General features: G+C 41.9%; 1 protein-coding gene across 1 annotated transcript; it reads left to right on the forward strand.

Moving 5' to 3' along the window:
• Nucleotides 1-8,284: 8,284 nt before the first annotated feature.
• Nucleotides 8,285-57,855, forward strand: LOC145401661 (glutamate receptor ionotropic, delta-2-like). The gene is made up of 5 exons (XM_080273851.1): nucleotides 8,285-8,797; nucleotides 13,240-13,429; nucleotides 20,201-20,206; nucleotides 21,114-21,250; nucleotides 57,634-57,855. The coding sequence occupies exons 1-5, from the start codon at nucleotides 8,285-8,287 to the stop codon at nucleotides 57,853-57,855; spliced, it is 1,068 nt and encodes a 355-aa protein (XP_080129977.1).
• Nucleotides 57,856-72,089: the final 14,234 nt, after the last annotated feature.

Here is a 72,089-nt window from a genome sequence, read left to right on the forward strand (position 1 = left end):
ATGCCAAACATACTGTTCCGAAAGACCATATCCAAAGAAAAAAAGAAGTCTGACACTGATTGTGTTTCTCTAATAAAGGTGTCTGCTGCACTAAAGGAATAACCAGGTGGTATGAGGAATTAAGCAATTAAAAATGCCTTATTACTAAAGGGGGGATGGCTTTCTTTTTGGTCTGTGCTTAATATAATCCTTCAGATGAGTTCAAATTATACTAAGGTACTGGTGATTTTTTTTTCTTTTTTTGCATTCCTTGCTTATTGTGGGCGTCCGTTAATAATATACTATTCTAGAGGCTTTCCAAAACGAGATTAGCTTTGCAAACTGACGCTAAGTCTCTACTCTGACATAACTATTATCCAGTCACACAGAATGCCGGTTATTTTCATGAACAGAAAGGTCTTCTCTATATTATAATCAGTAACGTATTAAATTTTCGAAAAATTTCTTATCCAATGCTTTTTCTGGAGAACATTGTCTTCTGTTACAACCCTACTGACATGGGATTGAAAGTGCGTACTTAGAACTGAAGTAAAAAAACAAAAAAAATGGGTTCAACATTATGATGTTGGACTTTTATTGTCTACGTACTCTTTCAGTTCAAAATGTTAAAATTAAGAACGTAATCAGATTTTAGATAAAAATCTGTGAAAATACTGTTACAATGAGTCATCGCTGTTCCAGAATGGTAACATGTACATATTTTAATTTTAATTCGAGTAACTAAAATATTTGTTGGGTTACGTCACTTCGACCTAGCAAGTCCAACTTATGCAGTTTTTAACAACTCTGCACCGAACCTGGTGGGAGGTTTGAGGATAAGGCAAGAACAAAGAAATTCGGTTGTTAGAACATTCAGTTTCAAAATCACGGAGCAAGGTCAAAGTTCGAACCATTCGTCTGTGTGTTAGCAAAATGACTAAAACAATTTGGTTCTTATTTGACCTAAAATTGGTGGAAGGGTTCATTATAAACAAGGGATTGATTTTTTTTTCTTTTTAAAGAACGGTGGGTTGAGGTCATGTACAAAGGTTAACTAATTATTATTAAAATTATGACTTAACAAAAATCGTTATTTACAAATTGTATGCACCATTGACTGTAGGTTAAGGTCACGTAACAACGTCAACTAATTATTAATATTATAACTTTACAGAAATGGTTGTTTACAAATTGTATACACTATTCATGAGTGACAGTAGCAATATTGGTATCAATAGTGGATATATAAACATTTTATTAGTAATCAAATCTTGCCAGATAACATGTCAGTTTGGTGTAATGAGCAGACAACATACAATCCTGTGACTCAGCGAGTAAAAAAGTGGTGTACAGAACTCTCCTTGCGGGGGCTCATTCTATCTATCTATATACCTAGGCTGCTTCCCCCAAGGAAAGGGAGGTAGCCGAGACAGGACGACTCACTCTCCATTTACTCATCCATTCAAACACATTCATTCGCATCTTAGCCCCAAAGGGGAGAACGGACAGATCCTCACCGCATCACACCGCACAAGGGTCACCTGCGCAATGCAAGCAGTGATATCCACAGCAGGGCCCGACAGCAGAACTGGTTTACCCCTGCCACATCATAACAGACCCATCCCCTTACCCGCACCTGACCTGACTAGCTGATCAGACCAAATGCGGGAGAATATCCCCTCAGGGCTGCGTCATCACTTATTCATTCACAATTTCTCACCATTTATTTCTGTCACGCACAAGAACTATCGTGAGACTTAAGGGAGAGGTTGTAAATAAGGGAGTATAGTATCTTGTGATTGATTGATTGTGGATTTTATTTTTTCTTGTTTATATTTTACAAAGTAATTACATATGAATGCTCAGAGCATGAGGGCTCATTACTTCAATTAATTTTAAAAAATGGCTTTCAAACATGTCAATTATATATATATATATATATATATATATATATATATATATATATATATATATATATATATATTTAGGGTGATTCTTGAAAATGAAAGTTTGCAATGTTTTGCTCCTAGTCTTTAATTTTTTTTTTGTATGTATGAGAAAACCATTTGGCCAAAATTTTAAATCATTTTGACATGATTTAGAGGTTGCACACGTAGTCCGTAATTTTTCCCATATTGTTTGCATAAATAATTCGAGTTGATGTTTTGCAGTTACTAGCAACCACGCATTACTGATACCTCAACATACTGTATCACCATACCACATATGAGTTAGGAATAACAGGAACTATCGTGAGACTTAAGGGAGAGGTTGTAAATAAGGGAGTATAGTATCTTGTGATTGATTGATTGTGGATTTTATTTTTTCTTGTTTATATTTTACAAAGTAATTACATATGAATGCTCAGAGCATGAGGGCTTTATGGGACACATTATGTAAATACTGGTTTTGTTTTGCTTAATGATTTTTTTTTTAAATAACAGAACAGAGGAAGGAAAAACAAATGAATAAAAAAACAAATCCATGCATCAGATTACTGGTGTCCTCTGTTCATAAAATATCTGTAACAGTTAGACTTGAACAGCAGTAGGTTGAAGTCTGGAGGGAAACAACTCTGGGGAAGCGAGTTCCAGAGAGATGCAGTTCGGGGAATGAAAGAATTCTGATAGGCAGAAGTTCTGCAGTATGGCTGAGTGACATTCCAGTCATGAGCGCTGCCAGCTGCCCGTGTAGCACGAGGGAAGGCATGGATAGGTGGCACCATGGACGCAACTTCGTCTGAGCATTTGCTATAGAAATATCTGTAAAATAATGCAAGGGAGGCAATATTCCTTCTTACTTGTAGGGGAGGTAGTTCATTAGTAATAGCAGGGTTATTAATAATTCTAACAGCTTTCCATAGTGAAGGAATGTATAAATTAGATCCAGTGATGAGTGGATTATGACAAGGTCCTTGCCGCCCCTTGTAATCCCTCACTCAGGTCGTGGACGGAGTAGAGAGAGAGTCAGGTGAGGTCACATCAGGTGTGGTTGGGAAAACCCTGCATATAAGCAGCTTCTCAGCATTTGTATGTACCACTCTTGGTCTGTAGATCCACTGAAGAGGGCGACAGCTGTCGCCGAAACTGTTTGGAATACATCTTTTTTCGTCTGCCAGTGTGGGTTTTTGTATCCTAATCTAACAGCTTTGTTCTGAATTTTGTCTATTTGTTTTAATGCAACCTCTCCACATCCACTCCACAAGGATGAGCAGTATTCAAGCTGAAAGCGCACATGACTCTCATAAATTATAACTAACTGCTCGTCAGTGAAGAAGTTACGGACTCTGTACAATAATCCAAGTTTCTTTGAGGCGGTTTTAGCAAGTGATCTAACATGAGAGGTCCAGCTGAGGGCATTGTTGAGTGAGACGTTGAAAATTTCAATACTTTTGGAAATGGGAATATTTGTAGCACTGAAGGTAATATACGATCCTGGCAATACCTATCTATTAGTAAACTGTATATATTTAGTTTTACTAGCATTAAATGAGACAAGGTTATTTTGTCCCCATTCACTGATCGTGGATAAGTCTTGATTTAAAGAGATGGCTATACCGAGTTGAGAGTTAGAGATATCGGACTTTGTAAATGGATGTCTGAGTGTGAATGAACTATGAAGTGTTGAGTCATCTGCATATGAATGGATGGGATTGTGGGTGACAGATAAGAGATCATTAATCTGAACGAGGAACAGGGTTGGTGCCAGAACTGATCCCTGCGGCACGCCGGCGTTCACTGAGTGGAAAGTGGAATATACATCACCTACTTTTACTCTTATTTTTCTATTGCTGAAATATCCAGGGGTACTGCATGAGTTTCACCATGTAGGTCAACTGACTGATGGATGGTATGAGTCAGGAGATTGAGTATGTCAATGGTGGATCTTTCTTGGCGAAAACCATATTGTCTATCACTAATTAAGTTGTTGGATTCAAGATGTTTAACAATGTGCTTATTAATTATAGTTTCAAACACCTTACCAAGAGAAGATGTGACAGCTATTGGTCTGTAATCAGAGGGATCAGAGGAACTTCCTTTCTTTGGAATTGGGTGGATATTGGCTTCTTTCTTCATGTACCTTGTCTGTATTTTAAGTGGAACAATGTCGGGAGAGTCAAGTTCTAGTGCTGGGACATTCTGGCTGGCTTCCTCCAAGGTAGAATATCTGGCAAATGTACTGGCAAAGATATCTGCTTTCCCACGTGGGTCATAATGTTGCCATCTGGAGATTTTAGTGGGGGAATGGATGATGACTTGTTAAAGTTATTATTGAAAGAATTGAGAGTTGACCAGAATATTCTATTGTCTTTAGGGTTGTTAAGTAGTTTTGATGCTTGGTTTTGAAGAAAGTTTCATTTAGCAAGATTTATTACAGCTTTTGCATGGTTCCTAGCAATTTTAAATTGAGAAAATGATTCAGATGTTTTTGATTTCAAGTAATAGTTATATGCTGATGACTTTTGGGCTGTTGCTCTCGCACAGTTGCTATCAAACCGTTTTGGAGAGTTCGATCTTTTAGGGAATTGTTGACTTGGTATGAATATATCCATACCAGCTAGTATTAAATCGCAAATGTGGGACTGGGTAGAATTGACGTCACTAGAGAAAAAAGACTGCCATGGAATGTCATCAAGATAATTTCTAAATTCATCCCAGTTTGCCCTATCAAAGTGCCATCGGGTCACCCTGACAGGTTCAGAATGGGGAGGTTTGGGAGGGTTAACTAATGAGGCTTTGATAAGACTGTGGTGAGGGGATCCAAGTGGGGACAGTATTTCTAACCTGTACTGATCTGGATTATTTGTCAGGAACAGATCCAAAAGATGGGCATTATGGTCAGGATTATCTGGTATTCTGGTTGGTTGCTTTACCAGTTGTGTGAGATTAAATGATTCCGCAAACAGCTCGCACTCTAGACCAGCACCGTCAGACCTTGCAGAGTGCAATAACCATTCAACATTATGTATGTTAAAATCACCCAAGATGGTAATTTCGGTGTTAAGAGCAAGATTAAGGTTACTCAAGCTTGTGGAAATGGAATCAAATACACTGGGTTCAGAAGAAGCATTGAGAGAGCAATAAACTACACAGATATATTTGGTAATATTTTGACAGTTTAGTTTATACAATGAGTAATCAAAACTGCGTGAAGTGAAGTTTAAAATGGTGTCAACTGCATATTGGGATTTGATATAACAACAGGTACAACTTTTATCTTAATTCGTATTTTTAATTGATTATACTTTGATTTGCTGTTTTCTTTATTTCATTGTCTATTATACATGTTTGTTTATTTCAGAATACTGAAAGTTATTGAAGTCCATCAGTGACTGACCATGACAACTAGATCTAAGGACTACCTATGCAAACCGGAAAATAGAATTGAAGGAGCAAAGCTGCCTTCTAAGGGACAAGTTCTTTCATTCTTTTTGCACCTTCACATAAAAGAGGGTAAGACAATAAGGGAAAGTGCCACTACAGTAGTCACACGTGTAAAAGACTTTCGGGAGAAAGCTAGAATTCCAATGATCCGCAAAGATAATGCAATTAGTAAACTAGAGAAGTTGTACAAGAATTATCAGAGTATAAAGAAAAGGAAAAATAGATACAAGGAAAAACAGGTACAAACTGAGAAGGACTTTGAGACAGAAATGCCAAACTTGTTTGACATAGCCACCACTGATGCCCACACAATAATGACAAAGCAAGATGACTGAGAATTCCTAATTGCTCAACAAGAACCAGGCCGTAAAGGAACAATGAAGCCAAGTAATAGGAAGCAGACTGGAAAAGAAAACGGACCTTTGAAGAGGAAGATTAAGGAAGAAGAACGGAAAAGGCAATGGGAGAAGGAAACTGCAGACGTAGCATCTTCAAGCATGGTGCAGTTGGTGTCATCTTCCAGCAGTAGCACAGATGAATCTGCAAATGAAGAGGAAGGCTCTGTTGATGCTGTTGCAGGAAGTAGTAAGTTCAAACGTCGCAGGGGCACACAAAACATAATACCTCCATCTCTTTCAGTGGCTTTTGACAGGAGAAAATATCAGATGGGGCTGCTTTATTGTTTTAACAGAAACACTGCGCTCAATAGGCCAACAGTCTGAAGAATTTAACATCAACCGTTCATAAACTCAATGCATGCGTCAGAAACACAGGAAATTCGTTGCAGAAACACTAAAGGCTCAGTTTCATGCTGATATCCCACTTATTGTGCACTGGGATGGAAAGCTCCTCAGAGATTTAACAACAAAGCAACATATTGACCATCTACTTATTCTAGTTACTGATAATGGGGTTTCCCAGCTCACGGAGGTTGCAAAGTCAGAAAAGTGGACAGGATCAGAACAAGCCGAGGCTGTAGTATCTTCTCTAAATGAATGAGATTTGAGAGAAAAGGTTATAGGATTGTCATCTGATACCACAGAAGCTAACACTGGACAAAAGCCATGTGCATGTATTCTCATCGAACAGGAGCTTCAGAAAGACCTTTTGTATTTGGCATGCCGCCACCATATAATGGAACTTCTTGCTGAAACAGCATTTACTGTACTTACGAATACTAGCAGAGGGCAAAATGTCTTGCTTTTCAAGACGTTTCAAAACTAGTGGGAGTCCATCAACAAAAATTCCTATGTGACAATAGCTGATTACGAAGAGACAGCTGATATCACTGACCCTGAACAAGTGCCGTGGCCAAAGAAGTCACTGGTAGAGCGACAAGACCTCCGTGATAAATATACGGAATTGGTAGAGCTAGCATTGATTTTCTTGAGAGTCCACTTTATAGCACCAGGTCGTGTACACCATGCAAGGTGAATGTCCTAGGTAATAAACTCATTCATGATTTGGTTATTACATTGTCAGTTTAATCCAACAGTCAGGGAAAATAATGGCCCTTATCTGATGTGTGTCTTTGCAGTTATGGTATACCTCAAAGCATGGACTGAAGCTCTTTAGCATGCATCAGCACCAAACAATGATCTCAACCTTTTGAAAGCCCTTGACGACTATGCCAGTGTCAACACTGCTTTATCAAAACCTGTTCTAACCAAGCCTTCATCACATCTGTGGTACCTGTCAGAGGAGCTCGTGGTGCTTGCATTTTTTTATTCCTCAGTGTCCACACCTACAAAGATGCTTATGGCAAGAGCAATGAGGGAATGCAAGGGGACAGAAGATGCTCCTGAGCGACAGGTAATCAATCCAGCAAATGTTAAGCAATTAATCTCTCTGGTTTTGTGACCAAACGGTCTCTATCTTTCTTTGAAAAGCTTCATCTCGCAATTGACTTCCTAAACCAGAATCCAGACACTTGGTCAGTTCTAATGGATTATGGAGAGGAACTTAAGGTTGTCAATAGCCTCACTGTTACAAATGCCCATTCAGAGTGTGGAGTTGCTCTCATTGAAGAGTATAATCGTCTACTGACACGTGACGAACAGCAAACCCAGTTTCTGCTTCAGGTAGTGATAGGACATCGTAAAAAGTTTCCTGACGCCAGATAATCAACGTTTATCGGGCAACAGTGAGTGTTTAGCAACCATGATGCACCCGTCTTTGAACGGCTAATACTCCCTTAGAAAGGGAGGGGGGCCAGTTTGTTTGCATTTTATATACCTAAGAACCACCCTAATATATATATATATATATATATATATATATATATATATATATATATATATAACTGATTCTAATATAATCATGACAATGAAACTGCATTAAGAAGAGTAAATAAGTATTATTTAATTTATTGTAAGAACCCACAATCAGGTAGATTTTAGTGTATGGCATACCTAAATTTTACGTTCCTTACACTATGACAAGTTTCTGCACTTTTCAGGTTTCATACTGTCATGGGATTACCGACTCATTCGGCAGCCACATTAATGATTGGTCTGCTCATAGTAAAATCATCAGCAGGTAAGCGACGTCTCTCAAGTACTGTGGCTGCAGAGGTGGATACAAATGGTAACATGGAAGCCATACAGGCATCAACTATAATAAATCGTCTGGCTGAACAGTACACCCCAAAGTGTCTCAGAGCTGTGATATTGCCTGAAGAAGGTAATAAATCAAACTCGCTGTCAAATAATGGAACAAGCACATATCCAGAATATGCACTAAATTCCAGACAGGTCAAAACTTATGCAAAAAAATCAGTGGAAACCCTAGTTGTAGACCAAGCAAAAACAGATGTGAAAATCATCCTCAGTCAGAAAAATTCTCATCAAAATCATAAAACACTGAAATACATAAAGAAATACATAACCAGAGTGAGTCCGTATTCCTGCATAACGTACATGATGCCAGAACCACCCGACTCCCAACTGTTGACTTTACTAACAGACGCTTCCTCCAACAAGCTAACACAATACTTCCTCGTCCAAGCCAACGACGCCGTAGTTGCTGAACGTTTCCTCCTGGGTCAACGCCTTGGGAAGGAGCAAAACATGGCAGTCATCATCCCACAGACGAATCAAAACAGTACCTACTGGCGTGTGTTAATCCGCCAGCTTTTCCATCCTTCAGGCTTCCCCAATGTTCTCAGTGTAAACAAATGGTCCAGTGACAAGGGCCTTGCAAATACCAATGACATATTCCCAGATCAGATGGCTAATTTCTACGGAACCAAACTTATAGGCTCTGCTTTGCAATACAGGCCACTTGTGGACTATGAGATTGTTGAAGGATCCAGGGTGGTGATACCTAAACCATCCATTGACATTAACACTCTGGATGCAATCGCTTATAAACTGAATTTCACCTACGACATCGTCATGCCCGCTGATGGTGAATGGGGTGTTCTCAAAGATGATGTGAGTATTGGGATCTCTCTCCCTCTGTGTGTGTGTGTGTGTGTGTGTGTGTGTGTGTGTGTGTGTGTGTGTGTGTGTGATTTCAGTTTGAACTAAAATTTCTGGCAAGTCCTGTTTTTCCTAATATTTGGTAGTTATAATGTGAACAATGACAGGCATGTTTCATGGCTTTACAGGGCACGCTGAGGGGAAATACGGCTTTCACGTACAGTTTCTGGTTATTTGTTAATATGTCCTACATATTTAACCTTCATGCATACAGTGATGAGCATTAAATCAAACGTGTACCCTCATATTCATGTAAATGTTTACTAATTATTACAGCAGTTGCATCATATTTTAGTAGCACCAAACTAACTTTAGCCCCACCAAACATGAATGGCAAAAAACGAGTATCAGCTGTTCCAAAAACTAGTTGCACCAAATTAATACATACCCTGTGGTAAATATTAACTGCTGCAAATATTAACTGCTGCAGATATTAACTGCTGCAAATATTAACTGCTGCAAATATAACTGCAAAAAATATTAACTACAACAAATATAAACTTCAACTAATATTAACTGCATCAAGAATTGCACCGAACAAAAATTTACTGCACCGGATATTTTCTTCACTAAACATTATTTCTGACATTGAATTCGGATAAGCCAACCCTTCTTTGTACCTTGGTCATGACGCAGAAACAAGCATATTCAGTGGATCCCAGTACTAATTTTCTTCTGTTACTCGTCAAAGAAATGGATTGGGAAGATGGATGACCCTGAGTTTGGATAATCAAATGTCTAGCTTCGCCGTGTATCGTGGAAATCCTTTCGTTCTGAACATGTCTTCTTTCTTAATCTCAATGCCAACTGTGATGTTGAATTCGAACGTGCCACCTCTTTACGCCTGGTCGTGGTATAGGAACGAGCAAATTCACTTGATCCAATTTGGGTTATAGGTTATATTCTGTCTTCGTCAAGCACTCGGAAATTATTACAAAATGCTGGAGGCTTGTTTTCTTGTCGATTAAAGTTTTAAGGATACAACCATAACTCCTGAACCAGTCTCTTCCTTCATTTTGGAGGCCAATGGATCAACGTTATAAGTTGCGATGAAATTCAAGCCATAAAGTACAAACAAACCTTGTCACTGGACCCCGTCATTCTCAGTCTATATGTTCTCTATCTCACTTCACTGATTTGCAAAACGTATCTCTCTAACTCACTTCCGTTAGCCTCGCCATTATTGAGAAGAGACCCAGTTCACTGGATTTTGTCGTTTCCCATCTCTCATTTTGGGAACTTGGTTTCTGCTCCAGTGTTTAAGTTTTAAGTACGTGGCCATAAATTCCGGTTCAGTCTTGTTTCTCATCAAGAAGGGCCATTAGATTGGCGTGATGGTTGATGCTGAAGGCCAATTACTCCTTGAGCTTGGAATGATAGCGACGAATTCACCACAATTATTTCAATTTAACATGCCTATATTTTCGTCATTTATCGGCTTATTTCATACAGCTCAGTTGCCGGAGACAACACTACGCTCTTCCATTGCATTACTTCATGAAGAGCACCCTATTTCAATTTCGATCTCTTGTTACAAAACAGCAGTCGAAATAAAAATATAGCAGTTTTAGGTCAACTTAAAGTAAAAAATATATAGGTCCCATCGTTCTCTACCTCACCTTCTTTTCCTAATTGAAACTCAGCTGTCCGAGTTGAATAGCAAACCCATCTCTGTATCCTCTCACTTTCTCTATACTCATTTCAAAGCCAAAGGTGACTTATGCATATGTAAGCAACGACATCACTCGCTCTCGTGTTCCTGAACTTTAATCTTCTGAATTCTGTACTCTCTGACTTCGGCTTTCCGGTCATTTTCTGACCAAATATAATTGTGCTGTTTACTTATGCCCTAATTCTACTGACTATGAAAAATTCCTCGATTATCATAATTCTAAGATGCAACACATACTACCTATCTGTCCTTTCTCTAAAATATCCATTCTAGGAGATTTCAGTGTTCACCACCACCTTTGCATCTCCTCTCATTTCGCTGATCCACCTGGTCAACAAGCCTACATCATTTCTATCCTTAATGACCTTGAGCAACTTGCACAGCACCCTACCCATACCTCTGACCGCCTTGGAGAGAGTTCCATTATACTCGACCTCTTCCTTGCAACTAATTATTCTGCTTTCAATGTTGATCTTTCCTCTCCATTGGGCTGCTCCTGTCACAATCACAGAACCCTGTGGACTCTCCAAAGGAGCGTCAGTTGTGGAACTTCTGAGCTGCTGATTGAGAGACCCTCAGGAAGTACTGCTTTGTTTTCCCTGGAATGATTATTGCTTCCATGGCCAAGATCCAGCTGAGTGTGCCTTGCGCATTATGGAAGTTATTATCTCGGGCACGGAAGCATACTTTCATTTCTCATATCCATTGAATAATGCAAAAAAAAAAAAAATGGCTTATTCACTCTTGTACTACTGGTGTCCACAACAAGAAGGCCTACAAATGGTACCGGAGCCAACCCATTCCTCCATCTCATCTCTTATATATTTCTGCCCAGAATCGTGTGAAGTCTTTTCTTCGCACAGCTAAAAATAATTTCATTCATATTAAATGCTCTGAACTCACCAGCTCCAATTGTCCCCGCTCCTTCTGGCACCAAAAACCTTTCTAACAACTTTACCTTACCATCCTTCCCTTCTTTTTAGCACTATGATAGCTCTCTAACTATTTCTTTTACTGGTAAAGCAGAACTCTTCGCTCAGACTTTCTGTTATTTCACTTTGGACGATTCCAATGCTTTTCCTCGATCACTTCCCCCCTCTGACTTCCTCATGGGTGACATTACAATTTCTTCAATTGATGTATATTCTGCCATCACTGGTCTTAATACTAATAAGGCATATGGGCCTGATGGGATCTCTCCTGTTATCCTCAAGAACTGTGCTTCTGTGCTTACACCCTGCCTAGGTAAACTTATCTGCCTTTGTGTAACAACTTGTACCTCTCGTTCTTCCTGGAAGTTTGCTCTCATTCAGCCAGTCCCAAAGAAGGGTGACCATTCCCAACCCTCTAACTATCGTCCAATTGCTTTAACATCCTGTGTTTCAAAAGTTTTCGAGTCTATTCTTAACAAAAAAAAATAAAAATAAAGCATCCTTCCTATCAAAACCTTCTTTCTGGTCGTCAGTATGGGTTCCGCCAGGGACGCTCCACTGGCAATTTTCTCACTTACCTCTCAGACTACTGGTCATCCCCCTTTCTTGACTTTGGCGAAAACTTTGCAATTACACTTGACATCTCAAAGGCTTTCGATCGAGTTTGGTATAATTCTTTTATTTCCAAACTTCTCTCTTACGATTTCTATCCTTCTGTCTGTGCCTTGATCTCCAGCTTCCTCTCTGGTCGTTCTATAGCTGTTGTTGTAGACGGCCACCGTTCCTCTCCTAGAGCTATCAATAGTTGTGAACCTCAGGGCTCTGTCCTATTTTATTCATCAGTGACTTGCTAAGCAGTACATATAACTGTCCACTCATACGCTGATGACTCAACCATTCACTTTTCCATTCGCTTCCCACAGCGTCCATCTCAGCAGTTACTTCAACAAACGGATGAGGCAATAACACACCTAATGTCTGATTTAGCTTATATCTCTGATTTTAATGCATCTAAAACGCAGTTCTTATGTCTATCAACCTGACAAAATCTTCCACAAAAGTACCCTCTAATTTCAAACAATATCCAGCTCAATCCTGCAGCATCTTTAGACATACCTGGGGTTTCATTCTCTTGGGATTTACCTTGGAAAGAACATATGCTCCCTTGTAAAATCAGCATCCAAGAGACTGGGTGTTCTAAGTCGACTCTATGCATTCTGTACCCCTACGCAGTTGTTGACTTTATACACAGGTTTTATTCGCCCCTGTGTAGAGTACAACTCTCACGTGTTGGCAGGCTCCCCATATACAGCTCTTCTCATTAAGGTGGAGTCAAAGGCTTGTCTTCTCATTACTACTCTCACTGGCTCTCGTCAACCTCTGTCTTTCCGCTTCATGATTGCATCTTAATCTCTTTTCTATCGCTACTTCATTGGTCACTGTTCCTCTGAACTTTCCACTTGCATTCCCTCCACCGGTACAACGGGCACGTAGGACCGGTCTAGCAACAAACTCTGCCAAACTCTCTAATGCAAGAATTAACTGTTACTCCCAGTCCTGGATGTATGCAACAGGTCAACTCTGGAACAGCCTCCCTCTGTCTGTATTTCCTCCTGCCTCTGATCCCAAGTCTTTCAACCTTAGTGTGCCCAAGCATCTTGAAATGAATGGTTCTTGAATTTGGCTCAGTTATCTATTTTTTTTTTTCTTGGAGGGAAAACTTTACAGGTTCCTGGCCTTTGGTTTCTTCTTCCTTGCATAAAAAAATAAAAAGTCTCCTCCATTCCCAGGGTCACTGGACTGGGATAATGGGTGACGTTGAGTTTGGGCGGGCAAACTTCTCCTTAGGCCTAATCATGATGCAGGAGCGAGCCAGTTCCATGGATCCGACCATCATGTACTTCATGGATGCCCTCACCTTCATCACAGCCAAGAGTCCCCCGAGTTCGCCCTGGAAGAAGCTCATTACTCCTTTCCAGTGTGAGTTAAAGTTGGATGTTCCAGTATAAACAGTATGGTGGATTGTGCCCTGAATGTATTTCTTCTGGAATTTACTACCTAACCAACTATTTCATCTTCTGTCCCCCTCCATCCTTAACCCGTCACGTCCCGAGGTTTTCTGCACCTCCGACATCCCCCAATCCCGAGGTATTTTTGAAAAAAATTTTTTTTGGCTAAAACCTTCGCTTTTGGTGAGAAACATCGAAAATTCATAGAGAAATCGCTCACCTGAGGTTTAAAATACTCAATCCAGGTAGGAGTTCCTCCTTACCTGACTGGGTTTTCTAACATGCTGGCACCAAAGAAAACGAGTTCTATGGCAGGGTAACTATTTTATCCACTCATAAACGGTATTTATTTACTTACTTGGTACGAATTTATATGTAGTATGAGAGTATATTGGTTTTTAAGCAGTAATAAAGGCATTATAAGCATTTTCACTCACTAACTAATCACCATACCTGACCTTTTTTTGCCACATTACCTGATGATTATTTCTGACTGTTTCTTCCCCTAATGCTATGTAAACATTGTCCTCCACATTGTCATCGATTGGGGAATCACTCTGGCCCTGAATATCTTTACTGGCCAGGTCACTGGTAACAGGTGAATTGCCGAGACAATGGCGTGAGGGGGGGGAGGGGGGAAGTTATGCGGTGTAAGGCATTGTCCCTGCTTGGCATCTTGTAGAGGAATAGAGGAAGGTGTCCCGTGTATATGTGCCAAAAATCATTAGCGAAATCACGCACGAAAATTGAAAATTGTGCAAATTAGGGACCTTGCAATTGCACAATGTACCGGTACGTCGCCGGGACTGGCAAATGCAAATCATTGCAACGTACCCATACGTCGACGGGACGGGGCGGGTTAAAACTCAACATGAAGTCTCACAATACTTTGGTGCTCTCCTTTTCAGTCACGTGAGTCAAGGTATCCAGTTGAACCTAATCATGAAACAAAATCAACATTTCCGAAGTGCATCAGACTGGGCCATTTCAACCTAATTCAAGCTAAGTTATTTCTGTGTAAGTCATAGTAGGATTTCTGCAGCACGTCAATGTAAGGTTTTTCAATATAAGTCAATACAGGAAATTCCAATGTAAGTCGGTGTCAGATTTCCAGCATAAGTCGATGCAGGATAATTTAAATTTAATGTAAATAATTCCAGCATAAGAAAGTGTACGATATTAAAGTTCATATATGTAATTCCAATGAAAATGGGCGTAGGAATTGCTAGCGTGAGTCAATGTAGGACTCAGCAAATAGTGAAATAGTTACCTTCCCATAGAACTCGTTTTCTTTGGTGCCAGCCTGTTAGAAAACCCAGTAAGGTAAGGAGGTACTGCTACCTGGATCGAGTATTTTAACCTCAGGTGAGCGATTTCTCTATGAATTTTCGATGTTTCTCACCAAAAGCGGAGGTTTGAGCCCCCCCCAAAAAAAAAAAAATTTCCTAAAATGGTCAGGATTGGGGGGAGTCAGTGGTGGAAGAGTGATCGGGATGGGTCGGGTTAAGATCATCTGCGTGCACCCATTTAGTATTACTAGTGGATAATTCCTGTATTTCAAATATGTTACCTTTATGAGTTATCATGTGGTGTGAGCCTGTTAATTTATCATCTAATTTAGAACTATGTGTATATGAAAGAGTAAATACTGTCTCCGACCTCGTTGTGGATAGGTGATGGAGGTGAATGCTGACATTGTACCATGCCCTCATTAGATAAGGCCAGGTTAACTTTGACTTACTGATATATATTCTGAAAGACTGTCATTTTAACTTTCACATACTCATCCCAATATACTGAGTGGACCGGGTTTCGACGACAGTATTGAATATGGCAATTCTTTATCAAACCCACATTAGACAAAAAATGGAGTTTCATCAATCGATGCATTAATGAAACTACTGATTGAGGCCACAACTTGGGGTATCCACTCATCCCAACAGGCGCTCTGAGAACTTAAATGCCCCAGGCACCCCAATACGTTTCTACTTTGTCTTTCGACAAGGCTATTGGAAGCTGGATGGCTGTGTACATTACATTTATTGATGTTATACTGCATACGAATCTCAACAAGAAGATTATTGTTGAATTCCGTGCCATTATCAGTAACAATAGTAGACTGTTTAGTGAATGGTGATGTGATCTATAAATGCAAGTGCGACACTTATAGAGGTCTTGTCATGGAGAACCAGGGGGACACAGTAACGTGAAAAAATTAGCGACTGCTATGAACAAATACTCGGCACCGGATTTCGTTATAAGAGGTAATTTAAGGAGTTTAATTCAAACGGTTTCTTAAGGACGTGATGGAATTGGATATTGCAAAAGTGGGGCAGGTAATCCGGTTGACCTTTTATGACGATTGCAGGAGACACAGGAATCACAATGGAAATGAATGTCCTTCCGCAAAGTAGGCCAAAAAATAAAATGAAAGACGTGCTTGTCACAAACATTAGTCTTCTCCCAAATGGGATGCATGGGGTGTGTTATGATCGATATGGAGTACTGTAGGTATTAGACCAGTGGGAACAACTGGTTGATGTGTACCTCTTTATTAGGTACCTGTATATCTTCCTTGTAAAGGGATGTCTTCCTGTTCAAGATATCATTGTCTAACTTGAGATCATCTCTTGGTACTGGCAGAGTAGGTAAGGATGAAGCATCTCCATATTCTAGAAAATAAATAACCTTGGACCACAGAGGCTCTGTGTACTGACAATAATATAAACTACATCTGAGATTAGAGTGGTGTGAGGAGCATCATTGGGTTGACCTGGTGAGACTGCGCGGTTAAGTGACGTGAAAGAGCATCTGCAACTACATTTGATTTTTTTTTTTTTTTTTTTTATGTGTCCGACTCTGGGCAAAGGCTTCAGGGCCTATAGCTCGGGGGCAGTAGCCCATCCCAAGGCCCAATAGTCCTCCTACACCTCCACATGTCACCACTTCGGTGCTAACACTCACCGTCCATATTGAATACATGCTAGGGGCTGTCTCATACAAGACTGGTGTATGGTATTAGAGGGGGTATTTTTACATGTCGGCGGGTCATCTGGTAGATCAGGAAAGTCTGTTTTTTATGAAATTCAAATCCTTAAACTGTTCCCTGCCCCAGCCGGGATTCGAACCTAGTCCCATCAGGACTGCAGGCCGCCTCTCTACCGACTCAGCCACCGCCTCCCTCTAAAGTACTGAAAGGCTAGGTCTTGCATAACAACTGACCATCATGCCAGGCGACCTGTAAGATTTCTTCTTTTGAATAAATCACAAAGTGGGAGATGATTTGTTTGAATATGCACTGGATATCCGTATATTATATCTCTGAAATGTTTGAGAGAGCAAACAAGTGCTAAAGCATCCCAAACAGTAACACTGTTGTTGCGTTCTGCGGTGTTAAGGACACAACTGGCATACGCAATTACACGTTTCCCCTTTGCATGATCAGCTTGCACCAATACTGCACTAGTTCTTACTGCAGGTGCATCTGTACAAAGAAGAAAAGGTTTCTTATAATCAAGGAATGCCAGAACTGGGACATTAGCAAGTGCAGTCTTCACTGTTTCAAAAGCCTGTGACCGATCTTTGGTCCAAATACAAGGTTCATTTTTCTTAAGTAATTAGTCAGAGAAGTGGCAGTTTGTGCGTACCTTTGAATATATCGCCGATTGCAGCCACTCAGACCAAGAACACTCCATACATCAACAGTATTGGTAGGTTCTGGGAAGTTAGAAACTGCTTTAACATTCTCATCTGTTGTGAATTCCTTCAGCATCATCCACATGCCCCAGAAATTTAAACCTCTCACGTAAAAAGCCACATTTACTGAGATTAACCTTTACACCTACCATTTGAAGGCAATCAAAAACCTGTTGTAGCTTGGCAAAATGATCTAGGATGGACTTATTCACTAAAATTATGTCAGCTTAACGGGCAGAATGGGAATGACCCATCATACCACTAAATACACAATGTGTCAGCCTCATGAATACAGATGGAATGTTTGTAAGATCGAGGGGGCTTCATAAATTGATTGTGTCCAGAAGGGGTACTGAAAGCAGTTATTGGGTGAGATAACTCTTCCATTTCTACTTGTCTGTATCCACTAAGTCATGCAAGGTGAAAACTACGTCATTCTGGCCAAATGATTCCAGTAAATCTCTTATGACTGGTAACGGGTATAAATCAGGTACTTTATGATAGTCAACCATAGGCCTAAATTCTCCATGTTTCATGGGTACTTGAAGAAGCAAACTGTTCCACGGACTGACAGTGTTCAGTGATGTCCTGATCTAACATAGCCTTTACTGTTTCGTCTGTTTGTTGTCGCAAGTCGCAAGGTATGTAGTAGTCTACATGCACATAAAATGGCTGAGTACTGGAAATTAATCCAATAGAATGCCGTATCTTGTCCGTATTCCCCATAGGTTCGCCAAGTAAGGCAACAGCATCTCTACATGTCTGCAAGAGATTTAACATTGCTCTTTACATAGGGGAAAATTGACTGGATATACATGTGAAGCAAGGTTACTTGAAGGAGTCGCAGTTTTAGTCTAGAGTTTTGAGCTGCATACACACCAGGTGACTTAACATCATTTAGTGGTTACAGAGAATGATATATCCTGGCACACCTTTACAGCCAATGGGTACAACAGGAAATACCCAATCTTTGTACTGTTAAAGTTAGTGGAGCATTTGTGACATTCAGTAAATACAAATAAATTTTTTTTTCCTCCAACGCGTTACACAATGCTGACTCATAATATCAAGCCATTCACATAAAACGTCTCAGGTAAGGTTGGTGCATCCTCTCCTTCTTTTGCACCTACAGCACTGACAGAAATTTTTGTGAATTCGTGTGGCAACAAAATTGTGCACCCTTTTGTTATTGCTTGTTTGACTTCTGCATTTTGTAGCATGTCATTCAGACTGTTTGAGATAGTTAGATGAGAAGTAAATGATTCAACCATTGTGCCACTGTTAGAGGGGATGTTATGAGATGCTAGTTAATGCTTCACCTTACTCTCATCTGGTGGTGGTGGAGTCACAGTAGATTAAGTGATTAAATTTACTTGTGAAAGGACAGGGTGTGGGTAATCCATGTCAGATACAGAAAGTTCCTTTACTTTAATACCACCACAAACAGGTATTAGTTAAAAGAATGTTGGGCTATGGTGTCTGTGCCAATTAAAACATCTGCGGTATATCAGAGTTTGTTTGTGACATGAAACTCAGCTGTGAAGGGGTCTAATAATTCATCACTCTGTACTTCTAGAGTTTCCTTGCCCTTCATGTGATATTTTGAGCCACAAATCAACGCCTAAAGATGAATGCTAGGTGGTTAAAGAATGCAGACCCGTTTAATCGTTCCTCTAATGATAATGAAGTTCATCAAGGACCCTGAATCCATGAAAAATGATGTAGGTACTCCCTCATCTTTACCTAGAATAACTATACCTAAGCAAGTCAGAGGGCCAATTTGGCAAATGGGGAGCTCAGAATCTTCCGTTGTTGTGGACAATTTGTCTGAGAGATGCGCTCCTCTTCCACCGACCAACATTATGCATGGCATCGACACTCATTAGTGGAATGGCCGGTAGTCTCCTTATGTTACTTGCAGAAGGTACAGTGGGTTGCAAAGGTGTACGCTGTCGCCATTCTCCATAGCCTTGTCTTAGTTTGTGACAGCAACTCGATTACACGGTGTCCAGAGACACTACAATGCCAGCATGTGATCAAGGACTGCTGGCCCCAGCGCACAGTTGACTCGCTAGATTGGTGGCCCCAATGCATAGTTGACTGGTCAAGCCCACCTGCTGGCGATATGCATCGCAAGTAAGAGTGAGCATTATTAGAGGCATCCTTGGTAGTCGGCCATAAACGTGAACACTCCTTTCATGCATGAGAGGCTTGCATAGCCCTTTTAGTTCCATCTGTAGTATGTTTGTTGTATGAGTAGGCTACCCACCTGACGATTGACGTTTGTGCCTAGCCTAGTCCTTCGGCTATCTCCTTCAGAAGTTCAAGCAATTGATCTCCTTGAATGAATCCAATTTGTAAGGCAGTTTCTGATTATTGATCAAGCCAACTTATGATCTAAGAGAACCCATTAACCCCTAAAAGTCGGGTGTCCAAATATGGTGTCTGAGGGTAGTAGAGCCAAAACGACAGGTGTCCGCATATGCTGTCACGATCCCTAACCTCCAACTGACCGCCCACCAACCTCCCATTCCCCCTCCTCCCACCCCCACCCCTACTGCCCCGAACCCCTCCCACAGCCACACCACCACCCCTTACCCTCCCCCATCCCCACAGCCACACCACCACCTCTTACCCTCCCCCATCCCCTCAGCCTCAAACCCCAAACTCCCTTACACCCCAAACCACCCAACACTCACCCCGACCCTCATCTTATCCCCCACCCCCAAAACCATGTCCAACCACCCCACCATCCCTCCATCATCTTGGAATCAGACGCGTTCATCAGCGCTCCGCATAGCCAAGTGTTTTAACGACAGTGAATATCGGTGTGAAAGTGAATAGGCCCGTGTATAAGAATTCTAGACATATTTCCCCCGTGTAAAGTATTAAAACAGATTGCATGTAAAAGTTTTTGAACGGGTTAAAGGTGTAATTCGTTCGCCTGTCCCTTTGTTTACATATATTCCCACCCTCTGTATCGTTTTCCTGCCCTTTCCCGTCTTTATTTCTTGTCTCAGTCATATTATATCCTATTTTCCTGCAGATCAAGGTCAGTTAAAACGATATCCTAGCAAGTAGATTATCTTTTCTGACAAGTAAATGGTGTTAGTGTATTCAGAGCGCATTCACCAACCAGCTCGCTTTGTTTTGGACTGTGTTTTCCCACTATCAACTGTGTACGCCTTGGCATTGTAAAGTCTAACAAATATTGAGTTGCTTGAGGTTTAGTGCAAGTGAATAGCATTGTCTTTTGTACAGAGTGACAACTGTGTGTTGATGTTATACCAGTGAAATAGTTTTTACACTATAAACAGTTGTTCACTGAGTGAAATTAGGTTTTATATTGATTTTTCCCTCCATTCTATTGCTATTTTTTTCCCCAGTAAATCAGTTTATGGTGTATTTCCACAATTCATGGTAAGTTAGATTATACAATAGCAAGTAGATTTTCTGTTTACACTGGTAAAGGAATTCATGGTAGGATGGGTTTGTACCATAGCAAGTGGATTATCTTTTCTATTTGCACTGGTAAAGGCATTCATGGTAAAGTGGGTTGTACCATAGCAAGTAGATTTTTTTTTTATTCTTTTATTTACACTGGTAAAGGAATTCAGAGTAAGTTGGGTTGTTCCATAGCATGCAGATTTTCAATCCTTTTTACACTGGTAAAAGAATTCATGGTAGATTGGATTGTGCCATACAGAGTAGGTAGATTTTCTATTCTTTTTTTACTGGTAAAGGAAGATAATATATAAAAAAGTAATCGAATCTCACTAGAAAATCAATATTTTTCTAATAGAGTAAATTATCCATTTGTAACAACATCCATTAACCAGTTGTATATTATTTTTATTGTTGAGGTATTTTGGAAATATTGCTGCATAATACCATCTAGACTGAAGGTCTGCCAGGAGTGTACTGGTTGTTTTGCGCCTCAGTATTTTTTGGATTACCAGTACTTTCGACACCTGTTTGCAAACTATGCATCATGAGAAGAGACCTAGAAAATGGTTTAGCTGAAATGCAGAAAAATTACAGGGAACTCAAGGCAGAGTTTCAGATACTGGAAGAGTTTGTAGTGGCAGACACAGGAGTCAGGCACAACACTCAAGAAGGATGACGCATACAAACCAAGCCCGTACCAGCCCTCACTGATCAGGCAGTTACAAATGATAGTGTGCCGGTATCTTCCTCACCCAATGATTCCATACTTCCCTCGCCAAGCGAAGGCCCCTTTACAACGGTAAGAAATGGTGCAAAACCCGTTAAAGGTGCGAGGAAGCACCTCCCCATAACTAAGTACAATCACTACCAGATCCTTCCCGAATCGGTTGGTGAGTCAGAAGGCTTACTGGGGACTCTATTGTACTCAGGCAGCTGGGGGAATTTTGTGGATGCACCCCCAGCACCAGAAAGAGGTACTGTTTTCCAGGAGGTGGACTATGTGATATCGCAGAAGCCTGTGATGAGGTCACAAAAGGCGCAAATGATAAAACTGTATATGTGGTCCATGTTGGTAAGAATGATCTGAAGCGCAACATCAAACGATTTGAAACTAAGTCCAATAATGTAATAATATCTGGTATACTCCCAAGAATCAAGGCAGAGAATAGTTTTTATGATAAGGTCTTCAGCACAAATAACTGTCGCAAATCTCTCTGCTGAAGGAGTCGGCTATGTCAATCTGTGGGACCAGTTTTATGAGCAACATACCCTGTTCTAGAAAGGTGATCTCTATTTGAACTCAGTAGAAGCAGCACGGCTAGGTAGACTTTCACATGATAAAGTTGCCCTCTTCAAATAAAAAAGGCGGAACGTCCAGGAGCGGTAACCTAAATGTAAATACCTGCAAAGTTAGTTCATCAACTGTTTGGGATGGAATTAGAGTCTGCTATGTTAACGCACTCAGTCTGCGCAACAAGTTTGAGGATTTAGAATCTCTTATTTATGTACCTCCTCCACAATATGTCTACCCCCGATGTATATATGTTCCCCCCCAATGCATACATGCCCCCACTAAATTTGATAGGTCAGCATGCTCTCCCACGCCTGAAGACGGCGTTATTGCATCAGTTCTTAGCAGACAGCCGACACGGGTAGACTGTTTTACTGTGAGTTTGTAATAAACTCCTTATCTAGCTGTTTGTACACGGAGTTTCTATCACCAAAGTATTGCAAGTTACATTTGGTAGCAGCGGTGTTTCGAACCATCACATTCTGACCGCCTCCTTGGATTTTTGGTGATACAACAAGATACACGACGTCTCGCATCTGCCAGCCTCGCCCTTTTCTCCGTGCCTCTATACCTTGGCTGTGCTTTTCGAGTGTACCATTTTTCTCGCCAGTGCTCACCTCTCAAACAACCGCACCCATACGCCTTGTTCCCGACCGCAAGTGTCACCGTCGCCGACCTACGCACCTGTTGCACCTGTTCCCAGCACCTGTTCCGGACTCATCATAGCTCCTGCCCCCACGGTGCCACTTATCACTGTCTGCCCGCTGTCTGCCCACCACCATTCTCTGCATTTGCAATTCACCAGCTCTACACCTGCCTTGCGCCGACATCTGCCTCACCACCCACCACCGGCCTCCGCCGTCGCCCGCATCTGGTCTGCATTACGGAGCCTCCTAAGACCGCCACTCACTGACGGTGATTCATCGCGGCATCTCCTCTCCTCTCCGCCCAGCTGTCTCTACCCCACAGCCCAGCCCCGCCCAGCCCCGCCCCGTCGCCCCGCCCCGCCCCGCCCCGCTCCAGCCCAGCTACGCCCAGCCACCCTGCACGTCATACTTCTCGACACTCCCGTTTCTACTGTGTAACTATAGTATATATAGCCTTTCTCTAGAGATTATCCTCGATTTTCTCTACAGATTGGTTATTGTAAATATTCCATCTCATTTTCATTACCCCGTTTTCATCTTCACCTACGTTCTTTATTATCCATCTCATCCTTCGCATTTTATTTAAACCATCCATGCCCGCACCTTCATTCATTTTCACACCTAGTGTGTTCCATTCTCTCATTGTTATTTATACATTTCCACCTACGTATCCATCTTCATCCTTTCATCTTCCATTGCCACATTAAATGTCATACTTTCCACGTCAACCGCTTACCGCCAGCCCTCTCGACCCGGAAACATCACCTGCTCCTACCCCGTCTGCCGACTCTGACACAATCACTCATTTACGAAGTGGCAAAGAGTACCACCGCCCTGTACCTGAGACTCCCGTTTCACTTCCCGCAGAATCACTTACTACCCGTCCTACCCTCGTAAATCCAGATACTTCCTCCTCTACTCCTGCCTCTACTCTCCCTTCTTCTTCCTCTACTCCTTCCACTGTCGTTACTTCTCCTGCCTCCCTTCATACCCCGTCTTCCTCGCCCTTAACTGCCACTGCCTTCTCTCTCTCCCACACCTCTCCTCCCGCCACTTCTGCACTTCCAGCCATGGCCAACCCTCCACAGTCTATCTATCTCGACGATGCCAATCGTCCCAAATTTACCGGCCAGGACCCAACTTGGTCTGTCTATGATTTCCTCAGAGAAGTCGAAACCGAAATAAATAATAGACAAATTACCGAGGAATCGCTCAAAGTAGCTTACCTCCTCAGTCGCTTGCATCACGGTAAATCAGACATCAGATCCGCGATCCGTGCAGGACATTTCGATAGCATTCGTACCTTTGCTGATTTTCGTACGGAACTCATCAGCCTTTGTTGCCAGCATTCAAATTCCGCGTCTCTCATGGGATTCATTAATCTCCTAAACCAACTAGATGAGGACTTGCGCGTCCCAGCGCAATATGCCAAGCTCCGCGAAGCTGCCGCCGCCATGAAAGCAACTAGTAGTGAGATGCTCCAATTACTGGTAGGCACGAAATGGTTAGAAGACAAGAATGGCGTTCCAATGCTTTCACTCACCAACTTTGCTGACTTAATTGGTTACCTGAGATTCCTTCACTGGCTTACTCCTAAACAGCGAGAGCTAGCCTTGGAAATCGGTTTCAATCCAGGAGATAAAATTATTCAGGTCACTAAAGCCATTCATGAAAGAACAGGTTCGAACTACACGCGTCAGGGCACCGCCCAACCCTTGGCCTCCTCAGTCTGTCACACCTCCACTACCCCAGACTGATCTCGCTCCCGTCCCATCACACGCAGTAGACCTGCCACACATCACTCTCCTACTGCAGGTCGTGATCAATCTAGCGCCCGACGGAACAGACAATCTTCAATTCTTTGCTGGTACTGTGGTCATCCTGGACATCGAGCATCCAGTTGCGACCGTACATACAGACGTCCTCACTCCGAAGCCAGACAGCGTACGCCTTCCCGCTCATGTCGTCCACACTGCAAATACCACAAATCAAGCACGACTCACACCACTGAGGAATGTCGTTACCTCAACCGCCCACAGTCGGGGGAAGCGCCGCGCCCGTATCGGACCAATATCACGTAGAACCAGAAACCCAACTCCCCATCCGCCATGTAGGTCCCATAACATCCTCGGGTTTAGTCATTCTCGGAAGCAGTCATGACATACCAACGTCATTCTTCTTGGACACAGGATCTATAGTAAATCTCATCTCCGAAAATTCCTTACAAATTATTCATCGCCATCACAACCACGTCAGTTTCCTAGAACCACCAGACATTCGCCTATGTGGTGTTAACGGCTCAGAGTTTAAGGTAAAGGGAAGAGTCACCCTTGAAGTCAAACTCCACAGAGCTTTGCCCCCTATCCTCATTGAATTTCATGTCACTAATGACTTGCAGTATCCCGCAGATGCCCTTATTGGTTTCTCCACCTTGGCACAACATTCCATTGCATTATTACCTGCTTGTGGTAGTATAGACATTTCTGGATTCCCGGTTTACACTATGGAATGTCCCCGTCCTGTTCTTACGATCAAATCAGTCCTTCAGTTACCTCTGTCCCTATCACTACCAAAAAGTCCAACCCAGCCCAAACCACCACTCTCATCATCTGAGAATACAGAGATCATTCCTTTACTGACTGCGAGCAAGGACATAAATTCCTCAATGTCTCCTGATACATCATCTCAGCCCTCGAACATGGCTCTTACATCCTCTCCCGACAACACTATCGCTGACTCAGACATGTCTCAGTTACCTACCTCACACAGTCTGAATGATCTTCTCCAACACGCAGAGACGAAACGTGCAGTAACGAATACATGCACAATTTTGTTACCGCATGAGTTCACCAAAGTCTCTGTTTGTGTTGCCGGTGCGAAAGAAGGAGTGGATGTACTAACCCTACCTGAGACGTGTTGTGTGAATGGCTTGACTTATGAGTCAGCGTGGTGTACAGTCTTAGAGGACAGTTTATGCTACCTGTACTTGCTCAATGTCACAAATGCTCCACTAAAACTTAAAAGTGGTGTAAAGATTGGAGACTTCCTAGTATACCCAGCGGCCGTAAAGGTGTGCCAGGATTCCTCAATTCCTACTATTCAGACTGATGATACGCCAATCGGTGTATGTACTATTAACTCTACGGGATCTGCGCCGATGCATTCACCCGATATGCTCTCACATCTCACTTGCACAGATTTCCCAGAACATACGCCTCAACTCCTCAACCTTCTGACCTCGTACAGAAACGTGGTTGCCTTACCCGGTGAACCGATGGGTAGAACAGACCTTGTCAAACATACGATTGAACTACTCCCAGGAACTCAGCCGATTTACATACCAGCGTATCGATTGCCTCACAGCCAGAGAAAGCAAACAGATCAAATGGTACAGAACATGTTAGACCAGGACATTATTGAACCCTCCGTCAGTCCATGGAATAGCCCACTTTTCTTAGTACCAAAGAAGGATGGCAACCTTAGACCAGTAGTCGACTATCATAAGGTCAATTCTGTCACCGTTCCAGACCGTTTCCCGCTACCTGTCCTCACTGATTTGCTAGAATCCCTTGGTGAAAATAACGTAGTCTTTTCATCTTTAGACCTCCTCAGCGGGTACTGGCAGGTCGAAATGGAAGAGTCCTCTCGCCCAGTTACAGCCTTTAGCACCCCTTCCGGACATTTTCAGTTTAAGAGACTCCCTTTTGGTCTGAGAAATGCTCCTACCGTGTTCATGCGACTTATCCATTCAGTCTTCAGCGGTATGATGGGACACTCTCTTTTTGCTTACCTAGATGATATCATTGTTGTGAGTAAATCCATCCCTGATCATTTTACCAAACTCCAGCAAGTGTTTGAACACCTCCAGCTCGCAGGCCTAAAAATCAATCTCAGTAAATGTGACTTCCTGCGAAAGAAAATCAAATTCCTAGGCCATGTCGTAGATGCACAAGGCATTCATACTAATGAGGATAAAACTAAGGCGATCATTAACTTCCCAGAACCTACCACTACCAACGCTGTACGAAGTTTCCTGGGCCTCAGTGGCTATTATCGTCGCTTTATCCGCGATTATGGGAAGATCGCCGCTCCTCTGACCCACTTACTCAAGCAGAATGTGCCTTTTGTTTGGACTAACGACCAGTCACAGGCTTTCCAAAAGCTAAAAACAGCTCTTGTAAATGCCCCTATTCTAGCATTCCCTGATTATGCCACACCATTCCTTCTCTGCACAGACGCCTCAGGCACTGGACTTGGTGCCGTTTTGATGCAACTCGATGAAGCATCAAGGAAGCGCGTAATAGCGTATGCTAGTCACACCCTTACAACCGCTGAACGTAACTACAGTTTCACAGATCTCGAAGCACTAGCGGTAATTTGGTCCTTGAAACATTTCAGAGATATCGTCTATGGTTATCAAGTGCATATCCAAACAGACCACCTTCCACTATGTGATTTGTTCAAAAATCGCAACCTAACAGGTAGGTTAGCTTGTATCGGTACATGGCTAGCACTAAATATCGTGCCACCGCTAGCACCAATAAAATGTATCGTCGCACTGCTGGCCACCAATTTAATGTAGCCGTTATGGAGTAGCAGTTGACTACATATTAAGTGTTCTGCTGTATAGTATAACTAGACCACCGTGTTGGATCGACGACACTGTCTGCAGTACACGTCAGCTACTCGCCATCACTGCCCAACACTTCCCACCAAAGGTCCTCTGCCACGAGAAGGTGGAAGCTGGTCTGTTATTAAGTGGTAGCATAAGGTGACAGAAATGAGCAGATTAAATCTCTCTTTATTGGGTACAGAATAATATAACTGCGACCCGAGAGATATGTAAGAGCGACACAACCTCCCTTTAAAACTGTAAAACGGCCTCTGACACTGTACAGTCACCGAGCGGACTAGGGCGCGGTGCTGAGGTCAGCTAAAAAGTGAGGTGCCGAGCATTACATATACTCTGGGCTTATGCAAAAAGTAGAGATAAATGACAACTCTACTAGCACATTATACACCTCTATAAAATGGTATTAAGTACATTCACATATACCAACATAATAAATGGTTCCCCAGGACTTTACACTTACGCACTATTCAGATATCTTTTCACTTCTCCTAACCTTCTTTTTATAATTGAAACAGGGTGGCCCTTGTGGTCTGCCATCCACCTTCTTCCTATACCACAGCTAACAGCGAAATGATATTTGGTTGTTCATCATTCACACTTCATTACACACTGTTAATTATGACTAAACAGCTTTAAAAATTATTATGTAAAATTTGTGATACTACAACTTCATATGGAAAAAGATGTTGACACCAGAACATCGCTCGGCCACACCATAGACGTCCTCGTCGACATTGTTGTCCTAACTACCGTGTAGCCTAACCAGAGTGTAGGGTAGCTAACTATTCAGGAACATCCACTTGCAATCCTCGAGTACGGACACGTGGTCTCAGTGGGTTCCCTAATTGGCGCCTTAAATAGTAGCCTAAACCACAAACACAGGACAAGACCACAATAAGTAGAAGACCAACACCAGGACCAAAATAGGAAGGAGAAAGGTATGAAGGAAGATAGGACAGTACATAAGGCTCTAAATCAGTCCTGTTCAGGTGGGAGAGGAAGGTAAGCTCCTTTAATACATGAGACAGCCTGTTCACATTCAAGGAAGTAACATTGAATGAAGGTTAAAAGGGTCGTAACTGGGATGAGAAGTTCACTGTCAAAGCTAGATGATGCTTACTAAGCAGAACTGCTATCTCTTTACTGTGTAATGCACAAAAATCAGGTGCAATATAGTACCCCTTTACTGTAAGGAATTGATTCTGTGAGGCACAAATCACAGTTACATCCTCTGTCTCAGGAAAGTAAAAGTACTGTTTCGCATGAATATGAGCATGGAAAACTGACTTCAACTGAATGGGTTGGAAGGTGCAACGTTGCAGAGCAGAGGAAGTATTTGTGTCCGACAAAGCCCTCTTACACTCCTCTACCTTTAATGGTACGAAGACAAAATGGAAAGCAGGACATACATGGAGATCAAGAAATGAGGCCTTACACTTCTCAAATTCATCCACAGTCGTTTCTGCTACATATTTCTTGTCACCTGAGACAACTAGCACCTCTGGACCCTCTTCAATAATAATAAGTGTATTATTAGCAGTAGCAAAAGGGAAGGAAATGAACCGCCATGCCTGGTATGTTACAGCATTCCTCATAGGTACCAATATCAGGATGCCTTCATGGGTCAACTGGGCCTCTAACAATGGGTAATAATATTCCAGTTGACTCAGATCAAAGAGTGCCGTAAGTCCATGCTTCCACATAGCTATATCAAGTGCATTTGTTAGTATATTAGTAGGCAGCAATAAAGCATTAACCCTGTTCAAACTTGCATCGATTAAGCCGTCCACCATATTGGCTGCATGCTTCTCCAAAGCAGTGGTTGACTCGTCGAGAGCATGTAAGTACTCAGCGAATAACACCAAGTTAGCTAGGGTTGGTAGGTTAATTTAGATGTTGTTCACAAGCTTTACTAGATGGTTGGTAGTCCTAATTATCTCGTTAGCTTTGTTAGTGAACTCATCTAACTGTTTATACACATGCATGATTAATCTATTATTGGCTTTAGCGGCCAGTGTCAAGTCATGCATCTGTCTACCCAATTGCACTACATCCTTATCTAATGCCGTACCAAAGAGTTAGAAAATCCACAAGTCCTCTCTTAGTACGTGCATGGACATGCTTGGAAAGATCAGAGTGTACGTTAGGTAAAGCTACATGCAAGTTAGTGAGCCTGTCGGTGAGCCTGTCTATATGCCTAGTCTGAAGCTCAACAAAGCTTCAGTGTCAGAGTTCGTCAATCGTGGGTTTCGATTAAACATCTTTCCCACTTCCAATAGTTGCTGTCTGAGATTCGACAAGCCTTTGGAGACCTCCTTGACAATATCTGGCGTTTGGAGACAGCCTTCCATTGGAGAGTAGACGCATACTGCATCTTCCACTACCACGACTTCTCCAAGTGGGCTCTTCAGTGCTCCTGGCATTAACGCAGTCGTGTCCATGTCCGATGTCGTTCCATAGGTCCACCCCAAGCAACGCACGAGGAGTTTGAGCCACAGCCACATTTTTTTCTGCAAGAGTAGATACTCCCTTAATCACTCTTGTTGTGGGATCGTAGCTTGCTGCGATACTCTTGGTTAGGGACAGGTACGGATGACGACATAGACTGCTACGAAGACAGAGGGCACAACACATCAGACGATAGGCCTAGCTCTTGACTTACAAGTTTGATCCTATCAGCATGTACTGCCTCCTGAGTTCCATTAGCTTCATCCTTTATTCTATAAGTATTTCCACGTACTCGTTCCACAACGATATATGGTCCGCGGAACTTAGGTCTGAGCTTGGAAATTCTCTCAGGGTTGTGGATTATGACCTTCTGGCCTGCCTGTAACGTCTTTTCTTGACTACCTATGTGTTGTTTCGCCATCATCTCCGCTCTTAAGGCTTTTACTCTTTTCCGTACTTCACTGTGTACACGTTGGAATTTCAACAACTGTACCTTTGCGTAGTCTTCTTCATTGTATACTGGAGTAGGAGGTCCAGCCAACAAATCGTAGGGTAACACTTTCTCTTCTCCATAAAGGATATAATGAGAAGACTTCCCAGTTGATGAATTTTCTGAGGAGTTGATGGTCGCCGCTACATGTGGTAACCAGTCTTCCCAGTTATCCTCCTGATTTGAGGTTATTACTGGTCTCAAGACTTCCAGTATCTTCCTGTTTGTTCTCTCCACCAGGCCATTGCTCTTAGGACTGTAAGGCTTTACAAAAACTTGCTTTACTCCATACATACGACAGATTTCTTGTAACACCTGGTTACGAAATTCACTGCCATTATCGCTGAGTAATACCTTAGGTGTAGAGTATGGACAAATCACTGAAGTCACAAAAGCGTGCTCCACCTCCTCTGAAGTTTTCGTCTGTAAAGGTGCTAAAACAGTGAATCGTGACAAATGGTCCACTGCCACCAGTACATAACTTGAACCTTGACGACTTCTCGGCAACGCTAAGAGATCAATGGAGACTGTATCCCAGGGTTTTTCCGGTAGAGGATACTCTAAGATGGGAGTCGGAAGTCCCATCGTTCCTCGTATTTCCGCGCATTTGACACATTGACTGACGTGGGCTTCTATGTCCTTCCTCATGGTCGGCCCATAGTATTTCTTTCTCGCCTCACGTATGCATCTATCGCGACCGGGATGACCTGCTTGAGGTATGTCATGAACTAACTGTAGCACGGCTTGCTGTAAGGTAGCAGGAACAACCAACTGATATGCAGTGTCCTTCCCTGGGGGTTTGCTTACAAAAGACCCTGTTGAAGATGGAAGTGAGTCATATAGATGACTTGAGACCACATCGCATCATTACGTTGTTCCGCTTTTACCGTGTCTGAGGAATACTCAGCAAGAGCAACATCCTCGGCTATGGTAGCAGCAATGTTTCTACTCAACGCGTCGGCTACAATTTTGACGGCCTGGTAAATACCTGACCTCTGGATCAAACTCCATTACCTTGCCAAACCAACGCGCAACCTTACCGTGCAAGTTTTTTCCTTTAAACAAGTCGCGTACGGGTGCATGGTCAGTTAAAACAATTATCCGGTAGCCAAAGATAATTCCCGGAAATGTCCTAACGCCCACACGACTGCTAATGTCTCCAAATGTGTCGTCGAATAGTTCTTCTCTGGGGGTCTTAATGCCCTACTAGCATACACTATGGTATGTGTCTTTCCTTGCTCATCCTTCTGCTGTAACACCGCTCCCAGACCCAGACCTGAGGCGTCCATGCACAGACAGAAAGGGTGAGTATAATCAGGAAATGCTAATACGGGTGTTTCTGACATGGCTTGTTTGAGCTCGTTGAAGCTTTTCTCTTCCGAGGGTCCCCATTTCCATGCAGCGTCCTTCTTAAGTAGCGTCGTTAAAGGTGATGCTATGATGGCATACCTGTGGACAAAACTCCTATAAAAGCCAGTGAGGCCTACGAACGATCTTATCTGATCCTTGTTCTGTGGTGTAGGAAAATTGGTCATCTAGATACGCTAAGACGTCTTGCCCTAACATCTCGCCAAACAATTGGTTTATCATCTGCTGAAATGTTAAAAGAGCATTACTCAGTCCAAAAGGCATCCGGAGAAATTCAAAGTGCCCACGGTGAGTGCTAAGCAGTAATGGGACGCGACTCTTCGGTCAGCTCCACCTGCCAATACCCTGACGCTAGATCCAGACAAGTAAACACAGTATTTCCCTTATCTAATGATTGAAGTAAGTCTCGCAGATGCGGAATCGGGTAACGATCCGGTACTGTTTGTTCACTTGCCGAATCCACAACAGGTCTCACACCACCGTCCTTCTTAGGCACTAGAAAGAGTGATCCATTCCAAGGCGAGGAGGAAGGCTGGATAACGTCATCACGAAGCATCCTTTCAACTTCCTCATCCACTGCTTCCCTTTGGCTGTGCGGTAGACGGTATGTGGGCACATAAACTGGATTTGTACCAGGGCACAAACCAATAGAATGCTTCACCCTATCCGTCCTACCCAGCGCTTCTCCTGGAAATGCTACTACGTCGGAAAATTCTCTAAGGAGGGCTAGGAGTCGTGTTTTATGGTCTACATTATCCGTGACCTTCACGTATTGCTCCAGCTGTTTTTCCTTAGTCAGATGTACGGGTTCCGACTGAGTCGTTGCTTGAGATGTAACTACAGGAGAGATCACCGGCACGTCGTCGACTTCCTTTATGGGGGCACCATAGCACATCAAGTCGCCTATATAACAACCATCTCTGAGCTTAACTGCGCCACCACTCATATTTGCGATGAAGAGGGGCGTCTTGTGGTCTTGGCCAACGCTAGTCAGAGTCGATTCCAGCGACAATGCCTTATGTTTTACATTCTCAGTTAAGCATGCTACATCAGTTCCCATGCTACATCAGTTCCCACCGACACGTCAGGTACTCGGACAGGAATTTTACAGACAGTTCGACTGGGTAAGTGGTGATTACCACTCACTATAGCCCTGACTTTCTTCCAGTCCATACCCTCCGCTTTGTGTGCATCCGGGGACTCCCTTGACGCTTCACTTGTCGGGGTCACAACTGGTTGGACGGCTCCTGATTGGATGCCAGTTCCAGTTCGTGTTGCTGAGGGATTAAGGCCTACAAACTCTTTCCCATTAAAGGAAATGGAATGTCTTTGAGAGTGTATTACTATATCATACTCCTCCATGGTTTCAAAGCCTAACAGCCCATCAGCTGGCAAAGGAAAATCCTCAACGGCATAAAACGTAGCACGTAACACAGGAGATCGTTTATCTGCCCTCAATGTCAACGGCACCTGGCTTATAATCTTCATTCTACTCCCTGTCACACCTGTCAACATTACATCAGGTGGTGATAATGTCCAGTTTGTTAGAGGCATTTCACTTTTAAGTCTTTCCAGCGCTTTACTAGAAATAATGTTTGTACATACCCCTGTATCTACGATCAGGGACACTTGGCCTTTCCCTATGATCCAAGGAATAGATAATAAGTCCACCTTAGTAATAGCTGCCACACACGCATCGGTGGATTGTACTATTTTAATTACTTTTGCGCGCGGCCCTGAGCTTCCCCTGAACTAGCTGGGTTCCCTAGTTTCTTCCTCTTTTCATTGACAAAGGGGCAACAGTCCGTTTCATGAGGACAAGGCCCATGTATGACATACCATCTTTTCACCTCTGGCTTAACAGCCTTGGTCCTTTGCTGTGGAGAACTAGTAGCAGTATCTCTCCAGCCCGAAGTTTGCAAGGCTTTGCTAGCTTCTGCATAGCATATGCCTGCCTTCGCCAAAGCCTGACTTTCAGTACAGTTAGGATACTGCTGTACCATATCAGTAGCCAGATTAGGTACAGGTATCTGCCACAAAGGAGGAGGGTTAGTCTGACCTTGCACGCCCATATTGTTAATCATGCCCAGGTATTTGGACAAGGGCCCTGGATTTGCATGCCAATATTAGTATTAATGCCCCATTGATTAGGATTCTGGGTTTGCATGCTAATACCATCTGTGTTTATACCCCATGCATTTGAATAAGGAACAGAAAATAAATTCTGTCCAAAACCTTGTGGTGTACTAAAAACATCTGAAGTATACACAGGTATGTGAGTGGTTGTAGTACTATCACTAATGACTGGATTTTGCATATCTTGAGTGACCAAAGGCACTGTTGTAGTCTCAACTTCCACAGTGTCCTCACTAGGATTACCCTCACTAGCAAGACTAGTGGCCATTTTGGATCTAACTGATTGCTCTGGGACTGTTGAATAAGTATGACCAGAACGCAAATGCAAAACGTTCAAATCCTCATCCTGTCCTTCAGAAATATCCTCATCACCTTGATCCTCAATATGTCCTTCACTCATTTAATATGTCTGAGCACTTTTATTTGATGTATCAACCCACTCATAAAATTCTGAGTCTAGTGGGATTAATCTCTATTTCCCTAATTCTACGTCCCCACTTCACTGTATCCATCTAACCTTGTCAGTAATATTCCCCTCCCAGTTACAGGAAGATAAACTGACATAAAAAAAGGATAGTTATGGTAAGTGACAGAAAACGGGACACATATAAAATACACAGAAAGTATATTTATTTCAAGGGAATTCTGAGAAACCTTTATTTCCACTCATCAACTAACTAACGTGTGTTGATTCAAGTGTGTGTGTGTGTGTGGATTTAATGCATGGACGCTACCTAGATATGAAAGTCCAGGATGATGTTCCACATTCCACGTTCCACACTCCACCAGACTCCTCCAACCACACACGACAGCCCACTCGCTGTGGGAATTAGCAAGCGAGTGGTTCGCCCTGCGTCACGCCAGGCCCGCCGCTTTCGGTCTCCCTCGGCTCGGTTCGGCCGTCCGCGCCAGTTGCTAGAAGTCACTCGCTAGTTGACCCACTCCTCACCGCACTGGCTTGAACTCTCCTTATCTCGCCTCTCGCACACGAGAGCGAGATTCTTGCCAGTTTGCGTTTGAAGATGGAGATATCTCGCACACCACAGGGCGAGATAACTGCCAGTTTGTGCTTAAGATAGGAATCTCGCACTGGCAGAATAATAGGAGGAATTAATATGCACCACTCCAGTTTATCTGCTCCACTTAACTCACTGGTAATTAGTCCCCTTACACCAGTTGAGTAAGATTTTCTGTTTCACCTTCAGGAACGAGCGATTGCAAGGGTTACTGGTTCACAGCATAAATCTCTTTAGCACGTATCGTATCCCAGCACTGAACACCAATTTAATGTATCGGTACACGGCTAGCACTAAATATCGTGCCACCGCTAGCACCAATAAAATGTATCGTCGCACTGCTGGCCACCAATTTAATGTAGCCGTTATGGAGTAGCAGTTGACTACATATTAAGTGTTCTGCTGTATAGTATAACTAGACCACCGTGTTGGATCGACGACACTGTCTGCAGTACACGTCAGCTACTCGCCGTCACTGCCCGACACTTCCCACCAAAGGTCCTCTGCCACGAGAAGGTGGAAGCTGGTCTGTTATTAAGTGGTAGCGTAAGGTGACAGAAATGAGCAGATTAAATCTCTCTTTATTGGGTACAGAATAATATAACTGCGACCCGAGAGATATGTAAGAGCGACACAACCTCCCTTTAAAACTGTAAAATGGCCTCTGACGCTGTACAGTCACCGAGCGGACTAGGGCGCGGTGCTGAGGTCAGCTAAAAAGTGAGGTGCCGAGCATTACATATACTCTGGGCTTATGCAAAAAGTAGAGATAAATGACAACTCTACTAGCACATTATACACCTCTATAAAATGGTATTAAGTACATTCACATATACCAACATAATAAATGGTTCCCCAGGACTTTACACTTACGCACTATTCAAATATCTTTTCACTTCTCCTAACCTTCTTTTTATAATTGAAACAGGGTGGCCCTTGTGGTCTGCCATCCACCTTCTTCCTATACCACAGCTAACAGCGAAATGATATTTGGTTGTTCATCATTCACACTTCATTACACACTGTTAATTATGACTAAACAGCTTTAAAAATTATTATGTAAAATGTGTGATACTACAACTTCATATGGAAAAAGATGTTGACACCAGAACAAGCTAGATGGTCTGTCATCATCCAGGACTTTAATCCCACTTTTCAATATGTACCAGGCAAGTTGAATGTAGTCGCAGACGCACTCTCACGTCACGTAGCAGCAGCTATAACATCACTGCAGGCTGAAGTAACTGAAAACACTACACTAACGTCAGAAGTTATTCGAAACTTTCAACACCAAGACCCCATGTGGTCCAAAGTCATTTATTTCCTAGAATCTGGCGATGCCTCGACCTTACCTACTCTGCCAGTATCACTAGATGAGTTCATGCTAGATGATGATCTCTTGTACAGGAAAACACTGCTAACAGGCAAAGATATGCCCAATCGCAAAGTACGCCAACTTGTTGTCCCCACTGCCCTGATACCAAAGGTTCTTCATATTGTTCATAATACTCCTCAAGCTTCCCATCCAGGTAAAGACCGATGCTTGCGCCAAGCACGTCTCAAATACTATTGGCCAACCATGTGCCGTGATATCAATGCCCACTGTGACTCTTGCCTCTCCTGCCACCGCCACAAAGGATCAACCGGCCTACCAACACCTCTCTTACAATACCCAATCCCATCACGACCATGGGAAACTGTCTCAATCGATCTCTTAAAACTACCTCTCACAGAATCTGGCGCTGAGTACTTGTTCGTAGCGGTCGACCACTTCTCCCGCTACTGTGTCCTCGTACCCCTCTCCGACAAGACCGCGAAGAGCGTTGCCCGTGCCTTTGTAGATCACGTAATTTGCCCATTCAGTACCCCTCATACCATTCTTACTGACAACGGTACAGAATTCAACAATAGCCTTCTCGATGAGATCTGTCGCCACTTTCATATCAGTAAGTGCAATGTCGTGCCTAACCATCCGGCTTTCAATGGCCTTGTAGAACGCCACAACCGTAAAATCTTAGGTGCCTCAGACATCTAGGCTCCCATAGTTCGTCCTGGGATGACTGGATTCCCCAAGTGGCATCTTCCATCAATAGCTCCATCAATGCATCCATTGCTGAATCTCCCTTCTTCGTCCTTTTTGGCTTTGACAAGGACCTCCCATACTCTCCCTTATCCTCAAAGCCAGAACCCATCTACAACATGGATGATTATGTTAAACTAAAATTGGCCAACTTCCAGACAATCCACCAGTATGTCCAATCCACTTTGGCTTCCTCTCAGGAGGACATGCTGCAGTGCCAACATAAGTCCGCCTCTCCTATCACTATCAATGTAGGCGATCTTGTCTTTGCCCATTCCCATACGCGTTCCTCTAAGTTGGATGACAAATTTACAGGGCCCCACCGCGTCCTCACTCGACAAGGCAACAAATTTCACCTCCAGGACCTGTCCACTAGGGACACCAGATGGGTCCACGTCGATGACTTAAAGCGAGCACCCCATGGCCTCGTGTTGGAAGAGTCACTTACACAACCTCCTGCCCCCTCTTCCCCTCCTCCCATCCTTCAGTCTACCTTGTCTCCACCTATCCCTCAGTCTCCTTCATCTCCATCTCCACCTGCTCATTCATCAACCAATCAATATCGGTCCAAACTGCGCTCTGCCCATCAACCTCTTCACGACCTCCCCCATTAACTCTACCCTGATTTTCTAGGTACGATGTTAGCGATCTCCCTGCTGGCAGTGCTGACCCTCCTGGGGTCTGGGTCAGGTCAGGACGATGGTGGAGTACGTCCCGGGGCCTTGGTCGGCTCGGGAGGCGAGGTAATGCTTATCGACGACATCGCCTCCTTGCGCTACGATCTTGCGCCCCTGGCCGACGTAGCCATTGCCCTACCTGCCTACACGCACCAGCTCCACGGAATCAGGAACCATCTCACGGCCCTCATGGGGACACACAACCCAAATGAGTATCTCTATAACCTTTTCCTCCCACTCTCCTGGCAGTTGCAATACATAAGTAACAGATTCACTGAGCTCAATGACACATTTTCCATTCAGACACCCGTGGGTCGTTCTTGTGTGATACGAGGTCTCTTCGACTTCGGCGGTGAAATTCTGAGTGGCTTGTTTGGCGTTGCTACAGCCCGTGACATTTCTGGCTTCAAATCTGATCTCACTCATTTAGCCTCCTCCCTAGAATCACAACGCCGAGTCATTAAAATCCAACACACTATGTTACAGAAGCTCACAACCCAACTCAATGAAGTCACGTCCACTCTAAACAATTTCACCGATATCTTACAACGCCACCTTTCAGATCTCAACGTTATCTCCCAGTTCTTCTACCTCAAACTCAACATGGATAATCTCCAACTGGCCGTTGACTCTCTCCTGTCTCAAGTCTCTACCTTGGTTCGTATCCTGGTCGATGCTATCAATGGACGTGTCACTGTCGACTTAGTACCCGTCTCAGCTCTCCATTCTGTCCTGGAATGGGCTCACTCCACCTTCGGTCTCTCCCCAGTCCTCCCTTACTCCTCCCTTGAATATTATTATCCTGTTCTCGAAGCTACTCTTCTCACTACATACGTCGTCGTCCATATACCTCTCCATTCTGCCATAACCTTTAACCTTTTCCACATCATTCCCTTCCCTTTCCGCCTCAACAACTCCTTGTTACAGGTATCTGTTCCTTCAGAATATTTCCTCCTCTCCCATGATCATCTTTCCGCTGCCTTCCTTTCTTCCACAGACCTCCAGCAATGTTCCTCCCTTACTCCGACCTCTCGTCTCTGTGCTGCCCACCTTTTCGCTATCTTCCCTAGCAGTGCTACACCCTGTGAGTCTGCTTTAGTTCGCAACCATTCCATCCACTCGGCCTGTTCTTTTGTCCCAGCTCCTGACCTCCCGGTCCACCATGCTCACCTCAACCATGTCCAGTACTTCTTCTTTGCTGTTCCCATCTCTGTCACAATCATGTGTCCTGGTTCTTCCGTTCGCTCCGTCCCCGTTAGTGGTCTCTACAAAGCACCTGACTATTGTACCGTCAAATCAGAGTCCGTCATCACTTACGCCACTCGCTATCACCAAGCTGTTCATAAACACTCCTATGACATCTTTCAACCAATCGACATGCCTTCAACCCTACCATCTGCCAACATTACCATCACCTCCCCTCACTTGCGCATGCTCACCTTCCTCAATGACAGTGATTTCATTATGGATCAATTTTCTCTGGCCTTCAGCCGTTCATGGGTTCATCCAACAGTTGTGTTTTCCCTCTGTGGTTATCGCTTTCATAGGTTTTCTACTCATCCTCTGTGCAGTGCATTGTTGTGTCAGAAAAATGGAACGTCGACTCCAGGAAATCAGAGTCGCTACAGGCATAGTACGCCCTACCCACGATGTAGAAACTCCCCGTACTTAGTGCCCTTGCATTCCGTGACTACCATTGCCATCTAACCATTACCCAAACTGTGAACAGCACTCTGCCTACTAGAAAATGATGGTATTTCTTTCATGCATTACTCAGTGACAGTGTGTCCTACAGAAAATCCACAAAAAAAAAAAAAAATGAAGGAAGAACAACAATAGAACTCTCATATCTACTCCTTGTTTATCATGTATCAAACTATTATTGTGTAATTCCCATTATGTTCATATATCCCTTCGACCCTTACTGGATTTGTACCTATTATTCCTTGTATATCTTATATGTATATATCCTTCTAATTCCCTCCCCTCAACATGGCCATGTCTCCCCTACTGCCCCTGTATCATACTTATCCCTTGTACAAACCTCCCCGGTCCTACCTTACTACTATAATCACCCACCATTTACCTCCTGGTGTCAGGAGACACCATCTCAGCTACCCGGGGGAGTAGTGTACCCCCTCCACAATATGTCTACCCCCGATGTATATATGTTCCCCCCCAATGCATACATGCCCCCACTAAATTTGCTAGGTCAGCATGCTCTCCCACGCCTGAAGACGGCGTTATTGCATCAGTTCTTAGCAGACAGCCGACACGGGTAGACTGTTTTACTGTGAGCTTGTAATAAACTCCTTATCTAGCTGTTTGTACACGGAGTTTCTATCACCAAAGTATTGCAAGTTACATTTACCTAGAAAGTTATAACATTGTTGGCATCACAGAGTCATGGATTAACACATCTGACCGTGATTTTTTAGTGGAATACTCATAACAGGGTACAATATTTTCAGTTGTGAAAGATCACACTGAGCTGGTGGCAATGTCTTACTTACTATATGTCAAACCTAGTCTCCACCCTCTTGTGCTATCCAAACCCAGTATTACCAACATAAATGTCAGTTACAGCTGAGTATTAATTAGCACAAAATATATGTCTCGTCTATCGTCCTCCAGCACAGTCAACTTTTTTTTTTTTAAATAACAGAACGGAGGAAGGAAAAACAAATGGGGAAAAAAAATAATCTATACACCAGATTACTAGTGTCCTCTATTCATAAAATATCTGTAACAGTTAGACTTGAACAGTTGTGGGTTCAAATTTGGAGGAAAACAACTCTGGGGAAGCGAGTTCCAGAGAGATGCAGTTCGGGGAATGAAAGAATTCTGATAGGCAGAAGTTCTGCAATATGGTTGAGTGACATTCCAGTCATGAGCGCTACCAGATGCCTGTGTAGCACGAGGGAAGGCATGGAGAGGTGGCACCATGGACGCAACTTCGTCTGATCATTTGCCAAAAAAATATATGTAAAATAATGCAAGGGAGGAAACATTCCTTCTTACTTGCAGGGGAGGTAGTTTATATGTAATGGCAGGGTTGTTAATGATTCTAACAGCTTTATTCAGAATTTTGTGTAGTTGTCTTAATGCAACCTCTCCACAACCATTCCACAAGGGTGAGCAATATTCAAGCTGAGAGCACACATGACTCTTATAAATAATAGCTAACTGCTCATCGGCGAAGAAGTTACGGACTCTGTATAATAATCCAAGTTTCTTTGAGGCGGTTTTAGCAAGTGATCTGACATGAGAGGTCCAGCTGAGGGCACTGTTAAGTGAGACACCAAGAATTTCAATACTTTTGGAGATGGGAATATTAGTAGCACTGAAGGTAATGTACGAATCTGGCAATATCTGTCTATTAGTAAACTGTATATATTTAGTTTTACTACCATTAAAAGAGACAAGGTTGTTTTGTCCCCATTCACTGATTGTAGATAGATCTTGATTTATGGAGATGGCTGTACTGAGTTGAGAGGTAGAGATATTAGACTTTGTAAATGGATGTCTGAGTGTGAATGAACTATGTAGTGTTGAGTCATCTGCATATGAGTGAACAGGATTGTGAGTGACAGATAAGAGATCATTAATATGAACCAGAAATAAAGTTGGCGCCAGAACTGATCCCTGCGGCACGCCGGCGTTAATTGAGTGGAAATTCGAATATACATCATCTACTTTTACTCTTATTTTCCTGTCACTAAGATAAGAAGAATTCAAAGGAACAAAAGACGTTAGTCCATAGCAAGGGAGTTTGGACAGCAGGGAACGGTGCCATACTCTGTCGAAAGCTTTAGAGATATCAAGAGCTACTGGATGAGTTTCTCCAAAAAGATCAATTGATTGATGGATGGTATGAGTTAAGAGATTGAGTATGTCAATGGTGGATCTTTCGTGGCGAAAACCGTATTGTCTATCACTAATTAAGTTGTTGGATTCAAGATGTTTAACAATATGCTTATTAATTAAAGTTTCAAATACCTTACCAATAGAAGATGTGACAGCTATTGGTCTGTAATTGGAGGGGTCAGACTGAGACATATGAACAACTTTATGATCAAATTGTGGAAATTTGTCAAGAGAATAGTGTAATTTTTGGAGACTTTCAAGTGCCGGTAACAAAGTGGGGTGAACTGCTAATGACATATTCAGGACAAGAGCTTTATATGAATCTTCAAGAAAGTGCCGTTCCCAACGCTCAAAATATCCAACGAGAGGAAACAATATTCTAGACATCATCGTAACTAAAAATGATAACCTAGTCAACAACGTTGAAATCGGACCCGAGTTTAGTTCCAGCGATCATCGAATTATACAGTTTAATATTAACAGTGAAAAACTTAAAGAAACGGATGGCAAAGAAAAGGTTCCGGACTATTGCAGAGTGGATTTCACCAGGCTTTGAGCGCTACTTGCAGCTACAGACTGGAATGAAATATCTGAAATCTATGACATAAACCAAGCATGGGAAATATTCACCAAAAAATTTAATGAAGCAGTAAAGTCATGTGTGTGACAACGTAACAGGTGTCCAGCAGGTAACAGTAAGCCAAAATGGAGGTCTAATGAAATTAAAAGTACCTTAATAGCCAAAAAACAGGCATACCATGAATATGAAACTACGCAAAATAATGATGATACATTACAGTACGAAAATCTATGTCACATATCAAAAAGACTTATTAAACAAAGCAAAACAGCACTGGAGATCCACATTGCTAATACGTGCAAGTCAAATCCTAAAGAATTTTACACTTACATTAGAAAGAAAAAGGTTATGACTACATCAAGAGGCCCTCTAGAAATGAACAAAGGCAAACACACAGGAAATGAGGTCGAAATGGTGAACATTTTTAACGATTACTTTGCGTCTGTTTTTACAGTAGAAAACACCACCAGAAACCCACTCTTATCCACAAACCAAGCAAACTGCACAGTCCTTAGTAACTTCGCTATCCATAGCAGCGATATCCGTTCAGCCATAAATAGCACAAACATAAACAAAACCCCTGACCCTGACAAAATACCACCGAGAATTTTCCAAGAAGCCAAGAATGAGTTACTGTTGCCATTCTTTGTCTTATTCAATAAATCGTTAAGTACTGGGAAAGTTTCATACGAATGGAAAGTAGCAAATGTAACACCAATTTCCAAAAAGGGAAATAAGTCGCACCCAGGATATTACAGACTACTCAAATCATATGATGACTCAAGAGCAGTAGATATAATTTACCTCGACTTTCAGAAAGCATTTGACGCTGTCCCTCACAGGGGTCTCCTGAGCAAATTAGAAGCACATGGAATAAAAGGAAATACGTGGAAATGGTTACAAGACTGGCACTCAGACCAAAAACAGTGAGTTGTGATAAACAGAAAGGAATCCAAATGGCGTAATGTGATTAGTGGCGTTCCCCAAGGCACAGTACTTGAACCGATACTTGTTATTATCTATAGAAATGATATTGATGAGAGTCTAAATTGTAAAGTATCCAATTTGCAGATGATACAAAAATAACGAGTAAAGTACCTTCAAAATACAGTAGCAGCAGTTACAAAATGACCTTCATACTATAGGAAGCTGGTCGGAAAAATGGCAAATGCAATTCAACACAGAGAAATGTAAAGTACTTTATACTGGAAGTAACAAAGTCCACACAAATTACAAAATGAATGATATTCAGTTATCAAGTACAGACAATGAAAAGGATCTTGGCGTGATAACATCAAATGACCAAAAACCTAGTAAGCAGTGCACCGAGGCGATTAAAATTGCAACAAATGGGTTTTATCAGAAGAACTTTTGAGTTTAAATTTGAAAAAGTCATACTTGCATTGTACAACTCGCTAGTGTGCCCCCATCTTGAGTATTGTGCGCAATTCTGGTCTCTGTACTACAGAAAGGACATAGAAAAATTAGAGAAAATACAGTGAAGAATCACAAAAATGATACCATGACTTAGAAACAAACCATATGAGGAACGCCTTGAAGAACTTAAATTATTTAGCCTAATGAAGCGCAGGTTAAGAGGTGACCTTATTGAAGTTTTCAAAATCATGAAGGGATATGACAACTTAGACATGAATAAATATTTTGAAATAGATCGGTCAAGTCAAACCAGAATCTATGGCTGCAAAATTATGGGAAAGGTTTCCAATCCCATGAAGCATAATACTTCTTCAACAAAGTCGTAAATATCTGAAACAGATTACCCTCAGATACTGTGAATAGTATATCAGGTAAGACATTCAAAAACAAAAGAGACAAGTATTTGCATGAGAATCCTCAGCTGACTCTTTTTCTGTCCGAATAGGCTACCATGCTTTTGGAGCTACGTGTAAGTTCATTCCCCTTTTGTCTACAAGACACCCTGTAAACAACGTACTCATACATAGCATTGCATCACGTCGTTATATACTTTTCAATAAATTCAAAGGAAATAAAGTAATATAAGCTCAGATTAGGATCTCCACAGCCCTGAGTTAACGGTCACTACACTTCCGACCTGTGATGGGCTGTGGATCACTGAGGGTCCCTGTTAGCCAAGTGACCACCATCGGGATTTCTTTAATGTACCAGTGGTCACTGCTTCAGGAGGAAACTTGTGCACTTGTTCCACATGGGAGAATTCTTTGTCTCAATGGAGTGAACGGAACTAGGGCCTGATTCATTGCTGCCTACCTCAAAATTGCCAGGCAAGACTGCCACACCACCCCTAAACATCCACACTGTGCACTGTGCAGTCCTCTCTTGTCTACAAGACACCCTGTAAACTTAACATACCCGTACATAGTGTTGTGTCATGTCATTATACATTTTTCAATTTCCTCAATGCAAATAAGGTAATATAAGCACAGATTAGGATCTGCACAGATAGCCCTGAGTTAACAGTCACTAGTCTTACTTTCGACCTGTGATGGGCTGTTGATCACTGAGGGTCCTGTTAGCCAAGTGAACACCATTTTTTTTTTTAATGTACCAGGGGTCACTGCTTCAGGAGGAAACTTGTGTACTTGTCCCACATGGGAGAGTTCCTTGTCTCAATGGAGTGAATGGAGCTAGGGCCTGATTGACTGCTGCCTACCTCAAAATCGCCAGGCAAGGCTGCCGCACCACCCCTAAACATCCATTCAGTGAACTGTACATCCACACTGTGCATTGTGCAGTCCCCTTTGGTCTATAAGACACCCTATCATATATTTTTCAATATCCCCAATGCAAAGAAAGTAATAAAAGCACAGATTAGGATCTGCACAGATAACCCTGAGTTAATGGTCACTACTCTTACTTTTGACCTGTGATGGGCAGTGGATCACTGAGGGTCCTGTTATCCAAGTGACAACCATCGGGATTTTTTAAATGTACCAGGGGTTACTGCTTCAGGAGGTGTACAGTACTTGTCCCACATGGGAGAGTTCTTTGTCTCAATGGAGTGAAGGGAGCTAGGGCCTGATTGACTGCTGCCAACCTCAAAAGCGCCAGGCAAGGCTGCCACACCATCCCTAAACGTCCACACTGTGCACTGTGTAGTTTCCATGTTATGCCTACAGACGCCCCATTAACTCAACGTACCTGTGTATAATGTCATGCCGTAACTATTAGTTTATTTGATTACTTTCTCTTTCAGGTTACTCAGATGGGTAGCTTATAGAAAGGTATTATAGATTGTGACATTTTCTTTCCAGTATTTCCTGTGAAATTTCCATGTCAGTTTTCGCATGGTGTATGTTTTTTTTTGCTTTTTTTTTCCACTTTTTCATGGAGGGTTTGGGGGTGGGGGGAGCCTTCTTGCTTTACAATCCTTATCCTTCAGCATGTAGAGTTAGATCTTGTAGTCATAGTTTCCCCTGTAAGAAGCAGCCTCAAAAGGACCATAAGGTCAGTTGCTGTTTTGCTTTCTTATGTAATCCTATGTAATCATCACCCCCCTCACCCCAAACTACCAACCCCTACAAACTTCCCCACCATATCGTGCCCGGCGATTGTGCCTGTCCTGAGCGTATGTCAAAACATTCCGATGCCTGTCTTTTCGGGGTTAGAAGACAAAAATCTTTTAAGTTTATAACATCATTCTCACCAACATGAGATACCCATGGGGTATCTTGCAACAGCTGGCCTATCTCAGAACTGGTAGCATCTGTAATGGCTGCTGCTTCATATAATGTTGCATCTTTTACTGAAATTTTCAGGCCATCCCTCATGTTTTTAACGAAAGTGGAGGATGCAATGAGGGAACCTACTTTAGTATGAGAGCAATAAAATTATATTAATGCTTTGCAAAATTCATCAAATGCTGTCTAACGGTCGAAGTAACCAGATTGTAACCTGGCACCCATGAGCGTTTTGCTTTGAACTAATTGGCTTCTGAGATAAGAGACCTTCAGTGGCATGGTAGTTATTTGCCAGTTATCAATATCGGTACTGATTTGTAGAGGAAATCGAATATAGATTCCGCGCTATCATTACCTGTGAATGTGGAGCTGTTTGGATCATCCAGAAAGATGGACTGTGGAGGGGGTACCGTGTTTGCTATCGATGTTTTGAGAAGGTGAGGAGCAGTCACTGCATGAAGTGGAGATGAAGAGGCAGCAGGGTCAAGTAAGGTGGTTGTGGAGGTGAGTGATGGTGTTGGTGGTGGAGTAGTGGTGGCGGTCACTGAAGAAAAATTAGTTGGTGAGCAAGAAGAATGACGATCAGGAGTCACTTTGGGAAGAAGGAGTAAGAGTACCTGGATTATAAGTATCTGGATTTTCTTCAACAGCAGTAATAGTAGGTGTTGTAGAGATAGTACTAGGATGATGTGTTGTAGGAATATTATCAATAATAGTGGTAGTAAGATTGGTCAGACTTGATTTCGCATAAGATTTACCGCTAAGGAGCAAATTCATATGACTATCATCACCACAGTCATGATCTTCACTATCATCCGTAATTGGCTGGCAAATAGGGGAGAGGTTAACTTTAAGGAAGTATGTCACGAATAAATGTAGAGTCTGAGCAGGAAGAGAGAGAGAGAGAGAGAGAGAGATAGGAAAGTACACAATTACAATTACGAGTAAGAAAATAAATTATATACGATGAATATTATATCAGGGAGTATGAATTATATACATTGAACATTATATGGAAGAAAATGATTTATGCACAATGAAAACTATGCCAAACAAAATGTCTATTTTATGACGAGTGAATAAAGAGAGATAGGAGAAAAGATTAATAAAAATGGAAAATGTAATCAACTGAACGAAATCAGAAACGAATATTGATAATAATCACAGTTTAGAGAAGGCAATATCTCCAAAGAAAGTGAGAATGTACCAGGAAATAATCACAAAGGTATTCACTAACGCTGAAACAGTCAGTGTTGAAAGAGGTGAAGTTTTCTCTGCCAAGGCCTGGGGCAGAATGAAGCTGGCGTCTCCTCCCATGTAAGAGAGCGAATGCATTAATTGGAGAAAGCAGAATAACGCTAGTCTTGACGTGGACGTATGCTAGTGGTGTAGTTTCTCTCCAGGCAGAGCGGTTGAGTTGACTGGAGAAGCCTGATGATGAAAAACCGGAAAGTGGAATGCTGTGGTTGGTCACACACCCGTCGCTGGATGACGTGGCTATGGAGTGGAGTGTGGATGTGGTCAACCTTGACTTGTCCGGGTGACTTAGGTGGAAGAATCTTTGTGAATGCTGATTGAAGACATGGGAGGCTCTAGGCAGTGACATAAGGTTTGCCTGTGGGTTGGGTTGTTAGGCTGCGACGATAAGTGTGAGGAGGTTGGACGCTGACTGATAATCACACACACAGAGTGTTAAGAGAGAAATGGAGTTAAGAGAGAAAAAATATTTATCTCATCATAAAGATGCTGGACACACACGCTTCAGTTGCACACAATGAAAGGGAGGAGGTGTTGAGACGAGCAGGCAGGTGTAAGCCTGCAGATAAGTAAATGCAGTGATCACACAGCAAAAGCCGAGGACATGTAGTATAAGATATGGTGGGCACTGTGAGAGTACATTCGATCAAAGACGTATCGGTGCACAGGGGGTGCAATACCTACCGAAACGGTTTGAACAACTGCTGACATTAGCAACGTCTCATTGCATATCATCAGTGTCTGTCTATATAAACATTACATTTGCTATATGTCTGCAAGAGGATATTGGTAGTTGGCGATATATGACACCTCCCGACATCAGGGCTACCAACGTGTGGTAGGTCGGATACTAATATTTCAGTGACCTTCGTTCTGTGGTCCCAAATGTTTCACGCATGTTGTGCACCGACACTTTTGTGATCCAGTGTACAACTGCTGGGTGATTGTGTGGCAGGCAACTTCTACGGACCAGGAGTGGCAGGACGATTATGTATAAAACAAGGTGCGGCTTACCGGCAGTGTTTCTGACAAAGTTTGATGGAGGCGTGAAAATGCGGGTTGAAGCACTGCACTGCCACCAACTGATACCAATTTTAAGTAAAAAAGGTTGTAGCCAAAGTTGGTTGCGTTTTTGCGGTTTTTATTCTTGACTAGAAGATTACAGATGTGCTCTGTCTGAGCCCTGCCTTTGAACTAACTCGATTGGCCTGCTTGCTCCTCACTCCCTAGCTCTTTAGACCTTTGTTACCAAAAATCCAGGCCCGACGCCAGCTGACATCACACATTAGGACACATGGACATCAGCTATTACACCTACACATGGCTACACCTATAACTTGCACATGGCCACAGCTAAGCACAATTGGATATACACTAATATATATTGACATCAGTTTGCAAAAAATTATTAAATAATTTGTAACATTCCAGCATGAGTCACGTATCTTCAGCTTTAAGATAATAAACAATTCAAACACAGTCAAAGCGTGAGTCAGTTGAACACAGTTTCAACATTGGTCAAAGAATACATTTTCAACATGAGTAAAGTGCGGAATACAGATGGTAATAGCCGGGCTCAATATTATTACCATTCTTCGACCTACAGGAGCCTGAGTATAGGCCACTGTTTTCCAGTCCGAAAAAAGAAAAAAATGAAGGGTGGTTCACCAGCCTGCTTCCATTGGTGACAGTACATGACTGCAAAACCTTCAGACACCCTTTATCTTTTGGTCACACACTCACATATACTGTCCAGCCATTCTTGTCTTGATCCATTGCTCCTGAGTACCGTGATAGACCAAGACGTAGGTGGATGGATTTGATAAGCAGATAGCTGAGGATGAATGATCTGTTGGTTTTGCATACAAAACCACGCAGAAAGATGCTCCTCGTAGAGATAAGGTCAGCACAACAAACAATTGTAGTGGCCACTGAGTTGCATTTAATTATTTCCTTTAAAAATATACTATGTCCCAAAATCTCTTCCTGTGCCACTTTATATTATTGCCTTTACATGAGCCAATCTCAGTTACTTCCTTTACTGCAGACTTAATTTGATGTATTTAGAATGAAATGGATATTTGAATGTGTGTGGTGATGTATACAACGGATGAGATTTCTGCAGCAAATAATTATCTATGTATATCAGTTTGTTCTATTGCACATTAACTTATTAAACTTCCAGTGGAATGAATGTATGAGCGTGTGGGATGGTGTTTGTCTGCAATGGGGTTCTGCACTATCGGTTCTCTATTGCATTTAGTCCACCAAAGTCTTCATTTAGACAATACATCCTATTAAACTCTCCTTGAAATGAAGGTGTGGGTGCATTTGGTGATTTCTGTGTGGTGGCATTCATTTCCTTTCCATTAGTGTACTTTATCTTTATTTTTTGATAGGATATATACAGCAGATTCTCTACACACTTTCCTTTCAGTGAAGGCTTGGGTGTGTGTGGTGGTGTCTGTGTGTGGTGGAATTCTGCTTTATCATGTGTTCTACCAAATTCAAGCCACTGTCTCCTCCTCCTGCCTCCTGGATTCCCAAGCCTTCATGCTCATCCTGGCTTCCTTCCTCAGCCAGTCCCTCTCTGGCTACCTCTGGCTCTCTGCGGGAAGGGTGATGAGTCTCACTCCCTTTTCTTCATCGCTTACTTTTATTTTGAACTTACCAACTTACCATTAGTCAGGATATATTCACACACACACACACACTTCTACCCAGAAACGGTTGAAAAGGCAACGTACAATAAGTTAGCTGAAAATGTAAATATACTAGAGAAAACTTTTCAAATGGAAATCGATGATATAAAAAATGAGCAATGCAAGCAGGATGGAAAAAATGAAAAATCTATAAAGGAAATAAACAAAAAAGCCACAACAACTGATGAACAATCTATCTATCTATCTATTGCCAGACGTCTCAATCCCGTTTGGGGTGGCCACAAACAAATCGCCTCCAAGTCGCCCTGTCCCCCGCCATTTCACTGCCCTGGTCCCAACTCACACCCCCCTCTCTCATATACCTCTCCACCCCATCCCTCCATCTCATCCTCGGCCTCCCCCTCCCTCTTCCCCCCTCCACCTCACTCACATACACTCTCTTCGTCAGTCTTTCACCCTCCATCCTCTCCACATGGCCAAACCACCTCAGTGTGTTCCTCCTAACGCTTCCTATCACATCCACATCCACACCACAATGCTCCTTTATATCCTCATTCGTCAGCCTGTCTCTCCACGTGACTCCACAGGCTCCTCTTAAATAACTCATTTCCACTGCTCTCACTCTTGACTTGTGTCCTTCCAACAATGTCCAAGCTTCACTTCCGTACGTTAGAGTTGGTATCACAATACTGTCATGTAGTAACTTTTTCACTTCCATGCTCACTTCCCTGTTTCTTATCACTGCTTTCAAGGAACCAGCTACCTTTCTTCCCTGCTGTACCCTTTCAAGCACTTCACCCTCCAAACCTCCATCCTTACTCATCACACTACCCAAATACTTAAACGTACTCACATTTTCCAATTCCTCACCATCCAACCTCGCTGTACATTCACTAACTTCACCTCTCTCAAAGACCATCACTTTACTCTTCCCTACTTTCACCTTTAGGTTCCGTTTCTTACACACTCTCTCAAACTCATCCACCAAGCCTTGCAGCTCCCCTTCGTCTTCACTCAACAACACAGTATCATCTGCAAACAACAGATCAACTGCGTTAAATTCACCGAGAATGAAGGCTAGTGAAATGGTATATGCAGTTGTCAACTAAGAGAGAATTATGGGTGATTTCAGAAATGATAAGGTGAAAATCATTCAAGGAAGCAGTCTCATAGAGCAAAGTAGCAATATTGAAGAAAAAATAACACAGGCAAATGAAATGGTGAGAAATGGCAAAGATAAGGTACAAACTACGTAGGATGAAAAGGTGAAAGTAAAGAATGATTTAGATACAAAGGTGGAAGAAAAAAGTGTAAGAAAGGAAGTGAAAGAAATCATAAAAACAACCCAAAACTAATCAGGGAAGCTGTGGAGATTAACCAATCTACAGTAATTAGTGGCATAGGTGAAAAAATTAAAAAGAATCTCAAGGGACAAAAAGGAGATGGAAAATATAATGAACCCACTGAAGCAAGTATCAGAGGATATCTGTGATAAAGATATAGAAGAAAATAAAAGGCTAGGGAAATATGACAGAAGTAAGGCAATGCCCCTGAATGTAACCTTTCCGAGTGCAAACACTGTAGGGGAATATTATAAAATGCCAGCAGACTCATGAAAACAGAGAAATTTTAAAAATATGGATAAAAAGATGCTCAACTCAAGAGGAATTGAGAACACTAAGGGAGAAGAGGAAGGAAGCAAAAACAAAGCAGGAGGAAAGATCAGAGGAAGAGAAGAGCAAATTATTTTACAAAATAATTAGATTGCAGGAATGAAAATGGTACATAAACCCCCCTACCCCTGGGGGTAGGGTTTTTTTTCAAGAATACTGCCCCAGTATCCCTGCTTGTCGTAAAAGGCGACTAAAAGGGTTGGCGGAGGGTTAGTGCCCCTTCCCGGAAAACAACTAACTAAAAAAACAAACAAGAAGCCTCGGACAAGAACTGACCAAATGATGACGACCCAGGACCGGACAAAGGACTTGGTAATGGGTACATGGAATGTAAGAGGAGCGAATGATAAGGTGAAAGAGAGAGAGATTGTCCAGGTGCTTGAGGGTGCGAAAGTGGATGTACAGTATGTGGAATAACTGAAACAAAATGGAGAGGTGAAAGTGTGAGAGAATGGGCGTATGGATGGGGTATATGTGCAGGAGTAGGTGAGAATGAGAGGGCAAAGGAAGGAGTATGTATAGTTGTGAGTAAAAGATGGAAGAAGAGCATAAGACAGTATGGATCAGTTGGGTCAAGGATTGTGTGGGTAAAGTTGAAAGTTGGAATACCAATGTGGGCTATTGTGTGTGTGTAGGCGCCAACGCAAGATCGTGCTAGAAGAGTGAGAGAAGAGGTCTGGACAAATCTAGAAGTGTGCATGGAAAAGTTTCGAAGGAATGAGAGTGTTTTTGATCGGTGATATGAATGGTAAAGTTGGAAATGTGAAGGTGGATGGAATAGTTGGTGAGTGGGATGTGCCTGCTGAGATAGATGAGAATGGGAGTGCGTTAGTGGACATTTGTGCTGGGAGGGGGTTGGTTATAGCCAATACCCTCTTCAGGCATAAAATGATCCACAGGTATACATGGCAAGTGATGAGAAGGGTGGGTGGTGAACTGAATGAAAGGAAGGCAATCATTGATTATGTGTGTGTGGATGAAAGGATGCGAAGATGTGTAATGGATGCAAGAGCTTATAGAGGTTGGGGGAGTGGACTTTCTGACCACTACTTGGTGGTGGCCAGAATTAGAATTCAAGTAAGATGGAGGAATAGAAGAAGGGAAAGACGAGAGGAAGGAGTAGTTGCAAGGAGAGTGGAAAGGTTACAAGAGGATGAGAAAAAGGCAGAGTATAAGAGAGAAGTGGAGGAACAATTGGGCAAATATGAATTGGAGCAGATGGGAGACGTGGAAGGTGTGTGTAGGATATTTACAGAAGAAATATGTGCAGCATGTGATGTGGTGTGTGGAAGGAAGAGAAGACAGAGGGGGGTGCAAGGAACAGCGTGGTGGACTTAAGAGGTGAGACAGGCTGTGGCACAAAAGAAGAAAACATACAATGAATGGATGAGAAAGAGGGACGTGGAAGAAGTTGAGAGGCGGAAGAGTGAGTTATATGTAGAAAGAAAGAGAGATGTGAAAAGATTAGTAAGAGAGAGTAAGAAGAGAGTGGATGAGGAATTTAGAAGGAATTTGAGTGTAAAGTAGAGGAACTGTAAGAAAATGTTCTGGAAAGAGGTGAAAAGAGTAAGACAGGGTGGAAGTGAAGTTGGCAGGGGAGTGAAGGATAAAAATGGTAGATTACTAGTGGAGAAGGGAGAAGAAGTGAGCAGATGGAGAGAACACTTTAAGGAATTGTTGAACATAGAGGATGGAAGTAATGCGAGTATAAGTGGCTGGGGAATGGCTGGGAGAAGGAGGGAGGTGAAAAGACAGGAAGAAATCAGTAGGATAGAAGTTGTGGAAGCAATGAAGAAAGTTAAATTGAGGAAAGCCCCAGGAATTGATGGAGTGAAATGCTGAAGCATGGGTGAGAGATAGTAGTAGAATGGATGTGGAAGATGTGCAGATTGGCCTGGTAGGAAGGTAGAGTCCCGGAGGATTGGAAGTCAGGTATAATTATTCCCTTGTACAAAGGAAAAGGGGAAAAAGAAGTGTGTGGTAATCATAGGGGCATTTGTCTTCTTAGTATAATAGGAAAAGTGTATGGTAGGATACTTATTGACAGTTAGAGAAAGAACAGAGAAATTAGTTGGAGAAGAACAGGGAGGCTTTAGGAAGGGAAGAGGTTGTGTAGATCAGATATTCATTCTTAGATCTTTAGTGGAAAAGTTTCTGGAGAAGGGAAAGAAGTTGTAAGCGGCTTTCATGGATTTGGAGAAAGCATATGACAAGGTGGATAGGCAAGGATTGTGGAAAGTGTTAAGAATATATGGAGTAGATGGGAAGTTGTTGAATGCTGTGAAGAGTATGTATGATGGTGCTAAGGCTGCAGTGCGTGTGGATGGTGAACTAAGTGAATTTTTCTCTTTGAATGTTGGGTTGAAACAGGGATGTGTCATGTCTCCATGGTTGTTCAATCTGTACATAGATGGGGTAATAAAAGAGGTACAAGGTAGGGTAGTGGATGTTGGAGTGGCCCTGATGAGAGAGGATAGTGTTTGGAAACTCCCTGTACCGTTGTTTGCAGATGATACTGTGTTGTTGAGTGAAGACGAAGGGGAGCTGCAAGGCTTGGTGGATGAGTTTGAGAGAGTGTGTAAGAAACGGAATCTAAAGGTGAATGTAGGGAAGAGTAAAGTGATGGTCTTTGAGAGAGGTGAAGTCAGTGAATGTACAGCGAGGTTGGATGGTGAGGAATTGGAAAAATGTGAGTACGTTTAAGTACTTGGGTAGTGTGATGAGAAAGGATGGAGGTTTGGAGGGTGAAGTGCTTGACAGGGTACAGCAGGGAAGAAAGGTTGCTGGTTCTTTGAAAGCAGTGATAAGAAACAGGGAAGTGAGCATGGAAGTGAAAAAGTTACTACATGCCAGTATTGTGATACCAACTCTAACGTATGGAAGTGAAGCTTGGACGTTGTTGGAAGGACACAAGTCAAGAGTGAGAGGAGTGGAAATGAGTTATTTAAGAGGAGCCTGTGGAGTCACATGGAGAGACAGGCTGACGAATGAGGATATAAAGAAGCGTTGTGGTGTGGATGTGGATGTGATAGGAAGCGTTATGAGGAACACACTGAGGTGGTTTGGCCATGTGGAGAGGATGGAGGGTGAAAGACTGACGAAGAGAGTGTATGTGAGTGAGGTGGAGAGGGGAAGAGGGAGGGGGGGGCCGAGGATGAGATGGAGGGATGGGGTGGAGAGTTATATGAGAGAGGGGGGTGTGAGTTGGGAGCAGGGCAGTGAAATGGTGGGGGACAGTGCGACTTGGAGGTGATTTGTTTGTGGCCACCCCAAACGGGATTGAGGCGTCTGGTAATAGATAGATAGATAGACTTAAGGTATAGCAAATATGTAAACAAGATGATTAATCTCATGTGCTCAAATGTAGATGGAATGGCATCTAAATTATTATAGATGAAAGACTATACCAAGGAAAAAGAGCCACATATTATAAGCCAAACTGAAATAAAATTAACCCCAAGGATATCAAAAGATACCCTAAACCTAGGGAAATACAGTATCTGAAGACGAGATAAGAATTAAAAAAAAAAAAAAAGGAGGAGGAATTATGATATTAACAAAGGAAAATCTACAAGTCAAAGCAATAAAGCTACATATACCCTCATAAGCAGAAATAATTGCAGTAGAGATTAACACATCTGAAGGGAAAGCAAATGTGGCTAATTTATACATGCCACCAAAAACAAACATTTGTGAAAGAAGCGAATATGAAGACCTGGCAGAGAGTTCAATTCAGAGTTTAAGTGCATTACTACATAGAATGGAAGAGAAATATGAAAGAATTATATTAACTGTTGATTTCAACCCAAATATAAATTGGAATATTTTACATGCATGAAGCCATGAAAGTGTTGGGAGTTTTTCCTAACACAACATGTAAAAGAAAACACCAGAAAAAAAATGACTTGATGATCCATCAGTATTTGATCATATATTTACTAGGCAAGAGAATTTTATTGACTATAATATATCACCCTCCTTTGGGCAAAAGTGACCATGTAGTATTACACTGCAACTTCATGATTGCACATGACATAAATAACAGTAATGAGAGTTACAAGAAGAGCCTAAATTACAAAAAGGGTAACTACCATGACCTAAAGAAGTACTTCTTAGAAATATATTGGGGAAAGGATGTTAGAGGGCAAGATTTAAATGTTATATGTAGAAAATTCTGTGAATTTTATGAAACAGAAGTCCAAAATTACATCCCACTGAACAAAGAAACAAATAAAATTAAAGAAATGGTTTAATACAGCGTAAAAAAAAATAAGGAAAAAAAGATACTTGCTGTGTAATAGATACAGAAGACACAATAGTGAGAGGGCATATAACAACAACAAACAGGCAAGAAATGATTATACACTAAAAAGGAGAGAAGGCCAAATACAGTGAGAGGAAGACACATATAAATAAAATTCATGATCAACCTAAGCTATTTTGCAGCTACATCCGAAACGAAACCAAAATTAAAGATAAAACACAATGCATTACGGAAGATGGGATCTTTTATACACAACTACCGACCAGTATTATTAACCACTGCTGTAAGTAAGATACCAGAAAAGCTGATAAGAAACGTTTGGGTAAACCATCTAGAAGAACACGATAACAGAAAGGCAGTTCGGTTACAGAAAGGGAAAAATTTATGTTACTAATCTATTAAGCTACTGTCTATAATAAAGGTGCAGAAATATTATGGAAAAGAGGAGGGGTGGACAGTATCTATCTAGATTTCAAGAAAGCATTTGACAGAGTACTGCACCAAAGACTTTTATGGAAACTGTGCCATCAAGGAGGAATCCAAGGCAACCTGTACTGTTGGATACACGATTTTCTCAGAAGAAGGGATTTGAGAACTGTAGGAAGGGGTAATTACTCATCACAGAGGGAACTGACTAGCCGAGTTCCACAGGGCTCACTCCTGGCACCAATTATGTTTTTAGTGTATATAAATGACATAGTAGCACTGGAAAATGAAGCTATCTAAATATGTTTGCTGATGGTGCAAAAATACAAAGAAGAATTACTAACACACACGCTTTCAGAGAGCTACAAGAAGAATTAAATAAACCTCATGAATGGAGAAATAAATGGGAAATGGAATTCGCTGTGGACAAGTTTCATGTAATTAAATTTGGTAAAAGTGAAAAAAGACCAGATTGGGATTATAAGGTAGGAAGTTCAACCCTACTGTACACGTATCAGAAACAGAGAAGAATCGTGGAGCGAATATAAATAACAGGCTATCTCCAGCTGACCACATCAATGAGAAGGTATGGACATTTATACATATCTTGCTAATAGTTATGAGAATAGCATTCACATACACAAATGAAGACATACTGAAAAAGCTAATATCATCATTCATCACACCAACCCTGGGGTATGCATCGTAGTTTGGAATCCTTATATCAAAAACCACATAGATAAGATTGAAAAAGTACAAGTGGCTGCCACAAGATGGGTACCATGCTTAAGGGATCTAAGCTACGAAGAAAGACTAGAAAAAAACTGAATCTAGCAACAGTGTAGGAGAGAAGGAAAAGAGGAGACATGATTATGTTATATAAATGCATCTCAGGGAAAGAGAATAGACATAAATGAGTATATAACCTATGGGGAAGTATTAACAAGAGGACACTGCAAAAAACTACATAAAAGAGAGGTCCAAAAGACGTAAGGAAATTCAGTTTCCCAAACAGGGCAATTTTGATCAATGGAATGCTCATCGAATGAAATCGTGTGTGCCAAAACGATTCATAAATTTAAGGATATGTATGATAAACATGATTTAATACACAGGATAGTACGAGTTTGACACATTCCTGTTCAGATACAATTAGGTAAGAACAATTAGATAAGAACACACACACAAAACACACACACACACACACACACACACACACACACACACACACACACACACACACACACACACACACACACACACACACACACATAAAGACATACTCTTAATTGACACTTTAGAAGCTGGGGCCACACCCGGGAGCTGTGGTACTTATTAATGTTATCCGTTTTCTAATTAAATAATGGAGTAGAAACTTTTTTTTTTTCACTTATGCTTCATTAATACTAACACTTTTTGCAATTTGGAAATATTTCGCTTATAATCATCACATAATCTATTGTACTTGTATCGATGGTTGCAAGGTTACTACAAACTGCTGAGTGTCGAGTCTCTCAAATTCATAAAATTATCTACATATATACCTTGGCTGTTTCCCCTCCCCCCCCCAGAAAAGGGGAGGGAGGCAGCCGAGACAGGACGACTCACTCCTAATTTACTCATCCACGCACGCACATGTACACTACCATTATAATCTGTTTTTCATTTAATATATCATGATGTCACGAGGCCGAGTTCCTAATCAAATTTCATATTTACACATTGATTTGGTGGCATGTAAAAATGCAAACGATAAATACATAGAAAATAAGAGGTAATGAAGACTACTGACAGCATCACTTTGAAAGAAGTGTAGCAGCTGCCAACTTTCCCCAGGTGTTTCTTGGGTTCTGGTTCCTGTACGCCTTCTTGGTGACGACCCACTACAAGACCTCCCTCACCAGCAATTTAGCAGTGCCCTTCATTCCCCCACCGCTAGACACTCTCCAGCAGCTCCTTGGGTCCAACCTGAAGTATGGTGTGGAGGAGGTTAAGGCAGGTATTCACAAAGCAGACAAAGACTCATATACATTTGAGGTTAAGGATGAAAAGTTTTGAAATCGTTTATTATCTTATCCTCTTTTTATGGATATATGTCATAATCTACAGTCAGTCATTCGGTTATTATTATTTGCCACAAACTTGAGTTTTTTCATACTCAGGATTGCCAGACAACCAAAACACAGGGGAAAAAGTAACTCGTGGCCAGTTTCATCGAAGGCAGGGGTCTCAGTGCAATGTGTGTGTGTGTGTGTGTGTGTGTGTGTGAGAGAGAGAGAGAGAGAGAGAGAGAGAGAGGGAGAGAGAGGGAGGAGGGGAGGGGGCATAGGAGGGAGAATGTGGTGAGTAGTCAAAATGTAACTGGACAGTAAAAGAAACTCATTTGCATTCCCAGTTCTCTCAAGGCAACAGAAACGTAACTGCCAAGAAAGATCTAGCGAGTAAAATTAGCTTTATAAGGGCATGTTCTCAAAGTATGATGAAAACTTGCCAGCATATTTCACTTTCCTTCCTCATAATTCGGAACACCAACTCTCCACACCCGCATCCCAGTGCATCAAAGGGTGGACAGGGGCGTGCCATGCTACACCGACGAGAACACCATGTGGTTGACTAATATTGTATTGTTTTCTTTTACTCATCATTTAGACTCATGATTTCTCCAATTGTACAATTGGAGAAATCATGAGTCTAAATGATGAGTAAAAGAAAACAATACAATATTAGTCAACCACATGGTGTTCTCGTCGGTGTAGCATGGCACGCCCCTGTCCACCCTTTGATGCACTGGGATGCGGGTGTTGAGAGTTGGTGTTCCGAATTATGAGGAAGGAAAGTGAAATATGCTGGCAAGTTTTCATCATACTTTGAGAACATGCCCTTATAAAGCTAATTTTACTCGCTAGATCTTTCTTGGCAGTTACGTTTCTGTTGCCTTGAGAGAACTGGGAATGCAAATGAGTTTCTTTTACTGTCCAGTTACATTTTGACTACTCACCACATTCTCCCTCCTATGCCCCCTCCCCTCCTCTCTCTCTCTCTCTCTCTCTCTCTCTCTCTCTCTCTCTCTCTCTCTCTCACACACACACACACACACACACACACACACATTGCACTGAGACCCCTGCCTTCGATGAAACTGGCCACGAGTTACTTTTTCCCCTTTGTTTTGGTTGTCTGGCAATCCTGAGTATGAAAAAACTCAAGTTTGTGGCAAATAATAATAACCGAATGACTGACTGTAGATTATGACACATATCCATAAAAAGAGGATAAGATAATAAACGATTTCAAAACTTTTCATCCTTAACCTCAAATGTATACGAGTCTTTGTCTGCTTTGTGAATACCTGCCTTAACCTCCTCCACACCATACTTCAGGTTGGACCCAAGGAGCTGCCGGAGTGTGTCTAGCGGTGGGGGAATGAAGGGCACTGCTAAATTGCTGGTGAGGGAGGTCTTGTAGTGGGTCGTCACCAAGAAGGCGTACAGGAACCAGAACCCAAGAAACACCTGGGGAAAGTTGGCAGTTGCTACACTTCTTTCAAAGTGATGCTGTCAGTAGTCTTCATTACCTCTTATTTTCTATGTATTTATCGTTTGCATTTTAACATGCCACCAAATCAATGTGTAAATATGAAATTTGATTAGGAACTCGGCCTCGTGACATCATGATATATTAAATGAAAAACAGATTATAATGGTAGTGTACATGTGTGTGCGTGGATGAGTAAATTAGGAGTGAGTCGTCCTGTCTCGGCTGCCTCCCTCCCCTTTTTTTGGGGGGAAGGGAAACAGCCTAGGTATATATGTAGATAATTTTATGAATTTGAGAGACTCGACACTCAGCAGTTTGTAGTAACCTTGCAACCATCGATACAAGTACAATAGATTATGTGATGATTATAAGCGAAATATTTCCAAATTGCAAAAAGTGTTAGTATTAATGAAGCATAAGTGAAAAAAAAAGTTTCTACTCCATTATTTAATTAGAAAACGGATAACATTAATAAGTACCACAGCTCCCGGGTGTGGCCCCAGCTTCTAAAGTGTCAATTAAGAGTATGTCTTTATGTGTGTGTGTGTGTGTGTGTGTGTGTGTGTGTGTGTGTGTGTGTGTGTGTGTGTGTGTGTGTGTTCTTATCTAATTGTTCTTACCTAATTGCATCTGAACAGGAATGTGTCAAACTCGTACTATCCTGTGTATTAAATCATGTTTATCATACATATCCTTAAATTTATGAATCGTTTTGGCACACACGATTTCATTCGATGAGCATTCCACTGATCAAAATTGCCCTGTTTGGGAAACTGAATTTCCTTACGTCTTTTGGACCTCTCTTTTATGTAGTTTTTTGCAGTGTCCTCTTGTTAATACTTCCCCATAGGTTATATACTCATTTATGCCTATTCTCTTTCCCTGAGATGCATTTATATAACATAATCATGTCTCCTCTTTTCCTTCTCTCCTACACTGTTGCTAGATTCAGTTTTTTTCTAGTCTTTCTTCGTAGCTTAGATCCCTTAAGCTTGGTACCCATCTTGTGGCAGCCACAATGTACTTTTTCAATCTTATCTATGTGGTTTTTGATATAAGGATTCCAAACTACGATGCATACCCCAGGGTTGGTGTGATGAATGATGATATTAGCTTTTTCAGCATGTCTTCATTTGTGTATGTGAATGCTATTCTCATAACTATTAGCAAGATATGTATAAATGTCCATACCTTCTCACTGATGTGGTCAGCTGGAGATAGCCTGTTATTTATATTCGCTCCACGATTCTTCTCTGTTTCTGATACGTGTACAGTAGGGTTGAACTTCCTAACTTATAATCCCAATCTGGTCTTTTTTCACTTTTACCAAATTTAATTACATGAAACTTCTCCACAGCGAATTCCATTTCCCATTTATTTCTCCATTCATGAGGTTTATTTCATTCTTCTTGTAGCTCTCTGAAAGCTTGTGTGTTAGTAATTCTTCTTTGTATTTTTGCACCATCAGCAAACATATTTAGATAGCTTCATTTTCCAGTGTTACTATGTCATTTATATACACTAAAAACATAATTGGTGCCAGGAGTGAGCCCTGTGGAACTCGGCTAGTCAGTTCCCTCTGTGATGAGTAATTACCCCTTCCTACAGTTCTCAAATCCCTTTTTCTGAGAAAATCGTGTATCCAACAGTACAGGTTGCCTTGGATTCCTCCTTGATGGCACAGTTTCCATAAAAGTCTTTGGTGCAGTACTCTGTCAAATGCTTTCTTGAAATCTAGATAGATACTGTCCACCCCTCCTCTTTTCCATAATATTTCTACACCTCTATTATAGACAGTAGCTTAATAGATTAGTAACATAAATTTTTCCCTTTCTGTAACCGAACTGCCTTTCTGTTATCGTGTTCTTCTAGATGGTTTACCCAAACGTTTCTTATCAGCTTTTCTAGTATCATACTTACAGCAGTGGTTAATAATACTGGTCGGTAGTTGAGTGAATTCTGTCTATTCCCTATCTTGAATAGTGGAACAAAGTTTCTTTTCTTCCAAATATCAGGTAGTTTACCTTGAACTAAAGAATCTTTGAATATTAAATATAATGGTCCACTTAACTCTTTTGGACGTTCATGTAGCACCCAACCTGAAATTTCATCAGGACCATTTGTTTTCCCTTTGTCTAATTTACCGTACTTAACTCTCCCTGTACTTCCTTTTCTGATATTTGTATATCACGTAATATGCATGGGAATGCATGTTCGATACCATCTCTCTCAAATTTATTTTCTTCCGTAAAGACTGATTGGACATTTTTATTTTGTACTTTACAAATATCTTTTTCTTTTGTATAAAAGATCCCGTCTTCCGTAATGCATTGTATTTTATCTTTAACTTTGGTTTCGTTTCGGATGTAGCTGCAAAATAGCTAAGGTTGATCATGAATTTTATTTATATGTGTCTTCCTCTCACTGTATTTGGCCTTCTCTCCTTTTTAGTGTATAATCATTTCTTGCCTGTTTGTTGTTGTTATATGCCCTCTCACTATTGTGTCTTCTGTATCTATTACACAGCAAGTATCTTTTTTTCCTTATTTTTTTTTTTACGCTGTATTAAACCATTTCTTTAATTTTATTTGTTTCTTTGTTCAGTGGGATGTAATTTTGGACTTCTGTTTCATAAAATTCACAGAATTTTCTACATATAATATTTAAATCTTGTCCTCTAACATCCTTTCCCCAATATATTTCTAAGAAGTACTTCTTTAGGTCATGGTAGTTACCCTTTTTGTAATTTAGGCTCTTCTTGTAACTCTCATTACTGTTATTTATGTCATGTGCAATCATGAAGTTGCAGTGTAATACTACATGGTCACTTTTGCCCAAAGGAGGGTGATATATTATAGTCAATAAAATTCTCTTGCCTAGTAAATATATGATCAAATACTGATGGATCATCAAGTCATTTTTTTTCTGGTGTTTTCTTTTACATGTTGTGTTAGGAAAAACTCCCAACACTTTCATGGCTTCATGCATGTAAAATATTCCAATTTATATTTGGGTTGAATTCAACAGTTAATATAATTCTTTCATATTTCTCTTCCATTCTATGTAGTAATGCACTTAAACTCTGAATTGAACTCTCTGCCAGGTCTTCATATTCGCTTCTTTCCCAAGTGTTTGTTTTTGGTGGCATGTATAAATTAGCCACATTTGCTTTCCCTTCAGATGTGTTAATCTCTACTGCAATTATTTCTGCTTATGAGGGTATATGTAGCTTTATTGCTTTGACTTGTAGATTTTCCTTTGTTAATATCATAATTCCTCCTCCTTTTTTTTTTTTAAATTCTTATCTCGTCTTCAGATACTGTATTTCCCTAGGTTTAGGGTATCTTTTGATATCCTTGGGGTTAATTTTATTTCAGTTTGGCTTATAATATGTGGCTCTTTTTCTTTGGTATAGTCTTTCATCTATAATAATTTAGATGCCATTCCATCTACATTTGAGCACATGAAATTAATCATCTTGTTTACATATTTGCTATACCTTAAGTCTATCTATCTATCTATTACCAGACGCCTCAATCCCGTTTGGGGTGGCCACAAACAAATCGCCGCCAAGTCGCACTGTCCCGCGCCATTTCACTGCCCTGCTCCCAACTCACACCCCCCTCTCTCATATACCTCTCCACCCCATCCCTCCATCTCATCCTCGGCCTCCCCCTCCCTCATCCCCCCTCCACCTCACTCACATACACTCTCTTCGTCAGTCTTTCACTCTTCATCCTCTCCACATGGCCAAACCACCTCAGTGTGTTCCTCATAACGCTTCCTATCACATCCACGTCCACACCACAACGCTCCTTTATATCCTCATTCGTCAGCCTGTCTCTCCATGTGACTCCACAGGCTCCTCTTAAATAACTCATTTCCACTCCTCTCACTCTTGACTTGTGCCCTTCCAACAACGTCCAAGCTTCACTTCCATACGTTAGAGTTGGTATCACAATACTGGCATGTAGTAACTTTTTCACTTCCATGCTCACTTCCCTGTTTCTTATCACTGCTTTCAAAGAACCAGCTACCTTTCTTCCCTGCTGTACCCTTTCAAGCACTTCACCCTCCAAACCTCCATCCTTACTTATCACACTACCCAAGTACTTAAACGTACTCACATTTTCCAATTCCATACCATCCAACCTCGCTGTACATTCACTGACTTCACCTCTCTCAAAGACCATCACTTTACTCTTCCCTACATTCACCTTTAGATTCCGTTTCTTGCACACTCTCCCAAACTCATCCACCAAGCCTTGCAGCTCCTCTTCGTCTTCACTCAACAACACAGTATCATCTGCAAACAACAGTACAGGGAGTTTCCAAACACTATCCTCTCTCACCAGGGCCACTCCAACATCCACTCCCCTACCTTGTGCCTCATTTATTACCCCATCCATGTACAGATTGAACAACCATGGAGACATGACACATCCCTGTTTCAACCCAACATTCAAAGAGAAAAATTCACTTAGTTCACCATCCACACGCACTGCAGCCTTAGCACCATCATACATACTCTTCACAGCATTCAACAACTTCCCATCTACTCCATATATTCTTAAAACTTTCCACAATCCTTGCCTATCCACCTTGTCATATGCTTTCTCCAAATCCATGAAAGCCGCTTACAACTTCTTTCCCTTCTCCAGAAACTTTTCCACTAAAGATCTAAGAATGAATATCTGATCTACACAACCTCTTCCCTTCCTAAAGCCTCCCTGTTCTTCTCCAACTAATTTCTCTGTTCTTTCTCTAACTGTCAATAAGTATCCTACCATACACTTTTCCTATTATACTAAGAAGACAAATGCCCCTATGATTACCACACACTTCTTTTTCCCCTTTTCCTTTGTACAAGGGAATAATTATACCTGACTTCCAATCCTCCGGGACTCTACCTTCCTCCCAGGCCAATCTGCACATCTTCCATATCCATTCTACTACTATCTCTCCCCCATGCTTCAGCAGTTCATTCCATCAATTCCTGGGGCTTTCCTCGATTTAACTTTCTTCATTGCTTCCATAACTTCTATCCTACTGATTTCTTCCTGTCTTCTCACCTCCCTCCTCCTACCAGCCATTCCCCAGCCACTTATACTCGCATTACTTCCATCCTCTATGTTCAACAATTCCTTAAAGTGTTCTCTCCATCTGCTCACTTTTTCTCCCTTCTCCACTAGTAATCCACCATTTTTATCTTTCACTCCCCTGCTAACTTCACTTCCACCCTGTCTTACTCTTTTCACCTCTTTCCAGAACATTTTCTTACAGTCCCTCCACTTTACACTCAAATTCCTTCCAAATTCCTCATCCACTCTCTTCTTACTCTCTCTTACTAATCTTTTCGCATCTCTCTTTCTACATTTAAGTCTCTCTTCCGCCTGTCAACTTCTTCTACGTCCCTCTTTCTCATCCATTCATTGTATGCTTTCTTCTTTTGTGCCACAGCCTGTCTCACCTCTTAAGTCCACCACGCTGTTCCTTGCACCCCCCTCCGTCTTCTCTTCCTTCCACACACCACATCACATGCTGCACATATTTCTTCTGTAATTATCCTACACACACCTTCCACGTCTCCCATCTGCTCCAATTCATATTTGCCCAATCGTTCCTCCACTTCTCTCTTATACTCTGCCTTTTTCTCATCCTCTTGTAACCTTTCCACTCTCCTTGCAACTACTCCTTCCTCTCGCCTTTTCCTTCTTCTATTCCTCCATCTTACTTGAATTCTAATTCTGGCCACCACCAAGTAGTGGTCAGAAAGTCCACTCCCCCAACCTCTATAAGCTCTTGCATCAATTACACATCTTTGCATCCTTTCATCCACACACACATAATCAATCATTGCCTTCCTTTCATTCAGTTCACCACCCACCCTTCTCATCACTCGCCATGTATACCTGTGGATCATTTTTTGCCTGAAGAGGGTATTGGCTATCACCAACCCCCTCCCAGCACAAATGTCCACTAACGCACTCCCATTCTCATCTATCTCAGCAGGCACATCCCACTCACCAACTATTCCATCCACCTTCACATTCCCAACTTTACCATTCATATCACCGATCAAAAACACTCTCATTCCTTCGAAACTTTTCCATGCACACTTCTACATTTGTCCAGACCTCTTCTCTCACTCTTCTAGCACGATCTTGCGTTGGCGCCTACAAACACACAATAGCCCACATTGGTATTCCAACTTTCAACTTTACCCACACAATCCTTGACCCAACTGATCCATACTGTCTTATGCTCTTCTTCCATCTTTTACTCACAACTATACACACTCCTTCCTTTGCCCTCTCATTCTCACCTACTCCTGCACATATACCCCATCCATACACCCATTCTCTCACACTTTCTCCTCTCCATTTTGTTTCAGTTATTCCACATACTGTACATCCACTTTCGCACCCTCAAGCACCTGGGCAATCTCTCGCTCTTTCACCTCATCATTCGCTCCTCTTACATTCCATGTACCCATTACCAAGTCCTTTGTCCGGTCCTGGGTCGTCATCGTTTGGTCAGTCCTTGTCCGAGGCTTCTTGTTTGTTTTTTTAGTTAGTTGTTTTCCGGGAAGGGGCACTAACTCTCCGCCAACCCTTTTAGTCGCCTTTTACGACAAGCAGGGATACTGGGGGAGTATTCTTGAAAAAAAACCCTACCCCCAGGGGTAGGGGGGTTTATGTACCATTTTCATTCCTGCAATCTAATTATTTTGTAAAATAATTTGCTCTTCTCTTCCTCTGATCTTTCCTCCTGCTTTGTTTTTGCTTCCTTCCTCTTCTCCCTTAGTGTTCTCAATTCCTCTTGAGTTGAGCATCTTTTTATCCATATTTTTAAAATTTCTCTGTTTTCATGAGTCTGCTGGCATTTTATAATATTCCCCTACAGTGTTTGCACTCGGAAAGGTTACATTCAGGGGCATTGCCTTACTTCTGTCATATTTCCCTAGCCTTTTATTTTCTTCTATATCTTTATCACAGATATCCTCTGATACTTGCTTCAGCGGGTTCATTATATTTTCCATCTCCTTTTTGTCCCTTGAGATTCTTTTTAATTTTTTCACCTATGCCACTAATTACTGTAGATTGGTTAATCTCCACAGCTTCCCTGATTAGTTTTGGGTTGTTTTTATGATTTCTTTCACTTCCTTTCTTACACTTTTTTCTTCCACCTTTGTATCTAAATCATTCTTTACTTTCACCTTTTCATCCTACGTAGTTTGTACCTTATCTTTGCCATTTCTCACCATTTCATTTGCCTGTGTTATTTTTTCTTCAATATTGCTACTTTGCTCTACGAGACTGCTTCCTTGAATGATTTTCACCTTATCATTTCTGAAATCACCCATAATTCTCTCTTAGTTGACAACTGCATATACCATTTCACTAGCCTTCATTCTCGGTAAATTTAACGCAGTTGATTGTTCATCAGTTGTTGTGGCTTTTTTGTTTATTTCCTTTATAGATTTTTCATTTTTTCCATCCTGTTTGCATTGCTCATTTTTTATATCATCGATTTCCATTTGAAAAGTTTTCTCTAGTATATTTACATTTTCAGCTAACTTATTGTACGTTGCCTTTTCAACCGTTTCTGGGTAGAAGTGTGTGTGTGTGTGTGTGTGTGTGTGTGTGTGTGTGTGTGTGTGTGTGTGTGTGTGTGTGTGTGTGTGTGTGTTTGTGTGTGTGTATGTGAATATATCCTGACTAATGGTAAGTTGGTAAGTTCAAAATAAAAGTAAGCGATGAAGAAAAGGGAGTGAGACTCATCACCCTTCCCGCAGAGAGCCAGAGGTAGCCAGAGAGGGACTGGCTGAGGAAGGAAGCCAGGATGAGCATGAAGGCTTGGGAATCCAGGAGGCAGGAGGAGGAGACAGTGGTTTGAATTTGGTAGAACACATGATAAAGCAGAATTCCACCACACACAGACACCACCACACACACCCAAGCCTTCACTGCAAGGAAAGTGTGAAGAGAATCTGGTGTATATATCCTATCAAAAAATAAAAATAAAGTACACTAATGGAAAGGAAATGAATGCCCTCACACAGAAATCACCAAATGCACCCACACCTTCATTTCAAGGAGAGTTTAATAGGATGTATTGTCTAAATGAAGACTTTGGTGGACTAAATGCAATAGAGAACTGATAGTGCAGAACCCCATTGCAGACAAACACCATCCCACACACTCATACATTCATTCCACTGGAAGTTTAATAAGTTAATGTGCAATAGAACAAACAGATATACATAGATAATTATTTGCTGCAGAAATCTCATCCGTTGTATACATCACCACACACATTCAAATATCCATTTCATTCTAAATACATCAAATTAAGTCTGCAGTAAATGAAGTAACTGAGATTGGCTCATGTAAAGGCAATAATATAAAGTGGCACAGGAAGAGATTTTGGGACATATTATATTTTTAAAGGAAATAATTAAATGCAACTCAGTGGCCACTACAATTGTTTGTTGTGCTGACCTTATCTCTACGAGGAACATCTTTCTGCGTGGTTTTGTATGCAAAACCAACAGATCATTCATCCTCAGCTATCTGCTTATCAAATCCATCCACCTACGTCTTGGTCTATCACGGTACTCAGGAGCAATGGATCAAGACAAGAATGGCTGGATAGTATATGTGAGTGTGTGACCAAAAGATAAAGGGTGTCTGAAGGTTTTGCAGTCATGTATTGTCACCAATGGAAGCAGGCTGGTGAACCACCCTTCATTTTTTTCTTTTTTTCGGACTGGAAAACAGTGGCCTATACTCAGGCTCCTGTAGGTCGAAGAATGGTAATAATATTGAGCCCGGCTATTACCATCTATATTCCGCACTTTACTCATGTTGAAAATGTATTCTTTGACCAATGTTGAAACTGTGTTCAACTGACTCCCGCTTTGACTGTGTTTGAATTGTTTATTATCTTAAAGCTGAAGCTACCTGACTCATGCTGGAATGTTACAAATTATTTATTAATTTTTTGCAAACTGATGCCAATATATATTAGTGTATATCCAATTGTGCTTAGCTGTGGCCATGTGCAAGTTATAGGTGTAGCTATGTGTAGGTGTAATAGTTGATGTCCATGTGTCCTAATGTGTGATGTCACCTGGCGTCGGGCCTGGATTTTTGGTAACAAAGGTCTAAAGAGCTAGGGAGTGAGGAGCAAGCAGGCCAATCGAGTTAGTTCAAAGGCAGGGCTCAGACAGAGCACATCTGTAATCTTCTAGTCAAGAATAAAAACCGCAAAAACGCAACCAACTTTGGCCACAACCTTTTTTACTTAAAACTGGTATCAGTTGGTGGCAGTGCAGTGTTTCAACCCGCATTTTCACGCCTCCATCAAACTTTGTCAGAAACACTGCCGGTAAGCCGCACCTTGTTTTATACATAATCGTCCTGCCACTCATGGTCCGTAGAAGTTGCCTGTCACACACTCACCCAGCAGTTGTACACTGGATCACAAAAGTGTCGGTGCACAACATGCGTGAAACATTTGGGACCACAGAACGAAGGTCACTGAAATATTAGTATCCGACCTACCACACGTTGGTAGCCCTGATGTCGGGAGGTGTCATATATCGCCAACTACCAATATCTTCTTGCAGACATATAGCAAATGTAATGTTTATATGGACAGACACTGATGATACGCAGTGAAACGTTCGTAATGTCAGCAGTTGTTCAAACCGTTTCGGTAGGTATTGCACCCCCTGTGCACCGATACGTCTTTGATCGAATGTACTCTCACAGTGCCCGCCATATCTTATACTACATGTCCTCGGCTTTTGCTGTGTGATCACTGCATTTACTTATCTGCAGGCTTACACCTGCCTGCTCGTCTCAACACCTCCTGCCTTTCATTGTGTGCAACTGAAGCGTGTGTGTCCTGCATCTTTATGATGAGATAAATATTGTTTCTCTCTTAACTCCATTACCCACTCTGTGTGTGTGATTATCAGTCAGCCTCGAACCTCCTCACACTTATCGTCGCAGCCTAACAACCCAACCCACAGGCAAACCTTATGTCACTGCCTAGAGCCTCCCATGTCTTCAATCAGCATTCACAAAGATTCTTCCACCTAAGTCACCCGGACAAGTCAAGGTTGACCACATCCACACTCCACTCCATAGCCACGTCATCCAGCGACGGGTGTGTGACCAACCACTGCATTCCACTTTCCGGTTTTTCATCATCAGGCTTCTCCAGTCAACTCAACCGCTCTGCCTGGAGAGAAACTACACCACTAGCATACGTCCACGTCAAGACTAGCGTTATTCTGCTTTCTCCAATTAATGCATTCGCTCTCTTACATGGGAGGAGACGCCAGCTTCATTCTGCCCCAGGCCTTGGCAGAGAAAACTTCACCTCTTTCAACACTGACTGTTTCAGCGTTAGTGAATACCTTTGTGATTATTTCCTGGTACATTCTCACTTTCTTTGGAGATATTGCCTTCTCTAAACTGTGATTATTATCAATATTCGTTTCTGATTTCGTTCAGTTGATTACATTTTCCATTTTTATTAATCTTTTCTCCTATCTCTCTTTATTCACTCGTCATAAAATAGACATTTTGTTTGGCATAGTTTTCATTGTGCATAAATCATTTTCTTCCATATAATGTTCAATGTTTATAATTCATACTCCCTGATATAATATTCATCGTATATAATTTATTTTCTTACTCGTAATTGTAATTGTGTACTTTCCTATCTCTCTCTCTCTCTCTCTTCCTGCTCAGACTACATTTATTCGTGAGATACTTCCTTAAAGTTAACCTCTCCCCTATTTGCCAGCCAACTACGGATGATAGTGAAGATCATGACTGTGGTGATGATAGTCATACAAATTGGCTCCTTAGCTGTAAATCTTATGCGAAATCAAATCTGACCAATCTTACTACTACTATTATTGATAATATTCCTACAACACATCATCCTAGTACTATCTCTACAACACCTACTATTAATGCTGTTGAAGAAAATCCAGATACTTATAATCCAGGTACTCTTACTCTTTCTTCCCAAAGTGACTCCTGATCGTCATTCTTCTTGCTCACCAACTAATTTTTCTTCAGTGACCGCCACCACTACTCCACCACCAACACCATCACTCACCTCCACAACCACCTTACTTGACCCTGCTGCCTCTTCATCTCCACTTCATGCAGTGACTGCTCCTCACCTTCTCAAAACATCGATAGCAACCACGGTACCCCCTCCACAGTCCATCTTTCTGGATGATCCAAACAGCTCCACATTCACAGGTAATGATAGCGCGGAATCTATATTCGATTTCCTCTACAAATCAGTACCGATATTGATAACTGGCAAATAACTACCATGCCACTGAAGGTCTCTTATCTCAGAAGCCAATTAGTTCAAGGCAAAACGCTCATGGGTGCCAGGTCACAATCTGGTTACTTCGACCGTTGGACAGCATTTGATGAATTTTGCAAAGCATTAATATGATTTTATTGCTCTCATACTAAAGTGGGTTCCCTCATTGCATTCTCCACTTTCGTTAAAAACATGAGGGATGGGCTGAAAATTTCAGTAAAAGATGCAACATTATATGAAGCAGCAGCCATTACAGATGCTACCAGTTCTGAGATAGGCCAGCTGTTGCAAGATACCCCATGGGTATCTCATGTTGGTGGGAATGATGTTATAAACTTAAAAGATTTTTGTCTTTTAACCCCGAAAAGACAGGCATCGGAATGTTTTGACATACGCTCAGGACAGGCACAATCGCCGGGCACGATATGGTGGGGGAGTTTGTGGGGGTTGGTAGTTAGGGGTGAGGGGGGTGATGATTACATAGGATTACATAGGAAAGCAAACAGCAACTGAGCTTATGGTCCTTTTGAGGCTGCTTCTTACAGGGGAAACTATGACTACAAGATCTAACTCTACATGCTGAAAGATAAGGATTGTAAAGCAAGAAGGGTCCCCCCACCCCCAAACCCTCCATGAAAAAGTGAAAAAAAAAAAAAAAAAAAAAAAAAAACACCATACACCGTGGAAAAACTGACATGGAAATTTCACAGGAAATACTGGAAAGAAAATGTCACAATCTATAATACCTTTCTATAAGCTACCCATCTGAGTAACCTGAAAGAGAAAGTAATCAAATAAACTAATAGTTACGGCATGACACTATACACAGGTACGTTGAGTTAATGGGGCGTCTGTAGGCATAACATGGAAACTACACAGTGCACAGTGTGGATGTTTAGAGGTGGTGTGGCAGCCTTGCCTGGCGCCTTTGAGGTTGGCAGCAGTCAATCAGGCCCTAGCTCCCTTCACTCCATTGAGACAAAGAACTCTCCCATGTGGGACAAGTACTGTACACCTCCTGAACCAGTGACCCCTGGTACATTTAAAAAATCCCGTGGTTGTCACTTGGCTAACAGGACCCTCAGTGATCCACTGCCCATCACAGGTCAAAAGTAAGAGTAGTGACCATAAACTCAGGGCTATCTGTGCAGATCCTAATCTGTGCTTTTATTACTTTCTTTGCATTGGGGATATTGAAAAATATATGATAGGGTGTCTTATATACCAAAGGGGACTGCACAATGCACAGTGTGGATGTACAGTTCACTGAATGGATGTTCAGGGGTGGTGCGGCAGCCTTGCCTGGCGATTTTGAGGTAGGCAGCAGTCAATCACGCCCTAGCTCCATTCACTCCATTGAGACAAGGAACTCTCCCATGTGGGACAAC

This window comes from Coenobita brevimanus, chromosome 56, assembly GCF_032717465.1.
Source record: "Coenobita brevimanus isolate Jiangsu-jjx chromosome 56, ASM3271746v2, whole genome shotgun sequence".
Classification (NCBI taxonomy): domain Eukaryota; kingdom Metazoa; phylum Arthropoda; class Malacostraca; order Decapoda; family Coenobitidae; genus Coenobita; species Coenobita brevimanus.

Bases quoted from the DNA above. Each gene is read 5' to 3' on its own strand.
- LOC145401661 (XM_080273851.1), top strand. From the start codon at position 8,285: ATGCCAGAACCACCCGACTCCCAACTGTTGACTTTACTAACAGACGCT. The intron at 8,798-13,239 runs GTGAGTATTGGG...CTCCATTCCCAG, and splicing joins GGGGTGTTCTCAAAGATGAT to GGTCACTGGACTGGGATAAT. The intron at 21,251-57,633 runs GTCAGGCACAAC...AACTTTCCCCAG, and splicing joins TTGTAGTGGCAGACACAGGA to GTGTTTCTTGGGTTCTGGTT.